This window comes from Argopecten irradians, chromosome 8, assembly GCF_041381155.1.
Source record: "Argopecten irradians isolate NY chromosome 8, Ai_NY, whole genome shotgun sequence".
Lineage (NCBI taxonomy): Eukaryota > Metazoa > Mollusca > Bivalvia > Pectinida > Pectinidae > Argopecten > Argopecten irradians.
Genome location: NC_091141.1, coordinates 34,592,280 through 34,664,368, shown reverse-complemented (window position 1 = coordinate 34,664,368; position 72,089 = coordinate 34,592,280). Strand labels below are relative to the sequence as shown.

General features: G+C 33.0%; 3 protein-coding genes and 1 pseudogene across 4 annotated transcripts in view; 1 reads left to right on the top strand and 3 right to left on the bottom strand.

Moving 5' to 3' along the window:
• LOC138330202 (protein lin-9 homolog) overlaps positions 1-13,805 on the top strand; it is an 18,892-nt gene extending 5,087 nt beyond the window's left edge. The window contains exons 6-16 of the mRNA XM_069277648.1: positions 412-537; positions 1,746-1,903; positions 2,625-2,758; positions 3,449-3,568; positions 5,265-5,366; positions 7,127-7,207; positions 8,135-8,260; positions 9,408-9,506; positions 9,744-9,824; positions 10,665-10,759; positions 11,094-13,805. Coding sequence (XP_069133749.1) covers positions 412-537; positions 1,746-1,903; positions 2,625-2,758; positions 3,449-3,568; positions 5,265-5,366; positions 7,127-7,207; positions 8,135-8,260; positions 9,408-9,506; positions 9,744-9,824; positions 10,665-10,759; positions 11,094-11,196 — 1,225 coding nt within the window. The 3' untranslated portion in view covers positions 11,197-13,805. The remainder of the gene's footprint in view (positions 1-411; positions 538-1,745; positions 1,904-2,624; positions 2,759-3,448; positions 3,569-5,264; positions 5,367-7,126; positions 7,208-8,134; positions 8,261-9,407; positions 9,507-9,743; positions 9,825-10,664; positions 10,760-11,093) is intronic.
• Positions 13,806-23,395: 9,590 nt separating this feature from the next.
• On the bottom strand, positions 23,396-24,034 carry LOC138329855 (integumentary mucin A.1-like). Its single transcript, XM_069277144.1, has one exon. It carries the CDS (start codon positions 24,032-24,034, stop codon positions 23,396-23,398), a length of 639 nt encoding a protein of 212 aa, XP_069133245.1.
• Positions 24,035-25,920: 1,886 nt separating this feature from the next.
• LOC138330200 (mucin-22-like) lies at positions 25,921-56,612 on the bottom strand. Of its 2 annotated transcripts, none has more exons than XM_069277646.1 (11): positions 56,461-56,612; positions 45,618-45,814; positions 44,945-45,099; positions 44,402-44,559; positions 41,619-41,779; positions 39,868-40,015; positions 39,325-39,446; positions 39,041-39,217; positions 36,760-36,880; positions 35,496-35,549; positions 25,921-31,766 (listed from the first exon to the last, which is right to left on the bottom strand). In XM_069277646.1, exons 1-11 carry the CDS (start codon positions 56,540-56,542, stop codon positions 31,099-31,101), a joined length of 2,043 nt encoding a protein of 680 aa, XP_069133747.1. In that variant the 5' UTR covers positions 56,543-56,612; the 3' UTR covers positions 25,921-31,098. The 2 variants fall into 2 exon arrangements, with proteins under 2 accessions (XP_069133747.1, XP_069133748.1); XM_069277647.1 differs by lacking the exon at positions 56,461-56,612 and adding an exon at positions 53,072-53,561.
• Positions 56,613-64,531: 7,919 nt separating this feature from the next.
• On the bottom strand, positions 64,532-67,361 carry LOC138329854 (uncharacterized; annotated as a pseudogene).
• Between the last annotated feature and the right edge of the window lie 4,728 nt (positions 67,362-72,089).

Here is a 72,089-nt window from a genome sequence, read left to right as displayed (position 1 = left end):
AATTTAAGTAAAAAATGGGAAAACTGTGACTCTACTCAAAGCCAAAAAAGACACAATTTCAAAATGGCCGCCAAATGGGCCATTTCTTAAAATCGCTGTGTAAAAAAATCTACTAAGAATAGAAATGTAATTTTTTGACAAAATTTGCTACAGACCACATGCTACAGATATTGATAAATCGTATTTGAAAATCTCATAACGTTTCTGATCTATGTCGAAACGAGACTTCAACGGGACTGAAACCACAGAAGAATACATCCTTAATATAAAAAAATGAAGGACTGCCAAAATGTTTTTCAGTAAAAGCTGCCAAACATATCAAATTTCTCAGAACTATGATGGATTGAATGTGTGTATTCCGTAATTTAAAAGTGATCATTGTGTGATAATGCTGCTTTTTTTTACTTTCAGACCTTTATTTCTTGGTGAGAATGACTTCTGTATTTGCGTTAAAGAAACATTTCCACAGCTGAAAACAAAGAAAATCCGCCGTGTAGAATGGAACAAGATTCGCAGATTGATGGGCAAACCAAGAAGGTGAATTAAACAATTTTTTTTATAACAGACTTTTTTAGAAGGAATGCTTTTGTTTAAAATCTAATTCATAAATTTTTTAAAGTTACTTGTTATAAATTTATTAATTAATTCAGATGAGAATTTATCAAATCCAGAAGGCAGTATACTTTGTTCAGCTCCAATTTGTCTAAAAGTTAAAGTAAATAAGTTTTGTTTTCAATAATGATATACTATAGTTTTAGTAAGTCTAAAATATTATTTCTGCTCATTGTTATATATAAGTTATTAAAGACCAATTTCCTTTACGAAACAAAAATTAAAAGTTTCTGAAAACCAATAATGAAAAAGGAATATATGTTGATGGCCTAAGATGAGGTTATACAACACTAAACAATTGCAGTATTTCTTGCCAAATCTATGTTAACAGTGAAGATTCATTTTGCTGATTTGCTCTCTGGCTCAGTGATAGTCAACTAACGCATATTAATTAGGACAACAGCAGTAAACAAAAGATGACCTGTGTTATGAAAATTAACATTTAATAATTCATTTTAATTGGAGTGTTCAAAAGGTTATGAAAAATGTGGTATTACCAGCTAGCTAATAACTTTTTCCAACAACAATATTATCTTAGTTGTTTTACATTCCCATTTAAAAATTACAATCTGTTTTGGAAAATTCTTTGTTATAGTACTCTAAATGTTTGCTTTTCAGTAAATAATTCTGCTGGGAATTTTGTCCTACTGTAATTCATCCATGTTTGTTTTTCCTATAGTAAACAATTTTGCTGGTAATTTTGCCCTGCTCTACTAATGAATTAATCCATGCTTGGTTTTTGTGTCGCCTGCAATGCAAGAGTGACATACATGTATATATATAGCTATCACTATGTTGGCGTCCAGGAAAAGGATTCCGTGCGATAATTTTAGTATTTATTGTCCAATTTCAACCAAATTTGGTATATTGCTTTATATCAATGAGATATCGAATTGGTTTGATAATGGTCAAAATCTGTCAATATTTGCAGAAGTTACAGGAGTTTAAAATCATCAAAACAGATAATTTCTTGGTTTCCGTTCAATAACTTTTGGATTTATTATCTAATTTCTTTTTGTGATGTAATCAATTCATCCATGCTTGGTTTTCCTATAGTAAATAATTCAGCAGTGAATTTTGCCCTGCTGTAATGAATTAATCCATGTTTAATCCATGCTTGGTTTTCCTATTAGGTGTTCACCAGCATTCTTTGCTGAAGAAAGGGCAGCGCTGGAACAGAGAAGAAATAAAATCCGACTTCTACAACAACGTAAACTATCGGAGTTAAACAGCTTCAAGGATCTTCCTGACGAGATACCTACACATCTTGTGATTGGAACAAAAGTCACAGGTATTATTCATCAAACTGTTATAGAATATTTGGCCCTGATTTGTAGATTACCTTTCTTAGGTTGTGATGGCCGAATATTGAAGGTTAAGCAACATAAAACCAGTAGCCTTTTTCCTGTTAGTTTCCAGTTGGAATCCCATGTGGGGCAGTTATCTGGTACGGACTGTAGGTCGGTGATTTTCACTGGATACTCCGGCTTTTATCTTTCTAAACCTGGTAATTCCTTAAATGGCCTGTGTTGTTAATAGGATGTAAATTAAAAGAGCAAACAAAGATTTGTTTTTATAGGTCTCAATTAATTAAAAGAGGGTCATAGTCACTTAGCTTGTCCGGACAAATAATTTTTCCTGCGTGCTGATATATTTAATAACAGGTGATGATATCAGAAATGTTATTCTTTCAACTTTTATTTGTGTGTCAAATATTTTTAAAGCTTTATGGATAGTTACCTTTTATTGACAAAAAATGGATAAAGTTTTAAAGTTTATTGCTCATTTAACATCAATGTCAGTTTCCAGATACCAAAACAACATTGGTTAAGTACAATTTATCATTGATTAGTCCCAGCTTCTGGCGATTTTTCTGCCACGTGTATATTTTTACGTAATTTTGTGAGGGCACACAATTAAGTGGGACAAATTGTACTTGGCCCATGTCGTTTTAGGATTTCGATTACCCCTCCACTGAGTGAAGTTTGGATTGTTTGTCATTTCCATTTCAGCTCGACTAAGACGTCCACAGGACGGCTTGTTCACAGGAACTGTGGATGCCCTTGATACCCTTAACAACAGTTACCGTGTGACATTTGACCGGCCTGGTCTTGGAATTCACTCCATACCCGACTACGAAGTGCTAGTAGGATTGTTTCTAATTTTGTATTGTGAATATTTTAGGCATAGTTATTTAGACTGGTTCTAATTTAAAACGTTGTCGACTAGCGGAGTTACGTTTATGATCCAAACTTAAGGCCAACTTGATTTGTGCTCTTTTAAAAACAGAAGCCTTCTCAGATGATCTTTCAGTTTATAGATGTATGAACTTCCAGAAAGCTACAAATCAAGTGTTTAGAAGTTGTATTCTAGAAGGTGAAGTGGACAAATCAAGTTAGGCTCATATATGTAATTTATATGTAAAAACAGCAAATAACCCCAACAGAAAAATTTAATTTAGATTATTTAAAGTTGTCTTCCTTACACAATCTCTTGTGCAGATACAGTTTGACAACAAAAACAGCTTTTGAATATTCTCTATTTACCAAATGTAAGTCCCATCAGTCTGTAAGAAGAGTGTATCTTGATTCATTGGAGAACTATTTTTATTTTGGATATGGCTTAAAAATGCTCCACTCATCATTTGAATAATAATTGGTATTTAATCGTGTATCTATATTTGTATAAATTAACAAAACAAAAAAAAATTATTTAGCTTTTGGTACTTCATTCCATATAGGACTTAGTGCCACAGAAAAAGATACCATATCCTTTTGTTTTATCTAAACTGCATTTGTTGAAATAAGAAAATTTAACATTTGATATTTTTCTACAGAGTAATGACGAAATTGAAACAATCCCTCTCACAGCTTTCCAACAGAAACATCGTCCGAGACAAGCCATGTTTTCACCACCCCGGTTTGTTCCTAGTCTTGGGTCACCTAACCCACAACTGGTAAGGAATAAGTTGTACTACTGTGTTTTAAAACCATCTAAGGCCAAAAAAATAATATGTCTCTTTAGGGTTACCTGACTGTCCCTAATTTTTTACCTCTGACCCCAATTTTTTTTCCACTTTTCTACGAAAAAAAAATATCAAAAGTCAAGATTTCGATCTCAGACTCCAGTCCCGGCCATTACTTTAGAGTGAAAGACACTAAAAAATTTTTTTTAAATCCTCTCGACCTACCAACCTTATTTTTTTTGCCAATGTAACCCTAAACAGACATATTATTGTTTTTGGCCTAATTCTCTGTTACTGCAACAGCAGATGAAGACTTACATTAGGTAGGCTTACATATATCAGTAGGTGTGGCTTCACATATTAGGGTGGTAATGAACAAATATGTTGAAATGAAAATCAACAAATACAATTATCATAATTCAGAACCTTTATTAAAGGATTAACTTTAATATATTTTTGATGTAATGGAGATATAACACTAAAATATGAGTGTACTCTAAATGAACTGCAAAGCAGTTTATGATGACCATACAATCAGATTTTTGTGTTATATCTCCATAACATAAAAAAACCATATTCAAATTAATCCTTATAATTTGATTTACTAAAAGTAATCTATTCAAAATTCAGAATTCATTTCAGGACTCTTTTTTTTATGAAATCATTACACCTTTACATCAGCCAATCAGAAGTGATGTTAAAACAGCGACGCCATGTTTTCCTCTATATGTGCTGATAAAGTAATATTTTAAGTCAATGAAAATGCTTGTTACAGGCAAAATTGAATTATTAATTAGAAAGAGTAAAATCTGGAATTTTTGAATAATTAAAGTCATTGATGGATACAAGCAAACAGAATCAGAAAATAGGAAGGGGGCTTATTGCCGGGCATGCCCCTAATTCTAATTTTTTTAAATGACTTTATTTTGTTATCTTCTATAATAATTATACTTATACCGGCAAAATACGATACATTCCAATACAATTTTAAACTGACAATTTGTAAAAAATGAGTACTTTCTGTACATCAATAAAAAAAATCTATGAAATATAGAGACACAAAACTACAGTGGCTGGGAGCGGACATGAAATAAATAAAATTATTGCGTGCGAACGCAATAGTATTGCGTGTGAACGCAATAATTATTGCGTGCGAACGAAATACTATTGCGTGCGAAACGCAATAACATTGCGTGTGAACGCAATAGTATTCTCACGAAATACTATAACGTTCACACGGAATAATTATTCCGTTCGCACGCAATACTATTATGTTCACACGCAATACTATTATGTTCGCACGCAATAATTATTGCGTTCGCACTCAATATCACACGCAATAATTATTTCGTTCGCACGCAATAATTATTTCGTTTGCACGCAATACTATTGCGTTCACACGCAATAATTATTTCGTTCGCACGCAATACTATTGCGTTTACACGCAATACTTTTGCGTTTACACGCAATAATTTTTTTTATTTCATGTCCGCTCCCAGCCACCGTACAAAACTATTTATTGTTAGGCAAGTGTGAAATTACCATATGATAAACTCTGTCATTGGAGAGCAAGAAAGTTAGAAAAGTTCAATCTTGATTCACTGGCAAAACATTCTCTGTTTTTATTTTAAATCTCTTTTCCTGTATAAGATTTAAATTTAAAAGATTTTGATATTTTTTTACCCAGGATAATGATCCGTTGTTGAGTGGGTCACCCTTCAAAGGTCGTCTGATGAGCTTGGAGGGTGGAACCTATGGAGGCTTCCCTATCAAGTTTTTAGTCCAAGTGGTGAGTTTTTCCTGTCATCAATAATAATTTTGATTATCACACAAGAATTAAAGCTAGTCCTCAAGTTCACTAAATGTTGACATGAAATTTGGTGATAAAAACTTTATCAATAATAATTTTGATTATCACACAAGAATTAAAGCTAGTCCTCAAGTTCACTAAATGTTGACATGAAATTTGGTGATAAAAACTTTATCAATAATAATTTTGATTATCACACAAGAATTAAAGCTAGTCCTCAAGTTCACTAAATGTTGACATGAAATTTGGTGATAAAAACTTTATCAATAATAATTTTGATTATCACACAAGAATTAAAGCTAGTCCTCAAGTTCACTAAATGTTGACATGAAATTTGGTGATAAAAACTTTATCAATAATAATTTTGATTATCACACAAGAATTAAAGCTAGTCCTCAAGTTCACTAAATGTTGACATGAAATTTTGTGATAAAAACTTTATCAATAATAATTTTGATTATCACACAAGAATTAAAGCTAGTTCTCAAGTTCACTAAATGTTGACATGAAATTTGGTGATAAAAACTTTATCAATAATAATTTTGATTATCACACAAGAATTAAAGCTAGTCCTCAAGTTCACTAAATGTTGACATGAAATTTTGTGATAAAAACTTTATCAATAATAATTTTGATTATCACACAAGAATTAAAGCTAGTTCTCAAGTTCACTAAATGTTGACATGAAATTTGGTGATGAAAGTTCCTATTACTAACTCTCACTAGTGTTGTATAATCGGCTAAAAATGACAATCGATCATCAGTTCAAATCAGATGACCCATCCGATCTGATAATCGCACAAAATGATCGGTTCATTATTGTAGTCAAATTGCCAATTTATGGCTACTTTTGTCTTCATTGTAAGCAGTGAAGAGAATGTTGAATGTTTTTCTTACAATTTTTTTTTACTATAAAAGGTGAAAATTATTGTAATGGAGAATCTAATATATACAGTATGGAGGCATTCACACTGTAATTTGTGTTTTTATTGGAAAATTGTTAAAATCACAATAAGTTCCAATATTTACCCGATTAATCGATTATAAAATTTTTAATCGATTATCGGATCGGTTGAGGATCATCTAGTAGTTAATTGATTATTGCCGATCATCAATACAACACTAACTCCCACCATGTAATAGCACTCATTTGATAGCAGTATAAATGATTTCCTTTTAACTACATACTATCACTATAACTATAAGCTAGCAAATGTGCAAATATTTATCTGACACAATAGCACAGTTTTAATGCAGACTCTTGAGCATGACTTGAATTCTTATGATTTTACTAAATTTCTTTTGATTTTATTTCTGGATGGAAGTGCTCATAACAATTGAGGGGTAATTAGTACACGTTCATACCACTTTTAGGAGTAATTAACAAATGGTTTTGATAATTATTTTATATGTTTACTTATCTTTACTGGATCACTGTATACAGGTGTGCATTAATTAATGTTACCTGACATTGTTGACACCTGTTTACCTGTAGATAGAGAGTAATTAATACAGATGTGAGGTAATTTCTCAAAATCAAAATCTAATTATTTGATATGATTTAATTAAGATAATTACTCTTGACTTGTATCTGACATAATTGAGTGTTAGATATTAAGCATGTTGAGTAAAAATGCAAACTTGGATGGGAACATGTGACTGTCATTAGAGTATTAAGAATGGTAATTTTAAAAAAACTTCTGGATGGTACAGACCACACATTAAACTATCTGTTACAGACTAAACTGTCCAAGATTCTTATGATCAAGAAAGATTGGGTCAAACAATTAAAGACAATGAACACAGAAGCTGAAAAGATGGTAAGAACATTTGATTTATATCATTACTGCTATGTTAATCGCCTTTTGTCCTGCGTCGTGTGTTTGTAAACAATTTACATTTTCGACTTCTTCTCAAAAACTGCTGAAGCAATTTCAATGAATTTCTCACAAACCTTCTAAGGCATAAGGCCAATCAAAATTGTAAATTATATAACTCCCACCCCCACGGGGCTGTGGGAGTGACCAAAAGGGATAAAATTGACTAAAATTTTAAAAATCTTCTTCTCCACTCACTGATGTGGAAGAATCAAATACTCTTCATAGATAGAAAGGTCTCAAGGCCCTCTACAAAAATTGTGAATTATATGACCCTGGGGTCTCGAGTTTCCCCCTGGGGAGGGGGTTAATTTTATTATAGTGTATGTAGTGAAAACACATTTTGGAGCATTATTTGGTCATTAATAATAGAAAATTAGTCAAATGTTGTCAGATCAGAATTATCCCTATGAGATGGCCATTGAATCCTATTAACAAATTTTCCATGACTGACCCCCAGAGGCCTTAGGGGCAGGGCCAAAAGGGGTCAAATAGGCTAAAACTTCAAAAATCTTCTTCTGAAATTCTGGAACTGGTAGAATCAAATATTCTTCATAGTTTTTTTTATTCTTTTGTGTATGATATTGTTTTTTTAATCACCTGCTACTTGTATTATCTTCCATTTAATTGTGAGACTGCAGTCTTTGCAAAAATAACATCAATGTTTCGGTATTAAAGCTTTTGCTATGAAATTTGAATTTATGATCAATTTGAAATTGAGATCTCATTTGAAAGCCATTAGAATTTTTTTTTTATCATTTCTTTGCAAGATTTCTTATAGCTTCCACACAAGCAACTCCAAACATTTGATATGGATATCTAAGAATTATATACACTTTGATTATAATTTTTATGTATTGAATTGAACAGAAGTCTTTCTTGGAGCCAATTTCTGTGGAATTCCAGAGGAAGTATGCTAATGCAGTTCTACAGCTCGAGGATCTCAACAAGGAACTCAATGAGTGTCTGATAGGAGTTCAGCAATACTGTCAGGAGGTGAGTGGCACTGCAGTACTTAAAGATGCTCCACCTCCGACAGAGCATAAACAATACTCATCACAACAATAACTGATGTTTATTCATGTTTATATGTGACAAATTAATTAACACAAAAAACACCATAAAATCTATGTATTTTATATAGGGCATAGTGCTGTGGATTTTTTTTGGGACGCAATTAATCGTTCTTGATATTTTTATCTTTAAGTAAGAAAAGAAGCTCAAACTTTTCAATGGTGGTAACAGTATAAAGTAATTAACTTTTGTAAATGAAGAAAAATACTAATTTGTCTGCTCTTGTTTTTGATAGAGAAAAGATACTATTCGTCATGATCAATAGTGTAACATCTTGGTGTCCTACAATAGAATTTTATAACGTTGTGGTATTTATTTAGAGGAAGTCATATTTGTGTTTTTTGCACCAGACATTTTTGTGCTAAAGTATTATATCATTAACTGTTACATTGTATTTTATGTATGTTGTAAGTTTACTGATCATTATGAGTGCACTTTTACATCTCTGCCCAAACCTATTAAAATCAATTTTGAGCTGAAATTTGATTGAAGGGAAATAACTACTGTATGTTTACAATTTTCTGAATGCCTTTAAAATAACCATTATAAAATGTTGTATTAGATTTACCAATGAGACCCAGAGACCTTATGCTGTGCCTGTAGCTTATTTCATTACTTGCCTCATATAAAAAAAAACCAGTTTGTCTTTGAAATATTAGAAATCAGGTGTAAAGCCCATGGACCTCTTGTATCTCATCAATGTTGATTTTAGAAATCTTTTATTTCTCGGCCTATATTCCAGGCCTTTCTCTTCTAGATCTGTATCAAGGATGTTTACAGTATGTTTACAGTATCTCCGCCAATACTCCTATAACATGAGAGTCGACTGATAAGCCGTTTTTTTATAGGACATTATTTTGTTAACTATTGACTCTCATTTCCAAAGCCCTATTTCTTTGATGCTTATTTCGATGTCTGATGAAGGTGAACGGAATAATGCAATAATATAAATATTTGTAGCTCTAACCATAATTACAACAAAGTGTACTTTTGTGTCTTTTTGTGCTATGCCTATACCATTGTTTGAATACTTGCCTATTGTGTTGATGGAATTTATGTTTGTCAATAGATTGCACCAGAACAAGGTCTAACTCCGCTGGACCAGCCATCGGAGATCAGGACGAAGTGTGATGATGAGGCCGAGGAAATGGTCTCCAGAATCAGTAGTGTAAGTTACAGATCTTAGTTCAGGGTATTCAAGCTTTTCAAGACAATGAAATTCAGAGAAAAGTTTCTGACAAGAGTCAAAATCAATTACCATTGGTACATAACAATTTTAAATATAAATGTTGTATATGTTTATACATTGAATAAGGATTATTAAACTAAATATTTCATTTTCATTTGATTAGAAAGTTATGAATGAAATACAGGGTATAATTATCCTTTTTTTTTATAATTACAGACCATGTTCCAAAATAGGAAGAAGAATCCTAAAGTTATGGACTTAATAGCAGGGCTTACCTCCCTTATGCTACAAGTGCGGGTAGGTAATCTTAAAGGCCCAATACCTTTCCGGAACAAAATTTAAAGGTTCCTAAAAAAACATTAATAACATAAGAAAATATATATCAATGGCCTAAGATGAGGTTACAACATGAAGTTTATGCAAGATATCCTGCGTAATATACCTGTTAACAGTTGGGTTTCATTTTGCTGTTTTGCCTTCTGGCGCAGTGATCATCAACTACCGCGTGGTATTTAGGACGACGGCGAGAAACATAAGACGACCCGCGTTATGAAAATTAACATTTAATTTATCTTTATTAAATTGTTCAGAAGGTGATGATAAGTGTAGCATTACAGGTAAGTTGATAACTTTTGCGACTTTATAAAATTATCAATCTCGTTTTACATTTCCATTTTAAAAGTTAAAAGCCGTTTCGGAAAGGTTGTGAGCCTTTAACACTAATTACGGATTCATTTACTTTATAATGCTACTAAAATGAGTGAGACCTATGGAGAAAATGTATGTGTTTTTATTATTATTTCTTTCAATATTGATATAAATTTGATGCTTTATAGATAAGTTGAATTGTTTCACTCTCTCAGCTCACTAAGTGATAGTGAATATCATGCCAAAATTTATGAGAGTATGTCTGTTAGAAGTTTGAAAGACCAGAAGTAGTTGCCTACCTATTACTTAAGATTTTGATAAGAAGTTGAATCTTGACAATATATATATATATATATATATTTGGAGATTTTGAAATAATAACTAAACATCCAGTTCTGCATTATAAAAATTTATAAAATTAAAAAAAAAAAAATTGCTGTAATGAAATTCAATGATACACAATGTTAATTGAACTATTCTGCTTTACAGACGTTTTCAGAAACAGAGTTGAACTCATTTGAATTCAAATCCTTACAAGACACATTACAAGATGTAAAGAGCAGACTTGATGGAAACAGCTTAAAGTAAGTTTGATATACAAAATATGTCATAACCAAGTACAAAAAAAAAAAAAAAAAAAAAATAGGGACTGTATTTGTATTTGCATTTTACAGAGTTGCAGGTGGGTACTGATTATAATGTTATGTGTTTACGAACATAACGTCACACTTTTCAAAGAAAATGACATGAGTTTCACTTTCAAAATAATGACGTCACATTGGATACCTGCCCACAAGGGGAGTAACTCTGTCAAATGCAAAGACGTAATAGTGAATACATATATCTCAACTATTAAATCATGTTTTATTTTCATATTTGAAAGCCAATCTGAGTTTATCTTTTGTTTCCGCTTTTCAGCGCCTTCAAGAATAACGTCGACATCCACATCAATCACATTCAGAGTGGGCTGAGCCAGATGGGCAATCTCCACGCCTTCTCCTCAACCACATTCAATGTCTGAAATACAAAACTGTGCTTCATCTGCTGGTAATGGCATCACTATGCCATACTTCGATATTCTCTGGTGTAAAACTGAGACAGTTATAACTTATAACAGTTGTAGGTTTTTTTTAAAATCTAAATGTAATATCTTAAGAAATAACAACAGTGTTTCTACAAATATTTTCGGTATAGAATTTTATTCAATTCAATTTGTTTTTGAATTCGATAAACCATAAATGTTTGTAGGTAAAACTTAGTTGAATCAGGTCTGATATTAACATAAAGAGTCTTCTTTAAACACATATTTCAAATTCAATTATTCCCAGATCATGAGGATATCGGCCGGTTATGTCCAGCCGTTGGTATATCGGTTTCAATTCTCATGAGTTGAAAATATAAAAAAAAATATACATGTGCATGTATATTAAATAAATAAGGAAATAAATTGGAAGAAAATACTGTGCAATATGAAATAGTTGATTTACATAGATAATGTTCTTTTACTGTTTAATTATTAAGTAGCGTACACAATTTTGTTATCCTGTTTAATTATTAAGTAGCGTACACAATTTTGTTATCGTTACTAATTTGTCTTTGCTAGTGTTGTATTGATGATTGGCAATAATCGATTAACTGGCTAGATGACCCTCAACCGATCCGATGATCGATTGAAAATGTCATAATCGATCATCGGGAAAAAAATTAAACTCATTGGGAATCAAATATTTTTCTATTAAAAACCTAAAATACACTGAAAACTCCCTAACATTCCTCCATGTCAATAATTTTCACCAAATACAGTCAAAAACAGGCCAGAAATTTTTGTTTTCAACATTCTATCCACTGCTCATAACAGAGAGGGCAAAACAAGCTTTTAATATATAGATTATAGGCAATTTGAATAGAAAATTGAACCGATCATTTTGTGCGATTATCGGATCGGATGAGTCTTCCGATTCCAACCGATGATCGATTATCATTTTCAGCCGATTATACAACACTAGTCTTTGCATGTTACAGTTATCTTACTTGAGAGTAGGTATCGATTGTGACGCCATTATTTTACTAAGTTGAATTTGAATGAAAAATAATGGAGGTAGGCTGATAGCCTCTATGTCCATATCATAAGGTATATTACACATACTATACAATGACAAGGTTAAATTAAAATTGAGATTCAAAAACAAATTATGATTAATTATTATATATGTAGTCCTTTAGATGGTTGTCCAGCAGAATTTCAAATTCTCTTGTTTCTGCTTTCACGACCAAATCTAGCAAACTGTTCCCAATATCAACTTCTCTAAAAGTAAACAAGTTTTTTCCTGACTCTGTTTGTACAACTGTCCTCGTGTTCTATCGTTGGTATAGTAGACAAATAGGTTGGGGTGATATTTTCATCGTCAAACTTTTTCTTCACACTCGTAAAAATCTTTATTAAATCCCCTCTAGTTCTTCTGTGCTTATTTGTTGGTTATTATAATTTTGTTAGACGTTCTTCTGTGATGGGTCAGAGAGGCGACGACCGCCTATGATAATAGACCTCGACGACAGGTAACAGGTAATAGGTTCTTAGGAGGGACGTTTGAATCCAGGTAGTAGCTTATTAGTAGCTTTTCTTTATACATGCTCTAACATCTGAATATCCTTAAGTTTGTATTGACTCAAGCACTGGCTGCAAACTCTTACTGCAGTCTTACAAGTGCCTTAAATTACTGTTTGAACATCAAGAAAGTAAATGAAATTCTGATAATCTCAAGTAAAGTTACTGGAATAGCTTTATTTATTAAATTTTGAATGCGTTTTCGAAAATCCAAGTTCCCATCCAACGTTACTCTACTTATGAGCTAAATTACATTTTCTCTGAATAAAATGACGTTAGTTAAATTGTACCAAAAAATCCCAAAATATAACATTTACTTAACCGTAAGGGCAGATAACTCTGTAATATGTATTAGAGTTTTAATATGTAATGATTATTGTTTGAAATAATAAAATAAAAGAGTCTATATGTATTCGCCCTGTCTGACCCCTTTCCACTATTCTCTCGTAGACTGATATCGTTCAACCATCATAGCCATTATAATTAATTATGATGTCTCTTTAGATGACTAATACTTGAAGATATCACATATTCACATTTCATATTTTGAATTTAATAGAATTTTGAATTGATGGCGTTCATATGTATTCAACAATGTATATGACTATATATGTTAGTAAATCGTTGTCACCTTTAGTGAATATATATTTACTGTCAGTTGTGTTTAGTTATAAACCGTTAATGACATTTTATAATTCTTTGCTGGAAATAATTTATCCAAAATGTGAGAGAGCTATGTTTTATTTTTCTTTGTTAATTGTACAACAAACTTCATGGAGAGCATAAAAATAATGAGGTGCGTATGTGTACCTGATAAAGCCAAATAAAAGGACGAATTAGTAGGTTTGGGTATTAAAGGGGACTGAAGTTGCATTGAAAATTAATTAAGTATCCCTTGAAGAAAAGAGTATTGATACTATTATAATATGTAGTGATGCAGTACTTACCACTTGACGGTGAATAAACCTTATGTGTAACATTTCTCTTCATTTTCTCGTCTTGAAATAAATCAATTTTAACAAGTGCATTGCTGTCGGTATTTACATGTATATTATTTGCATCATTATGATAGCCTGTTCTGGTTGTTTGAGACTTAACCTCAACACTTTCATGGCAGACAGCCAGACACACCGCGAATGTATTATACAATATATAGCCGATAGGGCATCTTGGCAGCTGCACTCGCACTCTTATAACAACTTATTAAAAATTGGTGCTGAAATGTTATTATGAGATATTAAAAAAAGAATCATAGTAAGACACAATCGGTATTTGAAACCACTATGTAAATTATTCAGACACTTCCGTTAATTTTAATTAGCATTGCCCTTTAAAATCACAATTTCGTTTGCTCACAGGACTAATTTGAAGTATAAAACGGAACCATATATAGACTAACACCATAGTTTTCTACTTTTATTAGAAAAGTATAGTTGTAACAAATAAAGAATATCTCAACTCTTTCATATGAGCGATGATACTTCTAATATTTTCTATCATAACTGTTATACAATGTATATTTCATAAAATTCCAGATGCTCTATTCAAGCTTTCATAGACGCGGCTTTCTCATGATCAACATTTTACACACACCCATTAACATGGCAGTCAAAATACAAAGCCTACATCAATGCCAGTACAACAAAGTATCAACATGGTATTTATCATTCGTCAGTGTCGATCATCCTCGATACTTTAGGGGTTACAATTACTGACATTATAGTGAAATTGAAGGCTGATCAGGACACTGGGACCTGGCACGAATTTCTAACCTATAATATAATATATGTTTTATAGAATCAAGGGTAAAAACTACGGTAGAGAAAAAACGGACATATTTTTAGCCCACCATCATCAGATGGTGGGCTATTCAAATCGCCCTGCGTCCGTCGTCCGTCCGTAAACAATGCTTGTTATCACTATTTCTTAAAAACTGCTGCAAGGGTTTTGTTCAAACTTCACATGGAGGGTCCCCTTGGTCCATATTTGTGCCATACAGATTTTGAGGCTGATCGGAAAAACAAGATAGCCGCCAGGCAGCCATCTTTGATTTTGGCAGTTGAAGTTTGTTATCGATATTTCTTGAGAACTACTGAAGGGATTTTGTTCAAACTTCACATGGAGGTTACCCTTGGTCCCTAGTTGTGCCATACAGATTTTGAGGCTGATCGGAAAAACAAGATGGCCGCCAGGCAGCCGTCTTTGATTTTGGCAGTTGAAGTTTGTTATCGATATTTCTTGAGTACTACAGTAGGGAATTCGTTCAAACTTCACATGGAGGTTACCCTTGGTCCCTAGTTGTGCCATACAGATTTTGAGGCTGATCGGAAAAACAAGATGGCCGCCAGGCAGCCATCTTTGATTTTGGCAGTTGAAGTTTGTTATCGATATTTCTTGAGAACTACAGTAGTGATTTTGTTCAAACTTCACATGGAGGTTACCCTTGGTCCCTAGTTGTGCCATACAGATTTTGAAGCTGATCGGGAAAACAAGATGGCCGCCAGGCAGCCATCTTTGATTTTGGCAGTTGAAGTTTGTTATCGATATTTCTTGAGAACTACAGTAGGGATTTTGTTCAAACTTCACATGGAGGTTACCCTTGGTCCCTAGTTGTGCCATACAGATTTTGAGGCTGATCGGAAAAACAAGATGGCCGCCAGGCAGCCATCTTTGATTTTGGCAGTTGAAGTTTGTTATCGATATTTCTTGAGAACTACAGTAGGGATTTTGTTCAAACTTCACATGGAGGTTACCCTTGGTCCCTAGTTGTGCCATACAGATTTTGAGGCTGAAAGGAAAAACAAGATGGCCGCCAGGCGGCCATCTTGGATTTTGATAGTTAAGGTTTGATATCCCCATTTTTCAAAAAGTGCTGAAGGGATCTTTCTCAAATTTAATATGTAGGTTCCCCTAGGGCCATTGTTGTGCATATTGCATTTTTGGACCAAACGGTGAACAAGATGGCCGCCAGGCCGCCATCTTGGATTTTGATAGTTCAAATTTGTCATGGCTATTTTTCAGATTGTACTGAAGGGATCTGTCTCAAATTTCATATGTAGGTTCCTCTAGGGACCTAGTTGTGTATATTGCATTTTGGGACCGATCGGTTAACAAGATGGCCGCCAGGCAGCCATCTTGGATTTTGTTATTCAAAGTTTGTTATCGCTATTTCTCAGAAAGTACTGAAGGGATCTGTCTTAAAATTCATATGTAGGTTCCCCTAGGGCCCTAGTTGTGCATATTGTGATTTGGGACCGATTGGTCAGCAAAATTGCTGCCAGGCAGCCATCTTGGATTTTTATATTCAAAGTTTGTTATCGCTATTTCTCAGAAAGTATTGAATGGATCTTTCCCAAATTTCACATGTAGGTTCCCCTAGGGCCTTAGTTGTGCATATTGTGATTTGGGACCGATTGATCAACAAGATGGCCACCAAGGAGTCATCTTGGATTTCGATAGTTGAAGTTTGTTACCGCTATTTCTCAAAAGGTACTGAAGCGATCTGTCTCAAATTTTATATGTAGTATGTTTGAAAAAGTTTAAAAAGTAGAGAAAAGATCCATTTTCCTTTGTCAGATATAGATCATTCTTTGGTGGGCGCCAAGATCCCTCTGGGATCTCTTGTTTTAATAACCGGGATCTATATATTTATTAAAATGCTTAACAGAAAGTAGGCTGGAATTGCCTTAAAAGATACAAACAACGGGATTTGACGCATATTTCTTGTATAGAGAACTGTTTATTTCAAAATGATAGAAAATCATAGTTGTAGAATTGCAATAAAACGTCGAGGTATGAGAGAACAACACAACATTATGTGACCCTCGACTAGGATATTCCTATCCTTCATACCTACGTATGAAAGAGTCTTATATTCTCTCATACCCAGGAATATGATACTAGCTGGTGTTATGTCGGCTGCGACTGTATCACATGACCATCCATGCAATCAAGGACGTATATGAGAAGGATAAGTCACACTGGGTTTTGGGGAAGTCCAAGGCAGGCGCTTTTGTGTTTGTGCACTGACCGTGACGTTGGGCGACGACTGATTTTCCTTTGATATCCGCCGGCGCAGCCTTTGATGTAGCTTGCGGGTGCGAGGGTTACCGTCTTACTTTCTGAAGCGGTGCTGTCATTTCATGAGCTGTCGATTTTTTTTAACGAAAATTTAAGACATATCCCCTAAACATTCCGTCTTTAAAGCAAGTTATAAACGTCGTGAAATTTAATAAACTTTACAATGGTGTTTCGTTTGACTCGATAAGACAAGTATTTGTTGAGAAAAACGGTTTTTATTCCCGGTTCATAGGCGTCTCGCGTGGTGTTTAGTAATGTAAAGAGACAGACACGAATCCTTCTCACTTATAAATCCTTGATGCAATACAGCCTGGTGACGTCAATGTTGATATTTATTTCCGACACTAAGCAGGATTTACTATAATAGATGCAAATAACGGGATTTATATTGACAATATCACGCCGTTTTCATGTATGTAGAATTGCAATCGCGGTTTTCTTCAAACTTATTTCAAAATGGCAGGGTAAAACGTTAAGGTATGAGAGAATCATACTCTTTCATATGTGGATATAAGAACAGTGATATTTTGCCCCTAGGATTACAAAACGTTGTAAAACTCGGCAAAGTCACGTGTATTACTGCATTCTGTGACCCACGAGTAGAATATCCCTATCCTTTATATCCCCATATGAAAGAGTCTTAATTGAGGAGTCTTAAATATTAAATAAAATCACTAGGGAGTCATTTGCTCTCCCCCGCCCTCCCCCTATTTTTTAATAGAAAAATTGACCTCTTAATCGCTAGTTACTCCTATCCGATGGTTGAAAGAAATACACCCATACAGGCCTAGATTCAGTCGTACGATACACGATGTGAACCGATATTGCATTTGTCTATGAGGTCTATCTACTATTACAGGATAATTTCAAACCCCAACATTGGCAACAAGGAAATATATAACAATAATCAACACAAACGGCTTTATAATGTCTCTTGGAATCATGTCAAAGGGGAACTTAACGATATATATATACATTAAGGTGCGCCACAAACCGTGGAGTAGTCAAATAATTTACTAAGAGTTATCTTTCTTATGTCATGATTTGGACTATATCTATAAAAGATATGATGTTGGTTAAAGTGAAGTTTTCTTTTTTATAGGTTGATACTTATCTCGGTCTCTGTAATCTTCGACGGTAGTATCTGTAGGCTTTAGGTTTGTCAGCTTTCCTTTTGGATTGCCTTCAGTTTTACTGCAACATAGTTCGAGGGTGAATATCACGACAGTGATAGTAACCCCGCGGATGTCTGCACCAGATTATCCAGTTTTATTCTCGTCTCTTTGTATTCAGGGGCGTAGCCAGGTGTAAAACAATGTGGATGCAAATCGTATTCCCTGCTGAACCCATCTTCCGTGCATATTATGAAAACGTATTAAAATACCACACGCATCATTCTCTAGCGATTTCCTAGTATTCTGAGACCAAATTTACCTATTTTTGCATTAAAAATGTAATTTACATAAAGTTAGATCATCAGAGGTGAAAAAATAATATCATGGCGACAATTAAATTGACATTCTATATATGTGTATATTATAACATTTTATATGTTTACGGATTCTCAATGGCACTATTTGATATTCAGGCAAAAAGATCAGTTCTCGGATATTTTTAGTAAAAGTGTAATCAGTATTAATTCTAAACAAGAAAATTATGTGGATGCACGGAAGAATGGGATTCTATTGTACCTACGCGCTTGGTATACGTGTATATTGAAAAATGAATGGGGTTGAATGTCACATCTTCGTAATTTTACGCCTATTTGCGAATACATAAAGTCTTTCTGACAATCGTGCATTCCCGTAACTTTAAAATTGCGTTCGATCAGTTTCGCGAAGGAGGAGTGTCAATTTGGGCCCTCTGGTAGCTATGACCGATAAACATTATGTTTTGTTTACAGTCCCGGGGTTTAGGACATCATGATATGACATATGATTAAGGTCAGGTCGGAGTCCCTTGTGAGTTATGGGGGGTTAACCAGGAGGGGCAATTTTATTTTATTTTGTCCTGTTTCGTTGGAACCAAATGACACTCCTCCTTTTCGCGAAAATATGTATCAGTTCAACATAGGCATAACATGGAATGAAGTCGTTTCTTGTACTTTCTATTTGATATGTTACTAATTCTACGCTATTGACGTTTTTGGACACATTAAAGTGTCTAAGGCTTAAATTCTTTCAAACCATTGCTGTATAGGGATATTGTCTTCATGGGGAGCATAATTGATTAAGCGATCCCTTTTATATCTATTTGATTTATTAAAAGTGCCGGTATTATTTTTTGTTGATGGTACCAACAACAGTTTGGAAACATTGGACCAAGGCGATGCTATGTTATTTGAAAACGGAATTAAATGTATTTAAATGAACCTCCAAGATTTTGGGGAAATTTAACTTTATTGATATTTCGGGACACTGATAGAAAGGAAAACGTCTTCTAAGACAAGTCAAGGTTATAGTCTGTTTTCACGGTGCCACAGTGTAGCATTATGGATAAAAGCTGCATAAAACCGTATTTTGTGAACACTTTGCGGCAAAATGCATAACTAATGTAAAATTTCTATCTAAATTGATTGATTTACTATTGTTTTTATAAGAATGAATATACCAGAATCGATATATCCTACATCTAAATAAATATGAATAGTGGTATACTAGTATGTCAGGGACTTTATCTGTACTTCTGTTTCACATCTATTATCTACAGCCATTTCTGTTTGCAACACATTTCAAAATTACAATGCACTAAGTACTGAATTTTCTTCGATTTGTTGCGATGCTTTCTATCATTTGTTCTCCTGTTCCATTGAGTTTTCATATTTTCGTATGCAAACGCTATTAATGTTCTTAGCACGTTTACGAAGGTCATTTCATTAACAATACGCTCTTAGAAAATCTTGAGACAATCTTGAGTCCGTACTTCTGATTAAAATCTGGGAAAATTTATCGATTCAAAAGTAAATGTTTATCGATTTACTTATTTAAACTTCAAAGAGAACGGGTATAGATAAGAAATAGTCCTACTTTTCGTTTCAATGGACACAAACGATATAGCCTTATCCTATCTTTAGGAAGCATTTCCCTTCCTATTTTTATTCCGAAATATCAATAAAGTCTTTCCAAAGTTCGTTGGGTTTATTTGAATACCTTTCATTCCGTCTTCGAATAACAAAGTATCGCCTTGACCCAATGTTTCCACACTGTTGTTAATCTTGGCACTTTTGATTAAACAAATAGTTATAAATAGATAGCTAAATTCACTATGCTCTTTATGAAGACCACATACACGTACCTATATAAAAATTATTTTATAAGACTTTAACCTTGGACGTATTATCAAAGTAAGAGAATGATCCGAAACATGTCAATGCCAAAATACAAAACAATCGTGGAACGATGATCTAAACATAACGTACCCCTATTGACCAAATATATATTGTTTTTAGATAAGTAAATTAAATGTATAATGTAGAAATCTCTTTAACTGTGTAGCACTATATATTTGCGAGATACAAATATTGGCGTAATATCGCGAGAGAGCTTGAACTCGTAGCAAAAATTACGCGAATGATTTGTCAGTGAGAGCCCTTGATCGTGAATTTATGTATTCGGAAATATGTCTAAAAACAATGAAGACATGGCATATTGTATATACCGTACTCAGATTAATATTAAAAAAAAATAACATTCTTATTTCATTTTTTTTTCAATTTGATAATGCTATCAAAAACCTATTTTATAAATATTCATAACGCTGAAAATCACGGTATTTAAATATCATTGACATGCATCATTTGTCATAATTTCAGATTAGACCTTTCGATAGTTGATGATTGATCATGACCAACCTCAGATGAATTGAATACCATGTATTCCTTAAAATGTCGATCTGGTTCCCTGCTGTTCGAGTTATAGGGATTTTACTGTATCTGTACAAAATACTAGTTGCCATCAGAACATCCTTTGTGAAGCTGATGTCTCTAGTGATTGTTTCATTTTCATTCAATTTTCTTAGATCTGAAAAGACGAAAGTAAACCTCGATATTGTGAATCAATACTATCGTTGTTGTTATATTCACGCCTGGGCTGTCATGGTAAACCTGGAGGCCGTTAAGGTAAAAGAAAACTGATCATTTACAAGTCTTCCCATTAAGAATACAGAGAACGAAGTCCACATTCAAAGCCAGAAAGTATATCGTTACCCGATTGATGGAATGCATTGGTGGAATGGCATGAACAATTAGAAAAAGAAGTTATTGCGTATGAAATTGATATACAAACAATATATTCGCATGTCAACGCAATACTTTTGTGTGCGATGCGAACGAAATACCATCGCGCGTGAACGCAATTCTTCTGTGTGCGAACGCAATACTATTGTGTGTGAACGTAATAATAAATACATGTCCTTCCCTTGTCACCCACAGAAAAGAGTAAAGTATCGATATTCTTTTAGCTAGCTCGTAAAATTTTAATTAAATTAAAATAGATGAAACATATTTCTCGATTCGAGGAAAATGATAACCCGCCAACATATTCAGTTATACGATATAATTTTATGATATAACTGTTAAAGTTACTGTCTCAACGTATTTCCTATTACAAATGTAGTTTCATCATACATAATTAATCAGAAACATCAATCAGTAGGTGAATCAATATTGCCTGTACATCACATGTCTCAAATAACATAATATAAAAATGAAACATTAGATATATGATAAAATATTAACATTTGTTCAATTATATTGGCATAATACGTATATAAACTATTTAACATGTCCGATTTATGTTGATGTATTACTATGCCAAATATCCAGAACAAATGCATTGTTAGATAAATTAAAATTAACGTACCAGATCACAAATGGAACAGTAACTTGTAATTTAAGCACATGTGTTTCTGGCACGTCAGAGCTAAATCAATTGCATTTGACATGCTATAATCAATGATAATACGCATGGACAATAACGATTGTTTGACTTAAACAATTGGGATGCGAGAATCTGCGCTCAAATTTCGTTTGCCTCAAACATACTTCATTTTTTTTTTGCATTTTTTTCTGTGTTTTAAAAGTTATCACATTGCCATAATAATTTTTATCAAAATTGTCAAGAAACTCGAAGCATGGCTTATTGAAAAATATATTTCTTTCTCAGAATTCATCCAAACTCTAAATGCATACATTTAATAAAATAAAAGTTGATTACATTTTACCACAAGTTATTTAACACATTTGGGTATCAACACAGATGTTATATTTCATACATCACAGGAGAATACGACCAAATGAACCATATTTTACTGAATTATTTGTACAATTATCAGCATCTATAGTGACCATATGTGTCATATACGTATTAATTTAGGGGTGTTGATTTGGTATTTTGAGGTTAGACCAAGAAAACCGTTACGCAATGACGATTTAAAGTTAGAACAGCCATTTTGACGGTGGTCAGTTGACGCTACCATGTCAACATCAGTGACGTCACAATGGGCACGTCTAGGATGTCATTAATAACCAGATTAACTTTGGTTTGATTGTTTTAGTGTATACAGTAATATTGACATTCGTATGTCACAAATACTAATAAGATAACCATATATACCAATATTGAAGTCTATGAAAAAACTGGTATCCAACATGTGACCATTATGACGTCACAAATGTTTACGTGAACACATCTCAACTGATCACCATGGCAATGGCTTTTTCATTATATGGATTTCATTATTGTAAATAAACGGTTATTATTTGTCTAATTTCGACAATATTAAAGCATATATCCCGAAAATGAGTAAATAATGTAAGCATAAGTATTGCACTATCTTTTGTTTTTAAAGAAATACAATAGATGGTTTATACAGATGTCAGAGCTTTGCATATAATCTTCATAATGTTCATTATGAAGTGAGTTTTGCAAAACTGCTCCGGTATATTGAATATACACGATAATCTCACAATATACCATCGCCATGAGGAAACCAATTTACAGTACATACGGACAAAAGATAAAGTCAAAATAACAAACTTTGAAGCTTTTTCTTGAAAGTTAACAGTATACAGTGTATCATTGTTAAAATACGAATACATATTTAAGTGTGCTAAGTGGAATCTGTTGACAAAATATATCAAACATATCGGCGTACAATAAAGATTAAAATCGAACATGTGGTTTCACCGATAAGCACGTGATACAATTGTCCAACTGTCTGCATTACATAACAAAATAGGAGGACAATGTTTAATAGCATATACCATACTACATTTTTTTTTCACTTGACACAATGAACAATGCATCGTTAAACGAAAGGTAGCCCACAAAAATGTAATCAAATGACAAAGAAGAACTGCAACTAGAGATAAATGGATATTGTACATGCCATTAATGTGGTAGGTTTTGTAGGTAAGAACTGAAGTTGCACTTCATTACGACAACATATTTTAACAATAATAAAATATAATTACATAACTGTTGTTTTTTCACTGTTGCTATTTCTAATTGTCTAGTACATGTACTGTATACACGAATCATGATCTCACTGGACCACTTCTCCCTCGATTCTTAAAAACCCAACTAAACTTTGTCACACTATTGTTTTTCTTTTGAAAGAAGTGATAAACAGATATACTATCGTATGTTATTATTGAACCAAATACAAAGGCTATAACTAATACCCCAACATACCCGATACTAGCTGCGGACTGTCGGCTGTCCGGCGCACTGATGAACTTCCGCTTGTATGATGACAGTTCCGTTTTAGGAACCGTGAGCTCCTTTTTCAGCTCTTCAAGTGTCTCCTGCAACTGCTCTTGCGTCATATTAATAAATGTATTTACACACATACACTGACACATCATATCCGTCACATTAATGACGCTTTGAGCCGTCGTTGATACACCGGTTGTTGAGTCTGTTGCAAATGACGATGATGATTCCACTAATGTCGTTGTTGAGTGTGGATTTGTTGTTGATTCTGAAACTGTTGTTTCTAAAGTTGTTGTTTCTATTGTAGATGTGTCAGCACCATCTACTGTAGTTGTAATTTCTTCTGTTGTTATTTCACCTGTACTTGTTTGTCCTACATTGGTTGTTGTTGCTTTTGTTGTTGTCTCACTTGCTGTTGTTGTTGTCGTCTCATTTTCTGTTGTTGTCTCACTTGCCGCCATTGTCGTTGTAATTTCTTCTGTAGTTGTTGTTATAGCTTCAGTCGTTGTTTCTTCAGTTGGTGTTGTTAACTCTGTATATGTATAAATATTAGATAAACATTGTATCTATATTTAATAAACTTTTATTACTATGGTAACACATCTTGAACTTTATGCCGTCGTTGTTTACAAACCGTATCTTTCAGAGAAAATTGCCAATAATGCTGGGATAAAGGACTATCAAGGTTGTTCAAATAAATGATTTTGATCTTCATTTAAGGTCACAGCGGTAGAATAGACAAACTCGTTTTAATTTCGTATATTAGGAAAAGTATTACCATATTTTCTAACGTTCAGGATTGCATCATTTGAGATTAACACCAAGAATAATCTCCTCTTTGAAATTATCTTCTATCATCCTCGACAGGTGTCGCCTTCTAGTATGTTGTCGTTGTTTATGCCAGATCGATTGATACTTTAAATATATTCAGTATATACCACAAACATTTCCCGAGACCAAGTTCTCGCCGAACCGTAAATCATTGAAGCCATGAATGAACACAGGTCTTAGATTGTTGATAGCGGCGTTATGACTACTAATTAACCTAGATCTTTTAATTACTTTTCAATATTGATAGAACTAATGAAAAGTGTGGTATATCTATTGTCATTCAGATTCAGGGTTTCATTGTGAAAATTATATTCACTCTGGAAAAATGATTTAATAATTTTGTACGTCATCAATCCATTTGAGAAACACTAGTCACTTGGGCAGTATTTCTCAATAGTGATATTTGCAACGCTTTGTACAAATAATGTGATGAGCTAGTATATTGGATTTTATTTAAACAGAATAACTACTAGTTTTATCGAAATTAGATAGAGAGAACAATGAAAAAGTCACTTCGACAGAAATTCCCAAAAGTTATATTTTGCTATGAGCTAGTCTAGTATTTGATTTTAATTAAAAAGAATAAATAATTGCTTCATCGATGATAATTAGAGAGAACAATCAGTCATATTTTAATTTAAATTGATATGAGAAATGGTATACATGATGCATATATCTTTTGTTAAGTGATAATATACTGATGTAAGCATTTAAGTATGAAATATGGAGGAAAAAACCGTTTATGAAAGAAAATTCATTGTTATGTATAACGTTTTATTGAATAAAATGTGTTAGTATATAAAGAAAAATAATATATAATTGTATCTATTGATTTTGAAGCCTGCAGCATGAAAATGTTTTCAAAGCGGAAAGCGAAATTGACAGATCTCGAGAGTCATGTTTAAAAATGACAACACCGAATGTTATCAATCTTAGACTAGTGCGAGCATATATACTATCAAATAATCAATAATTTCAGTACGTAAGTGTCAATATAATAATTGTACTTGAATATACCATCTCGTCGTATCACGAAGCAGTATGAAACATGTAAGCTTGAATTTAGTTTTAAATATTCATACAGTGTAGGCTGTACTTGTTCTCATTTCTATCGATTGTTTTTTTTATTTGAACGTTAAGCCACACTTCAAAAATACAAACTGGTGCAACTTTCATGGTTGAATACCGATGTACATTTCACGTTTTAATGAGTTACAGATCAATGTGCACTCATTGATACACAAGTAAAGCACGAAATAGCCCAAAGTATGGTGCTGTTATTGTGCTGTCTTTTTACAAACGCCTTATATCGATTCAAAACCTGTATGAAAAAACTATAAAACGAAACGGTAGAGTAAGAATCTATATGAAATACATTACACTATTGTTTAATTGTCACATTTGTTATTTTTCAGAAATAAGAGTTATTCCAGTAAAACATCTTTCACAAACCCCTAGACTGCGGGTTTGCTTAGAGATTGTTACAGCAGGTTTTTTTTCTTTCTTTTAAGCCAGAAGTTACCAAAGATGATTTTCATGAAATAGCTCTTATTAAGCACCACTTGGAATTTTAGACGCTTCAAATTCCCTTAGTGAGACCCCTTCAAATCCCCCTCATGATACCACTTCAAATCCACTGGTGTCCTCATTTACATATTGTAGACGTTTAAAACCCCTTTGCGTGACCGCTTCAAATCCCCTTAGCTGGACCACTGCAAATCCCCTTAGTAGGACCACTTCAAATCCCCTTATCGAAACCACTGGAAACCCCTTAACTGGACTACTGCAAATCCCCTTAGGTGACCCACTTCAAATCCACTTAAACTACCGTAATTACGCTCTCAGCATACATTTTACTTTTTTGGCCACCTGACCATAGGTCATGATTACTTATTGTGATAGTCTTTTGTCCATTCTTGTGAACACGGTAACTTGAGTTAATTTGAACCAACTTAATGAATAAACGAGTTTGAAAATCAGTTTGATTTGACTTAAGTTACGGAGTTATTGTCCTTTGCACTAATAATTATCACTGGACTTTGTTTATACGATAACTTGAGTAAGTATGCACGGAGCTTAATGAAACTTTGTGTGTAAAATAACGGAGTTATTGCACTTTGCACTAATAATTATTTTTGGATCTTGTGAACAAGATAACTTGAGTAATGAACCAACATTGGAGAGACATTAACTTACAGAGTTATTGCCCTTTGCAATAAGAATTAATCAACATAGTGAACACTATACGTAGCATGAGTAAATATGCACCGATCTTAATGAAACGTTAAAGGAGACTACCATTAGAAAGATCTCGGATGAGTTCGAAAATCAGCTTGATTCGACTGTAACTTACGGAGTTATTGCCCTTTGCAATAATAATTGTTAGTGGACTTTGTCTTTTTATAGAAACTATCCATTTATTTCTTATTTTCAATTTGTTATACCTGCTTAAATGATTTTCTCTCTTTCTCAATAACTATTGGCATATTTATAAAATTTGTCTCTATCTAGAATCAAATAATTTCTTGCCAGTCACGGAAAAGTACATACATTCATGAAAAAAATGTAATCGGCCAATTTACTCCTTTCATAACAATGGTAATGGTATTGCTATTAGAACCAACTTGATAAGGTAGCCTTTGTGTTCCAGTACTTTCAGTAATTTGATTTATATGTTGATACTTATCTCGGTCTCTGTAATCTTCGACGGTAGTATCTGTAGGCTTTAGGTTTGTCAGCTTTTCTTTTGGATTGCCTTCAGTTTTACTGCAACATAGTTCGAGGGTGAATATCACGACAGTGATAGTAACCCCGCGGATGTCTGCACCAGATTATCCAGTTTTATTCTCGTCTCTTTGTATTCAGGGGCGTAGCCAGGTGTAAAACAATGTGGATGCAAATCGTATCCCTGCTGAACCCCTCTTCCCAGCATATTATGAAAACGTATGAAAATACCACACGCATCATTCTCTAGCGATTTCCTAGTATTCTGAGACCGAATTAACGTATTTTTGCATTGGAAATGTAATTTGCAGAAAGTTAGATCATTAGAGGTGGAAAAAAATAATTTTTCATGGCGACAATTTAATTGAAACACTATATATGTGTATATTATAACATTTCATATGCTTACGGATTCTCAATGGCACTATTTGATATTCAGGTAAAAAGATCAGTTCTCGTATATTTTTAGTAAAAGTGTAATCAGTATTAATTCTAAACAAGAAAATGATCTGGATGCACGGGAGAATGGGAGTCTCTGGTAGCTACGCACTTGGTATACGTGTATATATAAGAATTAAATGGAGGTGAATTATTTTACGCACAATTGCGAATTCATAAAGTCTTTCTGACAAACGCGCATTCCCGTAACTTTGAATTTGCGTTCGATCAGTTTCGCAATTTTTCGCGAAAATATGTATCGGTTCAGAAAATTTCAACATAGGCATCACATGGAATGAAATCGTTTCTTGTACATTCTATTTGACATGTTACGTATTCTTCGCTGTCGACGTATTTTGGACACATTAGAGAGTCTTAGACTTAAATTCTTTCAAACCACTGCTGTATAAGGATATTGTCTTCATGGCGAGCATAATGGATTAAGTGATCCCTTTTATATCTATTTGATTGATTAAAAGTGTCGAGATTATTTTTTCTTGGTGATACTAACAACAATTGGGAAACATTGGATTAAAACGATACCAAGTTATTTGAACACATTTCATTGAAAATTACAATGCACTAACTATTGAATTTTTATAGAATATCAACAATGATTTTTCTTTGATTTGGTGCGATGCTTTCTATCATTTGTTCTCCTCCTGTTCAATTGAATTTTCATATTTCCGTATGCAAACGCTAATAATGTCCTTAGCACGTTTACGAAGGTCACTTCATTAACAATACGCTCTTAAAAATCTTGAGCCGATCTTGAGTCCGTACTTCTGATTAAAATCTGGGAACATTTATCGATTCAAAAGTAAATGTTTATCTGTATCTGTACAAAATACTAGTTGCCATCAGAAAATCCTTTGTGAAGTTGATGTCTCTAGTAATTGTTTCACTTTATTAATTACCTTAGATCTGAAAGATGAAAATAAACCTCGATATTGTGAATACGCCTGGGCTGTCATGGTAAACCTGGAGGCCGTTAAGGTAAAAGAAAACTGATCATTCGCAAGTCTTCCCATAAAGAATATAGAGAACGAAGTCCACATTCAAAGCAAGAAAGTATATCGTTACCCGATTGATGGAATGCATTGGTGGAATGGCATGCACAATTAGAAAAAGAAGTTATTGCGTATGAAATTGATATACAAACAATATATTCGCATGTCAACGCAATACTTTTGTGTGCGATGCGAACGGAATACTATCGCGCGTGAACGCAATTCTTCTGTATGTAAACGCAATGCTATTGCGTTTGAACGCAATTCTTCTGTGTGCGAACACAATTATATTGCCTGTGAACTAAATAATAATTACATGTCCTTCCCTTGTTACCCTAGAAAAGAGTAAAGTATCGATATTCTTTTAGCTAGCTCGTAAAATTTTAATTAAATTAAAATAGATGAAACATATTTCTCGATTCGAGGAAAATGATGACCCGCCAACATATTCAGTTATACGATATAATTATTTGATATAACTGTTGACGTTACTGTCTGAACGTAGTTCCTATTACAAATGTAGTTCCATCATACATAATTAATCAGAAACATCAATCAGTAGGTGAATCGATATCAACTATATATCACATGTCTCAAATAACAAAATATACAAATGAAACAAACGATATATGATAAAAATATTAACATTTGTTCAATTATATCGGCTTAAAATATTGATGAGCAATTATACAATGAACATCCAGTACGTATATGAACTTTTTAACAAGTCCGATTTCTTTTGATGTATTGCTATGACACATATGCAGAACAAATGCATTGTTAAATAGATTGTAGTTAACGATACAGATCACAAATGGAATAGCATTTTGTAATTTAAGCACATGTGTTTCTGGCAAGTCAGAGCTAAATCAATTGCCTTTGACATGCTATAATCAATGATAATACGCATGGACAATAACGATTGTTTGACTTAAACAATTGGAATGCGAGAATCTGCGCTCAAATTTCGTTTGCCTCAAACATACTCCATTTTTTTTTTTGCATTTTTTCTGTGTTTTAAAAGTTATCACATTGACATAATATTTTTTATCAAACTTATCAAGAAACTTGAAGCATGGCTTATTGAAAAATATATTTCTTTCTCAGAATTTATCCAAACTCTAAATGCATACATTTAATAAAATAATAGTTGATTACCTTTTACCATAAGTTATTTAACACATTTGGGTATCAACACAGATGTTATATTTCATACATCACAGGAGAATACGACCAAATGAACCATATTTTACAGAATTGTTTGTACATTTATCGGCATCTATAGTGACCATATGTGTCATATACGTATTAATTTAGGGGTGTTGTTGTGGTATTTTGAGGTTAGACCAAGAAAACCGTTACGCAATGACGATTTAAAGTTAGAACAGCCATTTAGACGGTGGTCAGTTGACGCTACCATGTCAACATCAGTGACGTCACAATGGGCACGTCTAGGATGTCATTAATAACCAGATTAACTTTGGTTTGATTGTTTTAGTGTATACAGTAATATTGACATTCGTATGTCACAAATACTAATAAGATAACCATATATACCAATATTGAAGTCTATGATAAAACTGGTATCCAACATGTGACCATTATGACGTCACAAATGTTTACGTGAACACATCTCAACTGATCACCATGGCAATGGCTTTTTCATTATATGGATTTCATTATTGTTAATAAACGGTTATTATTTGTCTAATTTCGACAATATTAAAGCATATATCCCGAAAATGAATAAATAATGTAAGCATAAGTATTGCACTATCTTTTGTTTTTAAAGAAATACAATAGATGGTTTATACAGATGTCAGAGCTTTGCATCTAATCTTCATAATGTTCATTATGAAGTGAGTTTTGCAAAACTGCTCCGGTATATTGAATATACACGATAATCTTACAATATACCACCGCCATGAGGAAACCAATTTACAATACATACGGACAAAAGATAAAGTCAAAATAACAAACTTTGAAGCTTTTTCTTGAAAGTTAACAGTATACAGTGTATCATTGCTAGAATACAAATACATATTTAAGTGTGCTAAGTGGAATCTGTTAACAAAATATATCAAATATATCGGCTTACAATAAAGATTAAAATCGAACACGTGGTTTCACCGATAAGCACGTGATACAATTGTCCAACTGTCTGCATTACATAACAAAATAGGAGGACAATGTTTAATAGCATATACCATACTACATTTTTTTTTCACTTGACACAATGAACAATGCACCGTTAAACGAAAGGTAGCCCACAAAAATGTAATCAAATGACAAAGAAGAACTGCAACTAGAGATAAATGGATATTGTACATGCCATTAATGTGGTAGGTTTTGTAGGTAAGAACTAAAGTTGCACTTCATTACGACAACAGATTTTAACAATAATAAAATATAATTACATATCTGTTGTTTTTTCACTGTTGCTATTTCTAATTGTCTAGTACATGTACTGTATACACGAATCATGATCGCACTGGACCACTTCTCCCTCGATTCTTAAACACTCAACTAAACTTTGTCACACTACTGTTTTTCTTTTTAAAGAAGTGATAAACAGATATACTATCGCATGTTATTATTGAACCAAATACAAAGGCTATAACTAATACCCCAACATACCCGATACTAGCTGCGGACTGTCGGCTGTCCGGCGCACTGATGAATTTCCGCTTGTATGATGACAGTTCCGTTTTAGGAACCGTGAGCTCCTCTTTCAGCTCTTCAAGTGTCTCCTGCAACTGCTCTTGCGTCATATTAATAAATGTATTTACACACATACACTGACACAACATATCCGTCACATTAGTAACGCTTTGAGCCGTCGTTGACACACCGGTTGTTGAGTCTGTTGCCAATGACGATAATGATTCCGCTAATGTCGTTGTTGACTGTGGATTTGATGTTGATTCTGAAACTGTTGTTTCTAAAGTTGTTGTTTCTATTGTAGATGTGTCAGCACCATCTACTGTAGTTGTAATTTCTTCTGTTGTTATTTCACCTGTACTTGTTTGTCCTACATTGGTTGTTGTTGCTTTTGTTGTTGTCTCACTTGCTGTTGTTGTTGTCGTCTCATTTTCTGTTGTTGTCTCACTTGCCGCCATTGTCGTTGTAATTTCTTCTGTAGTTGTTGTTATAGCTTCAGTCGTTGTTTCTTCAGTTGGTGTTGTTAACTCTGTATATGTATAAATATTAGATAAACATTGTATCTATATTTAATTTATTTTTATTACTATGGAAACACATCTTGAACTTTATGCCGTCGTTGTTTACAAACCGAATCTTCCAGAGAAAATTGCCAATAATGCTGGGATAAAGGACTATCAAGGTTGTTCAAATAAATGATTTTGATATCCATTTAAGGTCACAGCGGTAGAATAGACAAACTCGTTTTAATCTCGTATATTAGGAAAAGTATTACAATATTTTTAACTTCCAGGATTGTATCATTTGAGATTAACACCAAGAGTCATCTCCTCTTTGAAATTATCTTCTATCATCCTCGACAGGTGTCGCCTTCTAGTATGTTGTCGTTGTTTATGTCAGATCGATTGATACTTTAAATATATTCAGTATTTACCACAAACATTTCCTGAGACCAAGCTCTCGCCGAACCGATAATCAATGAAGCCATGAATGAACACAGGTCTAAGATTGTTGATAGCGGCGTTATGACTACTAATTAACCTAGATCTTTTAATTACCTTTCAATATTGATAGAACTAATGAAAAGTGTGGTATATCTATTGTCATTCAGATTCAGGGTTTCATTGTGAAAATTATATCCACTCTGGAAAACGGATTGAATAATTCTGTATAACATCAATCCATTTGAGAAACACTAGTCACTTGGGCAGAATTTCTCAATAGTGATATTTGCAATGATATGTACAAATAATAAGATCAGCTATTATATTGGATTTTATTTAAACAGAATAACTACTAGTTTTATCGAAAATAGATAGAGAGAACAATGAAAAAGTCACTTTGACAAAAATTCCGGAGAAAGTTTTATATTCCGGAAAGTTATATTGGCAATGCTATGAGCTAGTCTAGTATTTAATTTTAATTAAAAAGAATAAATAATTGCTTCATCGAAGATAATTAAAGAGAACAATCAATCATATGTTATTCTAAATTGGATATGAGAAATGGAACATGTATACATGATGCATATATCTTTTGTTAAGTGATAATATAAGGATGTAAGCATTTAAGTATGAAATGTGGAGGAAGAAACCGTTTATGAAATAAAATTCAATGTTATGTATAACGTTTTATCAAATAAAATGTGTTAGTATATAAAGAAAAATAATATATAATTGTATCTATTGATTTTGAAGCCTGCAGCATGAAAATGTTTTCAAAGCGGAAAGCGAAATTGACAGATCTCGAGAGTCATGTTTAAAAATGACAACGCCGAATGTTAATAATCTTAGACTAGTGCGAGCATATATACTATCAAATAATCAATAATTTCAGTACGTAAGTGTCAATTTAATAAATGTACTTGAATATACCATCTCGTCGTATCACGAAGCAGTATGAAACATATAAGCTTGAATTTAGTTTTAAATATTCATACAGTGTAGGCTGTACTTGTTCTCATTTCTATCGATTGTTTTTTTTTATTTGAACGTTAAGCCACACTTCAAAAATACAAACTGGTGCAACTTTCATGGTCGAATACCAATGTACATTTCACGTTTTAATGAGTTACAGATCAATATGCTCTCATTGATACATAAGTAAAACACGAAATAGCCCAAAGTATGGTGCTGTTATTGTGCTGTCTTTTTACATACGCCTTATATCGATTATAAACCTGTATGAAAAGACTATAGAACGAAACGGTAGAGTAATTCACACAAAGATTAAAGTTACATTAATCTTCTGCATACAAGCTGATGTATTGTCTCTCTGACATAATTGTAATTGGGCTATGTATTCGCGATGGTTCATTTTTTGCGAATTATAATCGTCTGCTAAAACGTGAAATTTAATCGCACACACAACTACGTTGGTTTACAGAAATAGAAATATTGTTATAAAATGAACTTCAACAATATATTTGCATATTCAAAATCGAAGCTACTGGGGGTAGCTATTTGCATATTCTCAACAAAGAAGTTATTCTGCATTAGCATATTAAAGAGTTTTCTGCCTTTCCGGGTTTGTATTGTGACGCCATTTGTTTAGTAGCGTAACGGCATACTTTTCGGAGAAAATGACGTGAAGTGCGCTCACAAAATGATGACGGGACAATGGATACCTACCAGCAAGGGAGCTAACTCTGTTATATGCAAAGACGGAATATTATATAACAAAGTGGTCTTTATTTGTATAATTGATTTCATGAATGAAAATCGAATACGAATTTTCGCCTTTCTCTTCGCAAAAAGTATAAAATGTGTAATCTAGAAATTTTACTAACAATCTATAAGCTGCCAATACTCGAGGGATTCTTCATAAAAATATCCATTCAAGAATGAAAATGTTTTGTCGTGTAAAAAATAACATATTGACATCATTTACATGTACAATAAATAAGGCTTTATATATGTTCTGAAGTATGGAAAGTTGTACTTTATATGTGAACATGTCGATTTTATGACACGCAAATGTGAAAAGGTGATTCAAAAGGAAAAACATATCACAAGAATGATTTATTGCATGTACATATAATCAGATGCAAATTAAAAAAATGCAAAGTTGTAGGTAAAATTGATGACTCAAAATGTATTATATCAAACTATCATTTAAAGGCCTACTACCTTTCCGAAGTATAACATAAAGGTTTCTTAAAATCATTAATAACATCAGAAAATTTATACCGATGGCTTACTCAGCGATATATGATAACAATGGAGAGTCATTTCTAGTCAACTACCACGCGGTATTTAGGACGACGGCGGGAAACATAACACGACTCGCGTTATATATATATTAACATTTATTTATTTTGATTAAATTGTTTAGAAGGTGATGAAACGTGTAGTATTAATGGAAAGTTAATACAAATTTATCGATCTCGTTTTACATTTCCATTGTTAAAATCATAATCCGTTTCGGAAAGGTAGTGGGCCTTTAAGATTCCATTAGCGGTAAGAAATAAACCTTTACAAAATTTATAAGAAATAAAAAATCTTAATTGGTCGTGTATCGGCGACTAAAGATTGACAAGTCTCCTATTGTTCTTTAGACAACTACACAGGTGAGGCTTCACGGAAGAAGTCCTCAAACTATTATTATATAGACAACGTTAGTAAAAAAAAGGTGAGGCTTCATGGAAGAAGTACACAGATTATTGTTGGTTTAATGCTATCATTATATGGGACAGCATGTCAATCAAAAGGCCTATCATGTACAATTGATGCGGAAACAGAAATGTCCCGTGTAACAATGACACTGACGTCAAATCGATAACCATCGGGGATATTGAACATTAGGTGGACAGGAAAATGATATATCATCATCTGATGGAACACTCAGCTGTCATACCGAATAATTAAGGTACCTGAATTCTTTTGTTGTATCTCATAGGATACTTTCTGTAAACCAACTTGTTTTCACAAAATACCAACGTTACCGTAAACTCACATTAATAACATTGACGTCGCGTATTGGTTTGGAAAAAAAGTATCCTTTAAAAACCAATAGAATCCTGCATTTAAACTGTTTTATTATATCAAATTGTCTAAAAATTAATGATTTTTTTTTGAGAATCCGTGTAGTAGCTGATTCTCACAAAGGTTTGTAACCAAAATTGTGTTTATACCCTGATGAAATTAACAAAATAGTTATATCAATGCTATTGTTTCAAGGGTCTGGAAAACAATAATTGTAATAGTGGATCCAACCTATGCTGCACATATTGAAAAATGAGTATATGTTAGAACCTTACCTATAGACTTAAAACTCCAGATAGTAAGCATATGTCCCGTTACAAAGTCATCATCTACAACAGATTTAAAACGGTTACTATCAAAATGTTCGATGATTCAAGAGCGGTTTTCTCTCAAACCATTCGGGGATAAGACTGGTTTATCCCATACAATACACTCATATCGTCTGAGACTGTATTACATGGCTACTTTTACAGTGTAACCTCGTAACGTCACTGTGTTAACAATATCACTATTTTGTCATTGAATTTAAACGTATATTTAGAAACATTAAAGAATTAAACAAAAGGAATTGGATTTCAAATGTCACGCAACTATGGGGAATTGACTAACAGTCACGCTTTTCTACTACAGTGTAATATATTTCAAAATGGAGGAATAACATACATGTAATTGCAAAAAAATGAAATGAAAATGTCGAGTTATGAGAGGAAGATGAATGTCCATATGTGGGTTTGCAGGATATGGAAATTCCACCCGAGGGTCATAAAAATAAGGAAAACGCGAAATTGCCTAAATGGGGAGATTTTATTATTGTAAAATTGAAATAAAAAACTTCGACGAGAGAGAGAAAACACTCATTCATATGTGCAAATGATTGATAGGGATATTCTACCGTCGGAATAAACAAAATGTTTTAAAATAATCGGCAAGCCTCGGGTTTTACATTTTGTGACCCTCGGATAGAATATCTTTATTTTTCGTGTTCACACATCAAAAGTCCTATAATGTTTTGCCTAGCAAACACGGGGTATGACAGAGAACTAGAAACTTACATGGACATTAATAAATATCTTTCAAAATTACTGAGGTCTGTGTTGATATGAGACATTCTCAACAGTTTGCAATCAGTAAAGGAAGTTAATGGAAGGTCGTCCAAATCACCTGAACGCTTGCAATTAAAGGGCAATAACACTGATCTTCTGTAGTTGTAACGTTAAAAATATTTCAAGGTCATTCGGGGTCATTTTTCAACTTTCCCGATATATATTTTAATTTGCTCATTTTGTCACAATTAGGTTCTAACGCTTAATATACTATGGATTTTTTTTGATTGACATTAACTCGTTATACATATAATGTGTTTGTAAACATACAGTCTTTAGGTTCGCTCAAATGTGACGTCACGATTACTTCCTGTTTCGCGCCATTATTTGAATTTCGAATTTATGGATATTTTTGAAACAAAAAATAGGCCAATCAAAAAAATCTTAAAATCTACAATCACTTTATATATATAGACATAAACAAAGTAAATCCTACCTCCAATAGAATACAGTTTTATCACGACCTCCCCATCAACCGGTGTCGACCTAAACGCAAATGTCATGTTCCAGATTTGTAGCACATCAAGATCCACAAGCGTGCCATTTGTTGGATATAACTGGTAAAAAATATAACATAATATTAATTTTCCATGCAATGTATAATTCAAGATACATGTAACTCATATTTAGAATATTAGATACAATTCTTATCAATAGAATATAATAGAAATATGTCATTAAACTGTGTAAAAAGTCATTTCCTTTAAGTTTAGATAAGATAAGATAAGACGATACAAAACGATGTTTTGATAAGTGTTCAGTTGTCCTCCCATCCTTACTCTATGCATGCTGTAATGTGTATGAATATCTTCATTATTTATTTGGATAAAATATTGTTTAAACTAAATGATATTGGTTTTTTTTCATTATGTAAGCACGTGGATAATAAAACAACATTAATAGCATCACTAAAATAAAAAAAAAAACATATTTTCACAAATAGAAAATTATCCTACTTTTATTTAGATGCATCCTTGCTTGATAAACACGATATATATTTATGTTTAAGATTCTTCTGGTTTTCTTTGAAGATAAAGTTGAAAATAGCAGAACGTGAACTGTATAATTGCTAATATTTGCGGAGGTTTCAATGGGATTTAAAAGAAGAGAAAGATGATTTGCGAAAATAAACCCCGCAAATAGGTCTAACACAGCAAATCGCGAAATTTAGCAACTATATAGTATATTGTTAATCACACCATGGAATGGTCATGGGAAAATCGTCATGAATAAAAATGCGACATTAAGTCGTTGTGATATACATGCAACTTTTAAAGTATCGTTCATATGAGAATTGTGGTAATCATCTAATATGTCATCCCATCCCATCAATCATTAGTATCAATGACGTCCCATTGTTTAATACAGAGAACGTTTATATCGATCCAACTACCATTCAGTATATGTAGCGTTGTTCAGACATCACGTAGGGAATGTTATCATATCAACGATCGGAAATCACGAAATGTGTTCCAAGCGATACAAGTGAATCTTAATTCCAATGGGAAATTTTGGTCTTATTATCAAGAGCGACATCTTTTTCTTCCTTCCTTATTTACATGTATTTTTATCAATGTAAAATGGCGCAATGTATGTTAATAATTGCAAAGCAGTGAATTGGCCAGAACGAAATCAGTTGATGTTGTGGAAATGAAAAATACAAATATAATTTGGAGTTGCGTTATGGGATCTCGTGTACCTATTTGGAATTGTGTTATGGGATTTCATGTTACTATTTGGAATTCTGTTATGGTATCTCATGTACATATGTTGTTTTCAATTTTATATTCTTATTTTCCAGGAGGAGGCTTATATATATTTATCTTATTTACTTTTACCTTTTCGTTGTGTAACCTTTACATTAAACTTAATTAAATGTTTAATTAAAATGCATACTTACTAATGTCATATTTTTTTTATCCACAGACTAATTAAATTGCGTCATATTGTTCCCGCTGGGATACAAATGACAGTTTAAATAATGAGAGATTTTTACATGGATAAGTATAGGACAAGTATGGAGTTATCATACCTGCCAAGGTTAGATCTAAAATTCTAAAATTATTCGCCAAAATAATTCATATCTATTTAATCGCAATATTCAATATTAAATATCAAACATGAGATGTCAGTCCATTTCGAAGATTAGACAAAATTATCGATTGTTAGTTGGTTAGTGATGTTTATGCAAATCCGTTGGCGAGATCTGCTAAAAAATGTAACTTCCAAAGACTTAATCTTGTGTTGTTGGTATATCAATTGAATTTGGTATTTTTGAGAATGAAACCTAGTTCATATAAATTTGTTTTTAGTATCTAATGATTACATTACTTTTAAGTCAACAATAAATGTCATATTTGACGTGACATGTCTAGGAAATTGAGAAAAGCGGGAGACCCCGGAGAAAATCCACCGTCGAATGTAACCAAGAGTAGTATGGCTAGTGGTAATCTGTCGGTGATTTTAGTTGTTTTTATTATTATTGATAACTCGGCCACCGCGACCCTTTTCATCAAATGTGTTTCAGTAAAGCCGGAGAAGCTGGAGTACCCGGAGAAACCTCACCTTCGAATGCAAGTGGTTGTGCCCGACCTTGATAATATTACAGTGACAGGTACCAATGGGGGATAGGTTACATCAAATGTGGTTTAATAAGGTCGGAGTATCGGTAGAAACACCACTTAGTTCACAAGTGGGTGTGGTTATGTGACAATTACCTGTGTGTAATAGTTTTCATCGAATGTGGTTGCCAAATAATGTTCCTCTGTAGGATGAATCTGATACCAAACACTGTATGATGACGTCACAGTCGCGCCTGCACCATCTTTGTATACTAATTCCACAGCTCGGATGTAGAAAGGAGATCCAAATGACGTCGATGTTGAAAAATCAATCTTGAAATTTAAAAAAATGAATGGAAATTAACAATACAAAGTTTATCACTGACAGTAACCATACTTGATTTTTTTTTGAAATCAGTTGATAAATTAGATATACTTACAGTGACATTCCATTGTCCAGCGGCGATAGGTCGTGTCACAGTACTGTGATACTCTGTAGACATGGTTGGTTTCGGGATCCCGATATAGGAGTCCCCGGGCATGTTTGTACCAGATGATTGTCCTAGTAATCAGAGATTCTCACATAAAGAACAATTATTCCAAAATCTTTAAATAATATTAGTTTATTGAAGCAACTGTACGCGCTTACATTTTTATGATTTAGACTCAATATTGTCTTGATGTGGTTTTATAATATAATCAATACAGAGTTTACCTTCCAGTTTATTTCAGTTGTTGTGGTAGCATTAAGTTATGCCAACAGCAACATAAAGTAAGAAATTTATTTGGTATTTTTAATCAGGTATTATGAATAACTGTCTTATATAAATTTCATCTGGTGGATAAGAGTGATCTTATACCCAAAATCATAAATGGGTTATAATATATTACAATGAAAAATGTCTATTTTCATTGAACTTTCGAAATTCTAATTTCTACAGACGGGTTATTTAATATTCATTAGGCATTTTAAACGATATTACCTGGTGAAATCAAAGTAGGGTATGCAATGAGATAACCATCTGTGGTTCCACAAATTTGAGCCTGGTTCCCCACACATCCACCCCCACAGTGTCCAGGACTGTCGAGAGAGGAGCCTGTTGTATCACCGCAGTTACATTTATCTCCTCCCTATAGAATATTGATATAAAACGTATAGTTGTGTTTAAATCTAAATTTCGTCATCTGGTTTGATTTGTCGAAATAATGCAGACTTTTTTATATGACACAAAAATTATTTGTGTGCGTTTTTGAAAAAAAGATTGATTCGAGAAATAGGGACCTTGTCATTAAACTTTTGTTTTCTTTCGAGGGTTATACTGTAAGACTCTTTCATATGTGGATATGAACGATAGAGATATTTTTCATGAGGGTCATAAAATGTTGTTTTATAGCATTTTTAGAATATTCATATCCTTCAAATTCACATTTGTGAAAATACTTTTCTCTTGTAGTTGACAGGGTAATCCCGCGGTTGCTAGGGAAAATATAACTCTGTCTTTTACCGGCGTAGAGAAAAGACAGCTAACACACGCTAGACAATGATGTGACGTCATCAATACATGTGGTGTCTATTATCGGCGACGTCATTCATTTTGACGCCTTGCGACGTTCCTATGATGTCGGCGCTTTAGAAATGTTTCTAAAAACTGCAATTTCACAATATTTCGTGAAAGTATGTAAGATTCTATTATCTCTCATACCTCAACCTTTTTGCATTGATGTAAAACCTTCGCGGAGACTTTCCCATGCTTTATATATCCACATATGAATGAATTTTTTATAGACTATATCATGTGTTCTGCACAAACTGTAAATTAGAAAACAGCTTGAGTAGTTAATCATATAAATGGTAATACAAATGATTTTTCAGTTGCTAATGGATTGATAAAGAGATCCATGTAATGTCATCTATAGGCCCAAAACATGTCCTCTAAGGTATGGTGCATATCATTTCAAATATATATGGACGTAAAGCTTTGTAATTATGGTTTTCAAACTCATTCAAGTTAGATTATAATAATGCAATCTTAATTAAAGTTTATAATATTGCACCAGATAGTATCTTTATAGGTGGCATCCCTCAAATTTGCTGGGGAATAAATTCAATTTTGAAACTTTGAAATCTGAATCTTTATCAGTCACATACAAACAATTAATGATTACCATCCAATGCTATGTCATTTCACAGATATATGAGCGGTTATTTTCATGTTGACGAATCGAGAATCGCAATTAATAAGTTTTTCATACTCAAACGTTACCAACATTTTGCAAATTACATTACTAACACGACAAAAGACGGGTCATAGTCTATCGCAAGATTCAAATTTAAAATCGTTGAGCTCAAATGAATGAAGAAACATCTCTGCCTTTGTAAAAGGTCTAAAGTAATCGATAACATTATTGAGATAAGTCTAAAGTAATCGATGATTATAACACAATTCAGGTAATTGTAATGTCATGACGTCATTATAATGGAGTAATTTCGGTCAGCATGGTCAAATCAATCAATATTGCCTTGTGATTACAGATAGCAATACGGTACGCATTTTGACTTAAGATGTTAGTAAGATAAATAATAGTAAATGTAAGTTTGACGTATATCAATGTTTGGATAAAATCACATTAAAACAATCAAATGTGTTGCCTTAATAGCAATGCCATTCTCACATTGATTTGTCATATAGTCAGTAGAGGAAAACGGCAGATATAGAAACAAACCCTGTCTTACCTCTAGAAAGGCGTATACGGTACTAAGTGAAACACACATGGATATGCACATCTCCACCGTCATGGCAGTAGTATCAGTGAGAACTAATGTAAAATCTGTGTTGTAATGGGGATAGCAGCCTTGGGATGTCGAAGGGACGGTGGGTTGAGTCGAAATAGTTTCTATTGAAACACACACGAAAGAAAATATTAGATAAGGGAAACAACTCCGGTCTTTATGTCTTTGCATATTACCGAGTCTGCACTTACAGGTAGGTATTGTTTACGACACCATTATGTCATTATACTTGTTAACACGTGACGTCGCCACTAATATATATCCGCAAGGGCAAATAACTGTGTTAAATGCAAATACGGAATACAAGTATAAAATATAAGCAGTTTGGAGCAATATCGTATGTATATTGTCCTAAACATTTTCATTATCAGTATAATTCTAACTATATTAATAAAACCTCTAAGTAATGCATTAAGAGAATTTCAAATGGTAATAACATTTTAATATCATATACGATATGTGTTATTTCAATTAGTTCCAGACCTGGATACATTGCATTTTGATAAATAAACCATACATTGTATACAGCATTCCTCATTGTGCATGTACTGTTAAAACAATATTTTCGTGTAAACCGAATTATTTTATCTAACGAAAATGTATCGAAGCAAAAACGTTTCAAATGCAATTACGATAGATATTTGATAATTTTAAAGATGCTCCACCGCCGACAGAGTATAAAAGCTTAAGTGATACTAATCATTTGATGAATAACTGATGATTAATTGTGTATGAATGTGTCTAACTAATACAAAAGTATATATACAACAGTTTATTTTGCATTTGGTACATGCGCATCCAGTAGTTCATGCCTATATACGGTGGCTGGGAGCGGACATGAAATAAATAAAATTATTGCGTGGGAACGAAATATTATTGCGTGGGAACGAAATATTATTGCGTGGGAACGAAATATTATTGCGTGGGAACGAAATATTATTGCGTGGGAACGAAATATTATTGCGTTCGAACGAAATAATTATTGCGTGGGAACGAAATATCAACGGTTTACCTTTGGCTATTTCAAATGTGGCAGTCTGCAATTTCATATCAATATTCTTTGTAATTGGTCATTTAAAGTGGTTTTGTGTAAACCTTCTTAATAAGGTATATTTTATAAAGTATATTTTGCTTCGAAACCATTAATTTAAAGTTTATTGCATGTATTGTTTGGATTTGTATTCTATTACAGTATTTGCCTTCAGTGATTTGCATTAAAATTGTAGAGAAAGTCATGTAAATTCATTGTTTTACTTTTTAAAATAGTTGACTAAGTATTGATACAAAACAATTTTCGTTGTAACACAATTGCACACATTCAAATGGAAATATTGAAGCATAATGTATTAAAGTCATATACACAGTAATATAAAAGCACATATAATGCTTTTATTTACGGCAGCGTGTTAGGACCAATATATAGTTTTATTTATCATGTCCATACAGATTATTATCTTGTACGTTTAACTTAGTATCTTTTTAGTATCTATTGTTACAGTATCGTGTACATTTGTACGTACGTATGCACAAACACTTATCTTGTACGTCTGTACGTACATCGTTGTATCATGTACGTACAACCTAGTATCTTGTACCTACAAATTATTATCTTGTACGTACAACTTCATATCTTACAAATTATTAACAGTATCTTGTACGTACAAATTATGATATAGTACATTTGCACGCACAACGTACAAGTTTATATACTAAGTTGTTCATATGTACAAGATACTATATATATATATATAGATATGCTGTACGTACAAGATAGGTACAATTATAAACATGTATAGTGTCCCCTGTACGCCATCATAGGTACGTGTATTTCATTAGATATATAAAGTATAATACAAAAAACAAGACGACTTTAAATCGTTAAAAATAAGGAAAACATCTTTTTTAGATAAGGTGCCGTTACATAATTTGTAGGCCATATCTTAATCATATCACTACGGTGGCATGATTACTGTCATATCATCCATGTATGACAATAAGTTCAATAGTTATTTCGTTTGAACGCAATAATTATTTCGTTTGCACGCAATAATTATTTCGTTCGCACGCAATAATTATTACGTTCGCACACAATAATTATTTCGTTCGCACGCAATAATTATTTCGTTCGAACGCAATAATATTTCGTTCGAACGCAATAATATTTCGTTCGCACGCAATAGTATTTCGTTCCCACGCAATAATATTTCGTTCCCACGCAATAGTATTTCGTTCCCACGCAATAATATTTCGTTCCCACGCAATAATATTTCGTTCGAACGCAATAGTATTTCGTTCCCACGCAATAATATTTCGTTCGAACGCAATAATTTTATTTATTTCATGTCCGCTCCCAGCCACCGTAGATATATGATAATGAGATTAAAACAATTTTGGGGGGGGGGTTAATTATTTTTCACATTTTTATCTTAAAGTAAAAAAAGATGCTCAAATTTTTCAATGCTTGTAATGGTGTAAAGGAAGTATATCTTGTAACTGTAGAAAACTACTGCTTCGTCTGCTCGGATTTCTGATAGCGGAACAATCGTCAGCGGTGGAACATCTTTAAATCTAGAAATCGCAATAAAAACGTTGTTTATCATGAAAATGGGGAATAAGTCACCACGAAAAAATATTGATTCGAAGTAATAGTATAAAATTCTTTTCATACAGAGTAAATTTAACATTTTATTTTAGGAATTTACCATAGAAACAGACCATCTAATTACCTTCCATCAGTAAGTTTGGTTTGTCATGGTTGGATGAACACAGAAACATTGGTGTGTGACTGGTGAGATTAGGGAAAGAGCTATTCCACAAACCGACTGCCATCCATGCTGTATCCTCATGTGTGTGATTTGATACATACATGTCGAAATATGGCCGTCTGCCAATTAGAATAAATTCTTACTTTTTTATATTTATTTTTAGAAGATTTCAAGAGAATTGTTTACCAAAATAAACAATTTGCAAATATGTCAAATTTAAGTGCAATTATCCATCTCAAATTAAATTCAAGTTATGCTAGTGATCAATTAAATCATTCAGAAAAATGGCAGAAATTTCAAATAATGAAATCCTGTTTTAGCTCAAAATGCTGATGCTAAAAGGGCTAAATGAGCGCTAAAATATTATAACAGCAAGATGTGTATATTTGCAGTAAGTGGATAAATTACTAACAATATTGTTAATAAGTTTTAAAAAATCGTAAAATTCCTATAAATATTCCACTCTATCATTACAAACAAAGATTGAGGAAAGCTCAAAATTACCCTTTTTGGAATTTTGCATTCATTGGATATCTGTAGCTCCATGATATGAGGCCAGATTCCGTTAGCCAGGAATCGAAGAACCAACTAGAATTCTGGGTATCAAAATACATACTACACAGTTCATCGCCGTATTTGTTATGTACTATCATTAAGACCTACAAAATAAAAAAAAATGTCAAAATACCAGTTTAAGAAAAATATTGATATTAATGTAAATATTATATGTAAACAGGTGAAACATACTTGTACATCATGCCTGCATGTGTGTGCTCTGTGACTATGTATATATACGTGAGTCGTCGCGCATGAGGTCACACTTGTCATGTACATGTTGTTTTGTATATTACGATCAAATAAAGTGTAGACTGGAAGTCCCACGACATTGTTATTAATTAACACATACCCTATCTTCATATATATTAAATAGTAACGGTCAAATTATATTCATTAAAGTAACAAATTATTTCTTATTTTTTACTATTTTCTTTTCATAATTATTCTTCCTTTCTAATTGATATCTGAGACGTAATTTTCTTGCTCTCGAATCAAGAAGAGTTTTTAATATCTTATTCACCATCAACAATTACAATACTTATAATGCATATTTGTTAATTCTACAAACATATATAACTTAAAACAAAAGGATAATTAAAATTTAAACATATTATCTTACATTATCGGGACAGTTCGTTTCGTTCCATTCATCAACGAGACTGCTCCTGAAATTAAAGTCTTCGAAAATCCTCTCATGGACGCCCCGTTGGTAACCATCCCCGTTAGGATCGTTTATTCCACCGACAGTGTTCCAAACATCACTTAGAGTAGTGTTTGTCCGAGACCGAATCAGGAGCAGAGTTCTTTGTTCTACATCTGTGGAAGATAATATCTGTAATGTATTGTGTTGCCTCGACTTGAACTTCTATTTAAGTCATACTGTAATTTGATTTATTTTTGCGTAAGATTAACATTCGAGTACTTTGCAGTTGATATGAAATTACCAAAATTGATCACCGCAATGATACACCCAATGCATTAACAGTAACACCATACGAGTCTAAATCGCAAAAGTATATTGCCATGAAAAAGTTTAAGAGTAAAAATAATTCACCGCAAAAAAAGATAGGTTTACAGTATATTTCAAATGGATACTTAATCTATTTGTAAACATTTGTTGTTTTTTATCTGTAATCGACATGGCGATATCTTATAATATTATTTATCTAAAGCAATTATATTTTTTGCCCCGTTTGCTTTGCCTTTTAATCAATATGTGCTATTGCCATTGCTAATTTGATAGAACAATGTGTTTGTTTTGCTGTCTACAGATAAAGTTTCCAAGATGATAATTGCATTTCCAATGTCCCAAAGCTGTCATTAATGTAGCAGATCAATGCATTTGAAGTAAACCCATCACATGTTTGTTTCCTCTTAAATGTTAATCAGTGATGGCGTTCGAGATATTCCAATAACACAAACAAGGCACATTGAAGTTGTTGTTTTTTCTAAAAAAAATAAAGTATGATCATCTAATCGTGCAAAACTCCCCACAACGTATTGATTTGATTTTATTAGATAAAGGTTCTTTAAACTGTGAGGTCATTTTCAGACGATGATGGAGGAAGAAGGCGATGTATCCGGTGAAAAACCACCGACCATCCTTTAGAATTTGACAACTGTCCCACTTTGTATACAAACACGGCTGCGACCGAGAGGAGAAGGACTTGTGGTTATATACAAGGACGCCTTAACCACTCGGCCATTGCGACCTCCGAAACGAAGATATATATATGTCGCGGGTAAAACGTTTGTTTTAAACCAGGAAAAATGTATTTTAGCGAGATAATTTGTCAACATTCGACTATATGACATGAGTTAATAACTTTAAAATTGGTCTCTAAGTTTACTTTAACAATTTCTACTACCAATATGTGAGAAATATATGAAATACAAATATTATGGAATATGAAGAGGTGCATTCTAAATATATGGCTGAACATTTGACTGAAAGCTGCATTAAAAGGAAGCTTGTCTTGGCTTGTATAGTTGCCTCTTGATTATCATGGCTCGTTGTAGATATGGTTGTCCCTTTGTGAGAGATCTGTTGTATTAAATAAAACTATTTTCCTAAGTCACCAATTCTAGAGAAGATATTATCACATACTATGAAGAGAATGACAAATGATAATTCCACTAATCATGTATTAATTAAGCTAATCGCCCTTTAATTTTGTTACGTTTTTCTTTCCAATTCATTAACGGTTCAACAGAGTATGTATCCTTTTATAATGAGTTGTCATGGTCGAGTTCCTATACATATACCATAGAACACATAAAGCATCCCGATATTATTACGTTAAACATTCAAATGTATGACATATTGTCTTTTTGCATAAATGAATAATTTATTATTTACTATTTTTTGAATTAAGAATATATTAACTGTCCAATATTTCATAAAATTGTAATATGGATCCTTTGTTCTCTGGTAGCGTTACCCATATCGATATGTTCAGGTTGATTAGTTACAACATTAATTACATTGAAGTTCATTAATTTTAATGGGTCGCTTCGTCTGAGTGGTAAAGATGTCCCGACATATTGTCACAAGCATTCCACCTCTGAGTGGCGAGTTCGAATCCCCTGTGGGGCCAGGTAACGACCACAGGCCGGGTTTTTTCTCCGCATTTTCCGGTTTTCTTCCGCCATTACACCTGACACGTCCTTACATGACCATGGCTGTTGATAGGACATATAATTTAGCAAACTAAATCATTGATTTTATATTTTTCTAAGCCAATGTTTATCTGCATGTATCGTAGCATGTACCATCATTGTAAGCGATGGTACGCAAAAATAGAGAATTAATACCCAGTGTTGGTCCATTACTAAAATTTATGCTTTTTATTATATACAACAACAAAATGATATATCTATATTTCTTTTTTTTATTGATTTAATGGTGTAATGTTTAAGCCACTCAATTTTTGTTAAGCTGGCTGAGATTTGATCCGTACCACGGTCATGAACAGGTACGAGGTCACGAGGTCACATAGCCAACTCTGTTGGGATTCTCCGTGTAGTCCGGATATCTCCCCATTCTAAGACCCCCGTATGCGTATCAAAAGTAATGTGTAATAATTTGTTCGCAATAGATGTAAAATAAAATAAACAAATATATTTTTATATTGAAAATACACTTTAATTTGTGTGACTTTTATCTCCATAACATAAAACTTCTGTTCAGTTAATTTCCAATAAGATTCAACACTTTCGAATTACTATTAATAGTGACTTTTCCAATAAATCATTACGGCGTTATATCAGTTAATTAGAGTCGACGTCATATTTTACATTAAATGTTAAATAGATAAATTATCAAACCAATTAAATGTCTCGTTACAACCGAAATTTAATTATTCAGTGAAGTGGATGTTCCTGAAATCCTCACTGAATATTGATGTACTTTTTTACACTCTAATTGGAGGTAGTCAAAAGGGCCGAACACCAGTAAAAATAAAGATAAATCAACAGAGACTTAGCTTTCATTAAGTTAATTAACTATCATAGTACATGCCCAGCACGCATGTGCGTCGCGGTCAATATCCCCTTTGAACAAATGCTTTCAATATTACCCCATAGAAAGCAGTGACCTCAGAGTTACCTTTTATAGACATGTGTCTGTCATACGGATGTACCAAGGTCTACCACGACATGCAGTAAATTGTTAATTAATGACAATCCATAGTACCAAATTACATAGCTTTTAAAGAGCTACCCAATATATCGACAGAATCCATGAAGCATACTACGTTGATAAAAAGAATCATGGCCAAAAACCGTCGCTCTTCCTCTTCCTGTGGCTAGCAAGCCTTCCGGAACAATTGACATGTAAATGGCATCATACTGTTTGCCGACAAACGAAATTAACTAGCATATTTACCGAAGTTTGAATTGTATTAGCTTGACGTCTTATAAACAGTCAGGGTCATGTAAGGACGTGCAAGGTTTGTTTGTGCAGGGAATTCGAATCACCTGGAGAAAAACAGCGAACTCCAGTCAGTACCTGGCGACCGCCCCACATGGAATATGTCGAAACATCTGAACCCCTCTGCTACCGCGGCCCCGCTGTTAACCTTTCTGTCTTTACAAATTACACTTATCTTCCCTTGCGATTAGGTACATGTAGAGACTTTGAATAAAGAGCATGTGACTTACTCTGAACATTATGCTGTTGTGCATGTAGAGACATGACAACGATTCCTTCGAACTGTTTTATATGCAAATACGAAATTGCTGCAGTCATGTGACATCTTCTATTGTTTGTAAAAACTAAAGTATCCATACCTGTTAATTGCATTGGCAAACCAGATATTCTTACTTTACAATTATAAAACTGGAGATTATGTGTGGCAACTTGTTTATCATAGCAACACAGCCTTAGAATTGTACCTGCTGCCCCTTTTGCATGATCGTAAAAGGCGACTAAATTTAGAATCTTATCTTTTCTCTTGTTTCTAACTGACTTTATCTTTCCTAATGCCTCCCTTGGCACCGCCTCACTTTTGGCCTTGAGTTGAGCGTTCGCTCCTGTGAGGATGGCTCTTGGTTCTGTCCCCTGGCCGAGACACACCAAAGTCTATAAAAGTGGTAGTTTCTGCTCCTGCTTAGCGCTTAGCATTCACGGAGTGGGACGACTGGTTCGCCCGTTGTCAGTATAATGTGACCGGGTGGGGTGTGTTGCTTGGTGTCTTCAGCGGCATGCTTCAGTGATATAGCAGTATAAAAAGGGCAACAGTTCCACTATACAAGAAGACACAACATGAATACATGTATACCGCAGTCTCCCTAAACCCGCACCTCGCACAACACACACGCAATCACTGCATACATGGGAGGCCGTCTTTACATGGCCATAGCTGTTAATAGGACGTTAATTAACAAACAAACATTATTACATTTTGGTAGAAATATGGTGTCTGTAAGAATCTGTTTATATATATATTTGTTAATTTTAAAAGCTGTTGTTCTGAAACCGATTTTTTCTATAGACAGACAGACAGAAAAGTAATGTAATTCAATACTCCATATTATTTCTAAACTTTATGAGTATAATCCATATCATTTTTAAACAGCCGGTATGCTCATCCTTAAACAAATAAGCAGCGCGCATTTTGCCCCCCTTCTAGAACCCCAAATGATTATCCTTCTTTTTTCATATGCAATGCATTTCGAATTCTACGATATATAAAGAGTCGCTTTGAATTAATATTATTGATTATCTTTGGTCATGGCATGGTCTTCATGTAACTTAAATAAAAGAGAAAGAGTTTTAGTTTTAAATAATTCCAATTATTAAAGACTCAAGACAGTATGTCAAATATTATATATAATATATCGTTCTCAAGGACTACATCCCCGTCTTTTCACAACAGTGACGTCAACTTACTCTTACTGAGAGCAAAGCTTTGTATGATTCCACGTCGATTTGTTTACCGAGACCGTAAGGCCTATCATTGAATAGCCTTTTGAATGTTTAATCACAAAATGGTCATTAGTAGCGCTCTATTGAAAACAATATTGCGTAATTTGAACGCCAAATAACACAAAGCGTATTTAAAAGCAATATTTCGAGACACAAGCAATGTTATCAAGATATGAAAGCTGGTTTCAGATTGTTTTAATATAGAAATGCCGTTAATGGGAAATTCTGATGGAGAGCTTTCGACCATTCTTATAACCTGGACGAACCATCCCAGCATATTTTGTCAAACAATGTCACTTTAATAATCAATAAATCATACAATGCAATATCTATAACGGCAAGAGTACGAATTGTGCTTTTCAGTAACTTCAAGTTGTCATTAAAGATTTATAGTGGTTGTTAATACAAGGCATACAAAGAATAATTTTTACCTGAGATATTGTTCAATGTAGTGTCACATTATGCCTGTATATGTCTCGAGGGAAATATAACTTATTCAGGGTAAATAAATCGTCATAACACTATTCAACCACAGTAATAAATGAATATTATACCGAAAATAAATAGTGTCGGCTATCTTGATTGGAACTGTTATTATTATATTCACCACAACTTACAAATAAAGACCTCCATTTTTTTAACAAACTAAATTATTATACCACATGGACTTGTCTAACATATCAGGTTTAAGAGCCCTGGAGCGACCCGATTGAATATATCCATTTTTGCTATGTCATACTATAGTATTATTTAGTGTGAAATTCATAATTGCATTTTACATTGGACTTATAAATGTGGGCTTTATCTTTTTTTCAAGAACTAACGGCTTTTTAGTATTCATAAAAATGTATTTCAGGGCATGAAAATAGAAATGATCAAAACTGAAAAGGAATATTATTTGATGTTTTATGATTTTACAACAAGAATCATCATTTTTGTGTTATTTCTAATCTAATTAATATACGAGAAAACTACTGAGGGAATAAGGGACAAATTTTGAAAACAAACACATATATAATAAGATCAGTCATTATACATGTATGCAACAACACCACGTCACAACACCGACGGATAACCATGTTATTTTATATAACGTTTTATATATGTACTAAAGGTAACATAATTTAAAATATTCATAATATTAACCGTCTCTACTTTTTAGAGCTGAAACAGTTAATATTATGAATATTGCATATTATTATTGAATAATTAATTTTTCTTTGTTTTCATACCAAATCTGGCTTTCTGATTGGCCAATATTTATTTTGCATACCACTATGAAAAAAAAATCCGAGAATGGCGCGAAACCCCGACGTTTTCGTGACGTCACAATAGAGACATTGACGTTGCGTATTGATTCGGATAAAAGAATCCCTTGAAAAACCACTATAACGTTACATTTAAACATACTTCATTTTATCAAATAGAGTATAAAATTAATTATAAGTATTGGTGTCACTATTTTTTAATTTTATCGGGTTATGAAAAAAAAATTATTTGCAATTTTTTGTGAGAATCCGCTACGCGGATTCACACAGTTTGCAAACAATTTTTTTTTCATACCCCGATAAAATTAAAAAAATAGTGACATCAATGCTTAAATAATGTTCAAATACTTATGTACATTACGTTCATGCATTGGAGACATCCATCAGACAGTACAAACTCGAAATCATCGACAAATTTCATTGATTTAATGAACCACTTATCTTCGGTAAATGAGCTGAACTATATCAGATCCCTTAATCTGTATTAACGTTTGGTAGACATTAAACATTAGCGAAACTAAAGTAAATCCTATCCGGTGGTTCACAAAACTAATTTCACGAAATACTAGGTTTGTTTGTCATTAAATGGTTTAAACTGTTGTATCCTTTCCTCATTTTGTGATATTCTATTTAGAATGATAAATGTGATGTTGTAATTCGACAATAGGAAATTATACTGATGTTTAGTTTGGAAATGTTTTTTTATAACCCAGTACCGTTGACCAATGAAATGTATATTTACTATACGTAAACAATATTCAATGTCAATGAAATCAGAAATGCTGACAAAAATAACATTCATTGAAAGAGATAAAATTCCATCGACCATCAGTGCTGTTGAACCAAACTTTGCTTAAGACAAATATGGCAACGGCTAATGCTGTCAAATGGAAAGTGTAATCGCCAATTCTAGAATGAAACATCATTACTACTGAACTAAAAGTACTTTCCAAAGGCATAACGGTTTAAGTTCTACTTACAACCAGCCAGCTAGCTATAAGTTGTCTTTACATTTGTACATATTGTGTTTTTTCTGTTGTTTTCGTTTTTTACTTACTACATATATTTTATTTTCTTATAATTATCAAATTCACATTTTTTCATATATATATTTTTTTTATATTTTCACTTTACTATTTTTAAGCTTCAACTATAAAATCTGTGCAAATTCATTCCGGTATATTGTCACGCTTTGACGATAAGAGCTTCTTCAGTGCTTTCGACAGCTCTATTCCTTAGTAACAAACGTCTTCAGGAAAGTTGGACAGCAAAGCCAATGACATTTGTTTCTATATAATAAATATGTATTATCAAGACTCACACAATATGTTTTTTTGGATTTAATTCGGTGTTAAGTAATATGTTATATATACTCACGTGTCACTGCAAGTAATCCCTCAGTTAATACTATAAATAATACAGTTCTCCACAACGGCAGTATTCGCATCATTACAATGAACGTTATAGCTCGTTTATGTCTATTGTATGGTAATTTCTCTTTTGGAACATTTTCACTTCTGCTTCTAATGGAAAGTCGGAGGCTTAAGTACCGTTAACGAATCCCGTTTGCATTCCATAGCCATTCTAAGTATCCATGCTTGTTGAGCTGTTCAAAGCATGGATAAAATAACACAATGACTTATTAGTAATTGTCATTAAATATCCCTGTGATAATTTAATATTTGTTTCTATCCAATAATCACAAAATATGTTAAGGAAAAAATAGCACTATTGATGAAATTGGGGTTGACCCGTCTCAGGGAAGTGCAACGGCATTAGTAACTCTATACCACTGATACATAGATCTCATTAGCCCGTTGTCATATTCTGGTCCTACATGGCTCGCTTCCCATACCGTGCGCATGCTGTTGACACGACACTAAAGATTCCACTTACATATATCGACCGAATAACTGTCCAGGTGTATTGGAGTAAGTCATTGGATACACAAGTTAACTAAAAGCTATTGTTTTCCTAACCTATTTACTTCATTTATAAATACAAATTTGCATAAAATACGGGTGATATAAGTTCATTGATACTTAATTATGTATAAACAGCAAACGAATAAAAGCTCATGTATATTGAACATGAAAGTGGAGGTCCATGGATGGTGACGTATAATTATATAAACCGTGTTCGAAACAAGTGGTATATAATTGAATAAAGCCTTATAGTCCACTATATTTCTAAAACAGAAATTAACTTTTGTAACATCACTATCTGTATCGATGACCTAAAATGAAATTAACGGATCAAAAGCTGTCAATCAAACAGTCAGGGTACCGCACGTGACTTTTTATTGTGTATTGCTAAATGTGCGTTAGCGAGCACAAGGCGTGGTTCTAAACTGCGTGTTGATTGGTCTATTAAAATGCTAAAGAAATCATGTACATGTACACTTAGCGGTTTCGCCACATGGAGTAGTGATATTTAGTTTATGCGTGATAATTAAGACAACACCGGGAAACAAAGGAATTTACATTGCATTCACTCTTTTAACGAGTTATCATTATTAAACTTAAGCTTATAATCCTTAGGAACTGTAAAAATGCCAATCCTGGTTTTAATCTACATTTCAAAATTGTTTCCGTTCAGCTATGTAACTTTATCAATTGTCACTAACAATGCTTGGCAACGTGTAATAATCTCCATAATGCGATCGGTGCGATCATGGTACAATTGTGTAAGTTAGAATGCGGAATGATATGTTTACGTAATAGTATACAGGAGACATCGATACCGAAGCATGCTAATATGAAATGATAAAATCAGAAGTAATGTGTGATTTTAAACGCAATCAAATCACAATTTGGAGTGTCCATTTACTAAAACATGCCAGTGCAATATTAACAGATCTATGGGTTTCGTAACTTCAGTCTAATTGCCCATAGAAAAAAAAGTCACAATATGGAAAGTTGTCTTGGTGACTAATGACTAATAAATATCAGGATTATTTGGGCGTAAATGAGTATAATTTTGCAGGTGATTTTCAAGAAAATCATAATTTTACCTGTTTTAATGGATTTTGTACGGGCTTGGGTTATATTAGTTTAACGTTCAATTGAGAGCCAGGATCATGTAAGGAGGTGCCAGGTTTGTTGGAGGATACAAAGCCGGAGTACCTGGAGAAAAGCCATCTACAGCGGTCAGTACCTGGTAATTCTTCCACATGCGATTCGAACTCGTGACTCAAAGGTGGAGGGTCGGTGGTAATATGGCTAGATATCCCTTTTTTTCTTTACAATCTTCGTTACGATACCACCAACAGAACTATGTTGAACACAATAAGCTGCTTTCTTGGAAATAGGAAAAATCTCACGACCCATAGCAAATATATCACCACAAAACTACAAAAAGGATAGAATAAATAAAAATAAATACAATTTAATGAAATGATAAGGAAAAAAAAGATTTTGACACTAGTTGCCTATAAACTTCAATAGTATGGATAAAAGCGCTATCCATTATCGAATTTTTAATTATCAGACTACCAGATGATAGCATGTTAGACATGAAGAAATAAGATCATCATTAGACTCTATCGTATACTTATGCTTAGATTTGATTCAAAGAACTGTCGGGTGTGGTTAGTTTGGGGTTGAATTACTATACAAATAGAGTCGAATATAAATATCATATTCTGAATATACTAAATTCAGAACCTACCAACATTAACGTGGGTCATCTGTCCATGAACTATAATAATTTGGCGTGGGAGTTCAACTACTTTCAGTAGTCAGTACTATTGATTGTTTTTTTTATTCCTGTTGATATGAATTGCATTAATTGATGAGTTTTATAAAAAAACAACATCTTCATTATTTTGAACTATGTTGAGGTCTATATGGTGTTATAACGCCCTGGTAGAATAAGTAATGGGGTCATTATTGACACAATGTTTCTAAATATAAAAACGGCGATTCGATATGCTATATATCGAACCTCACGTGACCATGTATTAGTCAATGAGAATAAAGGAATTGTTGTGCATATCTAATATATAGGTCATTGAGTTATAGAGCTCTATGTGAAAAGTTTGTATGATTGGCTTTACAAGACCATCTGAGGTTTATATACCGGCATATCGGTATATAATTGACATTAATCCCTGATGTAGCCTGATAACGTAAGCATTCCCGTCTTATTTGTTTCTTTTTAAATGTTTACTAACTTTTAATGCACTTGTCGAAACAGTTCTGTTCTGATTCAAATGACATTCTTTCTTTTTTTTTAATTTTTGAAAAGCATGATATTTTTAATTGGAATTATGCAATCAGCTATAATGAACAAACATTCAATTCACCACAGTACCATAGGTATCTGGTTGTGTTATTGATGTGTTGCGTGTCTGCACTTAGTTCTGCCCAGAACAAATGAGAAAATACATATTAGTGATAATATCAGCCGACAATGATTTAATGCATTACAAAATAGGCACATCGATTACTTTTCTTTAAAAGGCAGATGCATTTATCCTCAGATGACATATTTGAGTCTTCATCAATATATCAAACTACGACCAAATATTATACATGTTTTATAATTAGTTTGTCTGTGACATGGTGACTGCTGCGGCTACAAAAATATCATTTTCGAAAATATTTCCTTTTTTAAAAATGTGTGTTATTAATTTGTTTTTATTGTTAGACAGCAAAGCCAATGAAATTTTATTCTATATAACAAATATGTATTATGAAGACTCACAAAATATGGTTCTTTTTGGAATTTAATTCGGTGTTAAGTAATATGTTATATATACTCACGTGTCACTGCAAGTAATCCCTCAGTTAATACTATAAATAATACACTATAGGAAGTTCTCCACAACGGCAGTATTCGCATCATTACAATGAACGTTATAGCTCGTTTATGTCTATTGTATGGTAATTTCTCTTTTGGAACATTTTCTCTTCTGCTTCTAATGGAAAGTAGGAGGCTTACGTAACGCTAACGAATCCCGTTAGCATTCCATAGCCATTATAAGTATCCATGCTTGTTGAGCTGTTCAAAGCATGGATAAAATAACACAATGACTCATCAGAAATTGTCATTACATATCCCTGAGTAATTTCATATTTGTTTCTATCCAATAATCACAAAATGTGTTAAGGAAAAAACAGCACTATTGAAGAAATTGGTGTTGACCTGTCTCAGGGAAGTGCGATGGTATTAGTAACTCTATACCACTGATACATATATCTCATTAGCCCGTTGTCATATTCTGGTCCTACATGGCTCGCTTCCCATACCGTGCGCATGGTGTTGACACGACACTAAAGATTCCACTTACATGTTTCGACCGAATAACTGTCCAGGCGTATTTGGGTAAGTCATTGGATAAACAAGTTAACTAAAAGCTATTGTTTTCCTAATCTATTTACTTCATGTATAAATACAAATTTGCATAAAATACGGGTGATATAAGTTCATTGATATTTAATTATGTATAAACAGCAAACGAATAAAATCTCAACTGTATTGAACATGAAAGTGGAGGTCCATGGATGGTGACGTATAATTATATAAATCGTGTTCGAAACAAGTTGTATATAATTGAATAAAGCCTAATAGTCCACTATATTTCTAAAACAGAAATTAACTTTTGTAAAACCACTATCTGTATCGATGACCTAAAATAAAATTAACGGATCACAAGCTGTCAATCAAACCGTCAGGGTACCGCACGTGACTTTGTAGTGTGTATTGCTAAACGTGCGTTAGCGAGCACAAGTCGTGGTTCTAAACTGCGTGTTGATCGGTCTATTAAAATGCTAAAGAAATCATGTACATGTACACTTAGCGGTTTCGGCACATGGAGTAGTGATATTTAGTTTATGCGTGATAATTAAGACAACACCGGGAAACAAAGGAATTTACATTGCATTCACTCTTTTAACGAGTTATCATTATTAAACTTAAGCTCATAATCCTTAGGAACTATAAAAATGCCAATCCTGTTTTTCATCTACATTTCAAAATTGTTTCCGTTCAGCTATGTAACTTTAAAAATCGTCACTAACAATGCTTGGCAACGTGTAATAATCTCCATAATGCGATCTGTGCGATCATGGTACAATTGTGTAAGTGAGAATGCGGAATGATATTTTTACGTAATAGTATACAGGAGACATCGATACCGAAGCATGCTAATATGAAATGATCAAATCAGAAGTAATGTGTGGTTTTAAACGCAATCAAATCACAATTTGGAGTGTCCATTCACTTAAACATGTCAGTGTAATATTTACAGATCTAAGGGTTTCGTAAGTTCAGTCTAATTGCCCGTAGAAAAAAAGTCACAATATGGAAAGTTGTCTTGGTGACTAATGACTAATAAATATCAGGATTATTTGGGCGTGAATGAGTATAATTTTGCAGGTGATTTTCAAGAAAATCATAATTTTACCTGTTTTAATGGATTTTGTACGGGCTTGGGTTATATTAGTTAAACGCTCTATTGAGAGCCAGGATCATGTAAGGAGGTGCCAGGATTGTTGGTGGATACAAAGCCGGAGTACCCGGAGAAAAGCCATCTACAGCGGTCAGTACCTGGTAGTTCTTCCACATGTGATTCGAACTCGTGACTCAAAGGTGGAGGGTCGGTGGTAATATGGCTAGATATCCCTTTTTTTCTTTACAATCTTCGTTACGATACCGCCAACAGAACTATGTTGAACACAATAAGCTGCTTTCTTGGAAATAGGAAAAATCTCACGACCCATAGCAAATATATCACCACAAAATTACAAAAAGGATAGAATAAATAAAAATAAATACAATTTAATGAAATGGTTAGGAAAAAAAGAATTTTGTCACTGGTTGCCTATAAATTTCAATAGTATGGATAGAAGCGCTATCCATTATCGAATTTTTAATTATCAGACTACCAGATGATAGCATGTTAGACATGAAGAAATAAGATCATCATTAGACTCTATCGTATACTTATGCTTAGATTTGATTCAAAGAACTGTCGGGTGTGGTTAGTTTGGGGTTGAATTACTATACAAATAGAGTCAAATATAAATATCATATTCTAAATATACTAAATTCAGAACCTACCAATATTAACGTGGGTCATCTGTCCATGAACTATAATAATTTGGCGTGGGAGTTCAACTACTTTCAGTAGTCAGTACTATTGATTGTTTTTTTTTTATTCCTGTTGATATGAATTGCATTAATTGATGAGTTTTATAAAAAAAAAAAAACATCTACATTATTTTGAGCTATGTTGAGGTCTATATGGTGTTATAACGCCCTGGTAGATAAGTAATGGGGTCATTATTGACTCAATGTTTCTAAATATAAAAACGGCGATTCGATATGCTATATATCGAACCTCAAGTGACCATGTATTAGTCAATGAGAATAAAGGAATTGTTGTGCATATCTAATATATAGGTCTTTTGAGTTATAGAGCTCTATGTGAAAAGTTTGTATGATTTGCTTTACAAGACCATCTGTGGTTTATATACCGGCATATCATTAGACTCTATCGTATGCTTATGCTTAGATTTGATTCAAAGAACTGTCGGGTGTGGTTAGTTTGGGGTTGAATTACTATACAAATAGAGTCAAATATAAACATCATATTCTAAATATACTAAATTCAGAACCTACTAATATTAACGTGGGTCATCTGTCCATGAACTATAATAATTTGGCGTGGGAGTTCAACTGCTTTCAGTACTCAGTACTATTGATTGTTTTTTTTTATTCCTATTGATATGAATTGCATTTATTGATGAGTTTTATATAAAAAAACATCTACATTATTTTGAGCTATGTTGAGGTCTATATGGTGTGAAAAGTTTGTATGATTGGCTTTACAAGACCAACTGAGGTTTATATACCGGCATATCGGTATATAATTGACATTAATCGATGATGTAGCATGATTACGTAAGCATGCTCGTCTTATTTGTTTCTTTTAAAATGTTTACTAACTTTCAATGTACTTCTCAAAACAGTTCTGTTCTGATTCAAATGACATTCTTTCTTTTTTTTAATTTTTGAAAAGCATGATATTTTTAATTGGAATTTTGCAATCAGCTATAATGAAAAAACATTCAATTCACCACGGTACCATAGGTGTCTGGTTGTGTTTTTGATGTGTTGCGTGTCTGCACTTAGTTCTGCCCAGAACAAATGAGAAAATACATATTGGTGATAATATCAGCCGACAAGGATTCAATGCATTACAAAATAGGCACATCGATCACTTTTCTATTAAAGGCAGATGCATTTATCCTCAGATGACATATTGGAATTTTCATCAATATATCAAACTGCGACGAAATACTATACATGTTTTATTATTAGTTTGTCTGTGCCATGGTGACTGCTACGGCTTCAAAGATATCATTTTCGTGAATATTTCATTTTTTAAAAATGTGTGTTATTAATTTCTTTTTATTGTTAGACAGCAAAGCCAATGACATTTTATTCTATATAACAAATATGTATTATGAAGACTCACACAATATGTTTTTTTTTGGAATTTAATTAGGTGTTAAGTAATATGTTATATATACTCACGTGTCACTGCAAGTAATCCCTCAGTTAATACTATAAATAATACACTATAGGAAGTTCTCCACAACGGCAGTATTCGCATCATTACAATGAACGTTATAGCTCGTTTATGTCTATTGTATGGTAATTCCTCTTTTGGAACATTTTCACTTCTGCTTCTAATGGAAACTCGGAGGCTTAAGTACGTTAACGAATCCCGTTAGCATTCCATGGTCATTATAAGTATCCATGCTTGTTGAGCTGTTCAAATCATGGATAAAATATATCACAATGACTTAATTAACACAACTAATAATTGTCATTAAATATCCCTGTGATAATTTCATATTTTTTCCTATCCAATAGTCACAAAATATGTATATATCCAATATATAGAAAAAAACAGCACTATTGATGAAATAGGGGTTGACCCGTCTCAGGGAAGTGCAACGGCATTAGTAACTCTATACACGAGGTTGCGTGATAGGCATATACCACTGATACATAGATCTCATTAGCCTGTTGTCATATTCTGGTCATACATGGCTCGCTTCCCATACCGTGCGCATGGTGTTGACACGACACTAAAGATTCCACTTACATCTATCGACCGAATAACTATCCAGGCGTATTTAAGTAAGTCATTGGATACACAAGTTAACTAAAAGCTATTATTTTCCTAATCTATTTACTTCATGTATAAATACAAATTTGCATAAAGTATGGGGGATATAAGTTCATTGATACTTGTTTGTGTATAAACAACAAAGGAATAAAAGCTCAACGTTACTGCAATAAACATGAAGATGGACGCCCATGGATGGTGACGTATTATCATATAAACCTTGTTCAAAACCAGTAGTATATAATTGAATATAGCTTAAAAGTCCATTTTATTTCAAAAACAGAAATTAACTTTTGTAACATCACTATCTGTATCGATGACCTAAAATGAAATTAACGGATCACAAGCTGTCAATCAAACCATCAGGGTTCTGCACGTGACTTTGTATTGTGTATAGGCGTGGTTCTATACTGCGTGTTGATCGGTCAATTACAATGCCAAAGAAATTTATGATAAAAATGAAGGTACATGAACACTTAACGGTTTCGCCGCATGGAGTAGTGATATTTATTTTATGTGTGATAATTACCGGGAAACAAAGGAATTTACAATGCATCCATGCTTTTAACGTATTGTATAAGTTTAAAGTCCTTAGGAACTACACAATTGCCAATACTGTTTTTAATCTACATTTTAAAATTTCAAAGTTGTTTCCGTTTAGCTAGAAAACTTTAACGGTTGTCACTTACAATGTTTGGCAACGTGTAATAACCTCCATAAAGCGATCGGTGCGATCATGGTACAATTTTGTAAGTGAGAATGCGGGATGATATTGTTACGTAATAGTATACAGAAGACATCGATACCGAAGCTTGCTAATACGAAATGATAAAATTAGATGTAAAATGTGGTTTTAAACGTATTCAAACCACAATTTCAACTGTTCATTCACTAGAATACGCCAGTGCAATATTCACAGATTCATGGGTTTCGCAAGTTCAGTATACAAGAAAATCATAATTGTATCTGTTTTAATGTTTTTAACGGGCTTGGATTTTATTAGTTTAACGTTCTATTGAGAGCCAGGGTCATGTAAGAAGGTGGCAGGTTTGTTTGTGAATTAAAAGCGCCGGAGCAGCCGGAGAAAAACGACCGACAGCGGTCAGTACCTGGCAACTGTCCTACATGTGATTCGAACTCGCGGCTCAATGGTGGAGGGCCTGTTGTAACATGTCTAGACATTTTAACCGCTCGGCCACCGCGATCCCCTTTTAACTTTTTCTTTTACCTCTTTACAATCGTCGTCATGATACCGCGAACATAACTATATTTAACACAATAAATTGCATTCTTTGAAATAGGAAAAAAAACTCATAGCAAATATGACACCGCAAAATTACAAATAGGATACAATAAATGCAAGTAACATATAATTTAATGAAATGTTTAGAAAAAAACGATTAAACACTCCATTGACACTTCTCGAGTTCAAGGCAATGCGCTGATTATTAATAAACATGGATAAAATAGTTTTTCATAGTTAAAGGTGAGAAAAACCATGTATCAGTATTGCCATTTTTGAATGATTTTAGCTTCATTAAGTCGTGATAATAACTTCTGTGTAATGATATATGTTTTAAAGTTGTAAAACCAGTTAAAAAACGGAATAATTATAGGGGTGTTCATAAACGGCAGAGAAAAACTCGTACGAGTTATCGTTCTTGAAACGGAGGACTTGTGACGTCACACCGGCCCACCGGAAATAAAGGCCTCCGTGAAACCTTTTTATGTTGGAGACCGTGAGGATAGCGATTCAACTCTTCTTTACTGGATTTTCGTACATGTATATGTTTATAAGTGAACATTAATATCATGATGACATTTAGGATCGCTGTTTCTGAATATAGAAGCAAGTGACAGAGTGTACGAGACATGAACAAGCCCAGAGAGAAAAATGCGAGATTTTTGCTTGTACCACAGATAAAATGCTATGTCCATTGAAGGAATCACAAATGGAACACAAATCACTAACTTGTTAAAGGTAACACATACTGCGTGTCGGACATGCTTGTTTATTTCATCCAAAATCGATGTTGTGTTCAATGATTGTATTGTTCAGTCAATAAACTGAATAAAATATGCCGTTCGGTCAAGATTCATTGTGCAGTCAATAGTGTATTTCCCACTTTGTCTCATTGCACACATGAACAAACTAAAATAACTCTATGACCTCATCGATTTGATAAACATATTTTTACATGTCCTTTTATCTGTATTAAAAGACACAAAAGCATATGGTCTAACATTATTAACATGACCAATTTCCATAAATTATACCCTGGATCCTGCATATTTGAAGAATTTTGTATTTTTGACCAAACATTTCATGTTCTACTTATTTAAGTGAACAAGGATTTTAATTAAAAGCTATAGCGTTGTTAGAAGAATTATGTGTGGCATGAAGTGCATGTAAAGTAAACTTTATGCACATATAATTTTGGGTAGCGGGATGGGGCTGGATCGATCATCGGTGAGCAGGTAACTCAACAGTAGAGCATTCGGCTAGTGTTCAGAGGTCCCGGGCTCAAATCCCAGTCTGACAGCTACATTTTTCCTCTCCTGTTACAGTTATACAACCAGTGAAAAACTGTTATGTGGGATGTTTCGATGATTGGTATGATGTGTAACCTGGTCACCTTCATCAGACAAATGACCAGGTAGCATAAGTTTAAAAGTATTTTTACAATGAAATGAAAGCTGAAGATCAATAATGTTGATTTTGACACTGCTGAGTATGTAACACATACAACCATGACACATTTATGATATACAGTTCCACCTGAAAATTTTATTCATATTTGTATATGATAATCAATAGTATCTTTATGCACTGACTGAGAATTGTATGCTTAAATCAATCTTTAAGAAATTATTTGATAACTTACTTCTATACAAAACATATCACAAGCTATGTTCTAAATACAATTACAAGTAAACAGATTACATAATTATATTTGTACTAATAACAAATTCTTGGGTTTTTTAACATTTAACGAAATGTCCATTCTAGAGCCTTGAAAGTTTTAATATCTGAATACATTGTATAATTTTCAGAACAGATACATCATTATTATGTATTCTCAATTAGTAAGATGATATTTCAATTAGTACGTAAGATGATATTTGCAACAAAAACAAACAAAAAATCCAACAATAATCATACTTATGAGAAGCTGAAGGCAAACTGTGCTAGATACATTCAATATAATTTAGATTTAAGACAGACAATTTTACATACTTTAACAGATTGAATTATTAATGAATAATTAAAAATACTTAGGTAACTCATCACAATAGTATGTGATCATGTGATCATGTTTTTTGTTGGTTTTTTTAAATACCCTATATGATTATTTTGTAACTCATCACAAAAGTAGATGATCATGTTTTTGGTTTTTTTAATATATGATTAATTAGTAAGAATTAGGACAATTTAAACACAGAAAAAGACTATTTCAGTGAAGTGAAAATGTAGCTTAAAATATAGCTTACAATGTACAGCTGACAGAACAGTACCCATTGGTAAGCATTAGCAAGTGAATATACCCATGTCTTGAAACTATAAAACTAAAATTACAAATTAAATTGAAATATCCAAATACCTGAAATACAAATTATACTACTCCAAACAACTCTTTCCAAATGGATGGTATATTATCAACATTTCATCATTAAGATTTAAATCCTCCATGGTACAAATCATATTACTAGCTGCATATAAATGTATTTCAACTGCAGCTTTTGAATTTAGATATTATTTACCTCATCTGATATACACATGTACAACTTGAAGAAAGATAATTGCTACACTTGCATGTATATTTGATACTATAGCTGTCTTTGATTGGCTAAATGGAATAGATCTATGATTGTCTACACAATTTCTAGCTTATACTTTCTGGATTCCTAACATAGGAAGAAGTATTGAAACGTTGACAATGGTTGTAGATCACTTCACTGCGACTAAACTGCGTTTCTCTCATCTGAATAGCAATGAAAGGTGGTGGAACATCCATATCTTCAGTACAAACTTGTCTGGCTTGTCTGCTGCTAGTGAATTGCAGTCTCCGAATGACAACTTCTTCCATCAGCTCTATTACATAATCTATAAATTACAAAGAGTTTGAATATACGATTTTTTTTACATAATTATTTAATTAATTCTTTTCGTGAATACAATGTAACAAAATACAAACACCTTCATGCATACAAAAACCTCTCTCTATTAAAATCTGTGATCAAGCCTAAGTATATACTATCATTACAAATACACCTTTGCAGACTAGTGTTTTCGTTAAAGCTTAAATACTACAATATATGTATACATGTATATTTACCCAAGTTCTGTTTGGTTTTCACATTCCTTTGGTACTGCATCTTCCTTCCTTCCTTTCGGAAATGATATCCAAAATTGTTTCTCACCATCTTTGGTTGCTTGTGGCTTTGAGGAATTTGCATTAAAATGTAATGCTGCCAAGCAGACTCTGGAGGAGAAAGTGATTTGCAATTATTCATTGACAAGTAAATATAAATCAAGAGGAAATTTTAACTTTTAAGGCTTGTACAGGAAGTAAACAACTGCACATATGTAAATATTATTGAATTGTACTATTTTTGCTTTATATTAGAAAACAATGAATGTTTAATTTTTTTGTAGTGCTGACTTTACATTTTTCTAATCTTTTTATTGATCTATTTATATCTTTTTGTAATATTTGTGGTAATTTGACAAAGACTAATTGATTTACCTTGCTTTCATCTGGTTGTAGAAATAATGAATAGCTTTTGGGGCAAAGAAATTCACAATATTGTGAAAAGCTTCCAAACTAGAGGTCTGCTCGGCTGGTAATGTCCTTCCTGTTTGATAATAATGAACCATACTTATTGAATGATCAATCATGCTTATATAATGTACGTAAATGAGCAGCAGCAGTGACAAAGTGATAACCGGTAAAATGTTCTTACATTAACAATTGCAGTTAGCAGTGCTTTTTCTTGAGTTTCTACGACATTTTGCTACCTTTTCAGTTTTCAGCATGGCGCATAATTATGACTCATTAAAGCTTTTAGATGAAACATATATGTCCTAATGTTAATGGTTCTCAATGACAATAATCTCTTACCATAGAAATGTAATTTCACAAATTTGAAGTAAATCTGATTAACACTTAACTTTATTATATTGATATAGATCAATTTATAACACATTTCAGCAACATACCAGGGTTTATGCAATTTCTGGAAATCTCTCCATGAAGGCATGAGTGAAACAGATCACCATGACCTTCGTGGATATCACTAATATGGTTGAGGATACTGGTCCACTTCTGCCGAACAAGCTTCCCATTCCCTTCACTACTTGCAGCACACCAATATGCATGATTGCTGACAGACCTGGCCCACTTTCCTGCTAATGCATACTTCTTTGCCTTGCTCAGGCTTTTCAACTTCTTGTAGACTCCTAAATAATAAAAATATAATAAATATATTACTAATAGTGGTTTCCGTACATCACTGATTGACTGCATTTACAAGGAAAAAAAGATTAATTCTTGAAGTTTTATGACTCATAATGCCCTTAGTCAGAGAATCTAGCCAATAACCCAATATTTGCACAATGATCTAAACATTCAAATTTAGTGAAATACAGACTAAATATAATACTTGTAAATGTGTTATTTTTGTAGTTATATCTGTACATATATAGCTGCTAATTATAACACATGACAATAAAAATGTCTGATCAATTAACCATGTACTTTTTCTATACTTCTGACCATACTTTTTGCAACATGCCAGACATCAAACCAGTGGTTGATAGTTGGATGATCACACCTCAGGAACTTCTTCACCTGAGAATGTCTGTCTGTTACAATGTCAGACACTTTCACTCCTTCCTCTTCAAGGAACTGTAGGCACCTCTTCAGCCCTTCCAACTCCATATTGTAAGAGTTTTTTACTTCATTACACTGTAACAAATAATAGAGATTTACAGTTTACACACCACAGATGATATTTATCATTGCATGTGGCTATTGAGGTTTGAATAATGAAACTATAACTTGAGAAAATTTCAATAGAGTTAAACAGTATAAAAAATAATTTACCAGTAATTGTTGCAAATACATACTGCAACTTTCACAAAATACATTGTAAACAAATGTAATTATAGGGTACAGAAGGACCAAGGAGATAAGCAGTTTCAAAACACACTTTCAATATGTCATTTATCATTACACATAAGCTATAATTAAAATAACAATATCCTTATATTAATAGATCATCTTATGATTGTATTACCTGAATAAATTGTATATCAACAACTTTCGAGGTCTGGACATCCATTACAGTGTATGTTCCATATTTAGCTGTATGGCCTGGGGACGAGCATCTGGCATCCCCTGCAAGCTTAAGTTTACCGCCATTTCTTTGGACATTTGAAAGATATACAGATTGTTGAAACTGCCAGCACGACAACGTTGACGGTACAACATAAGCTGTTGTTTGAAGTTTGTTAAGTTGTTAAACTTAGTGTTAAAATCCCAACATTTTTCAGGAAATTTATGGTTTTCACAGGACTGCTCCCACTAAAGAAAATGCCACCAGCCATTATAATATTACCCCAAGGCATTGACTGCGAAAACGGTTGACTTGACCACTGCCGACAGAAGCCACGTGTACAGGTGCTGAAAATACTGGCACGTGATCCTATGAAAGTCTTTACGTGGTTTAAATCCCTTCTGTTACAAGTTGGGCACAGGTCTAAAAATTGCCATACTACCAGGTTTGACATGAACAAATAGGATTATCATTAGACTCTACCGTATACTCATGCTTAAATTTGACTCAAAGAACTGTAGGCCGTGGTTAATTTTGGATTGAATTATTACACCGATAGAGTCAAATATAAGTATCCTATTTCCACTAAATTCAGACTCATCGGTTTTTTTTATTAGTTTAACGTCCTATTAACAGCCGGGGTCATGGAAGGACGTGCCAGATTTGTTGGTGTATGAAAACCGAAGTACCCTGATAAAAACCACAGACAAGCGGTCAGTACCTGGCAACTGCTCCACTTGGGATTCGAACCCGCATCCCAGAGGTTGAGGGTTTGTGATTATATATCTAGACATCTTAGCCACTCGGTTTCCAGTACTCAGAACTATTGGTTTATTTTTCTATTTTTTTCTTTTGTTGATATGAATTTTATTAAATTATATCGCACTGGTAGAATGGTAGAATAAATGATGGCCGAGATTACATTATAATAAGGCGGTATAACTCATGTATATAGACCGAATCAAAGGTCTTTGATTTTTATATTAGACAGATGCTTGTCAAAACAGTTCTGCTCGCATTCAAATGATTTTTGTCTTTCATTTTTATTAAATTTCTGTATGATAGTTTTTTAATCGGAATTATGCAATCAGCTATGGTGAACAAACATTCATTTCACCACGGTACCATAGGTATCTAGTTGTGTTATTGATGTGTTGCGTGTCTGCACTTAGTTCTGCCCAGAACAAAATGAGAAAATACATATTGGTGATGATATCAGCCGACAAGGACTTAATGCATTACAAATGAGCCACATTGATTAATTTTCTTTTAATTGCAAATGCATTTATCCTCAGATGACATATTGGAGTCTTCATCAATATATCAAATTACGACCCAATACTATACATGTTTAATAATTAGTTTGTCTGTGTATGGTGACTATTGCAGCAACAAATATCATTATTCCGAAATAATTATCTTTTTATAAATTTGTTCTTATTTTCCCTTTTTGTGATGTTAGTTTTGAAGCAAGTAAGGCAAATAGAGACGCGGTCGATATCTAAAGCGCTCATAAAATCATATTACCGTGTGTGTGAAAGCTTCAAACGGAATTTCTGCTAAAGTTGACAATAATATATGAATTAAAGAAAACTATTTTAATCTGAAGGTAAATGAAAGTTTTATGCTATTAATCTAGCATAGCGCTATATACAAGATCGGTGTGCTTATTATAGACGGGAATATTTTGATGATATGCTTAGGTTGAAGTAAATTTTGACATACGCTTTATAGCGCTTTTTCTATTGAATTTCATTTATAACTGGTAGTTGCTTATTTAAAGTATATACATCAGAATATTGTCTCTGTGAATGGGCACTAAATTTTATAGCGAAAATACATTATGAAAAATTCGAGGTTGATGAACGTAATAACCATTATTCATTTATTGTGTAATTTAAATTCATCACAAGAAACATAAATATCCGGTTTAGTGCATTGAAAGTAGTTCCGTTCAGATGGAGCGCCTAGTTCTTCAGTGGTGCAAAAATATACTGTATAATACAGACCCTAACATACAAGTACACTCAAACAATACACTCACACCTTTTGCAGTGTAGAAAGACATATAAAATAACTACTATAAATAATAATTCTTAGTAAACTAATTAAGTACAAATCAAACAGAACAACTTTTTACTAGATACCACCAAACTTTGTTTGTTTTTTCCATCTCACATCAAATTATTCTTACCACACTATCACATCATATTCATTGAATATATAGACATATTATCTAGTCATTTCTAAATTAAAACACATGTCTGCAATAACATTATATTTTTATTACTTATTTTATTCTTATAATTATGTATATAATTATTTTTTCTTCGTTTTCAAACTAAATCTGGCTTTCTGATTGGCCCGGCTTTATCGGGACGTCACAATAGAAAAAATGAACGTTGCGTATTGATTTGGAAAATTAATCCCTTGGAAAATCAACGAAATCGTACGTGTAAATGTATTTTATCTTATCAGGAAGTCAGGGAAGTAAATTGTATTAAGTATTGGTGTCACTATTTTTAATTCCATCGAATTATGCAATAATTTTGTTTCCAATCTTTTGTGAGAATCCACTACGCGGATTCACACAGTTTGCAAAACAAAATTTCTTTCATATCCCGTTGAAATTAAAACATATATAGTGACATGAATGCTTAGATAAAGCTGTATACTGATTTTATATTGTTATCATATGGTATTTTGCTTTCATCTTCATATTCCATACAGGTAAGCAAACGTCACGTGATCCACCAAATGATTAACACACCAATAGGAGAAGCCTGTATATTTTCCCACAATGCATGACTTCCCCTCAATACATGATTTCCACACAATACATAACTTTCTCACAATACATGATTTTCCCACAATATGTGATTTTCCCACAATACATGACTTTCCCACAATACATGACTTTCCCACAATATATGATTTTCCCACAATACATGATTTTCCCACAATACATGTTTTCCCACAATATATGACTTCCCCAAAATACTTACCAAACAGAGCGGGATTTGGTATGACGGATGCTCTTTGAATGTGATTCAGCAGTTTTCAAGATGAATACAGAAGATCGTCTATGGAACAAACATTGGTGCCTTAATTTCTCATAAATAATAAAGATCAATACGAAGGTATTGGGAAAGAAAGAATACTAGTAAATTGTGTATGAATATATCAGGTATTTAACTTCTAAATTTAAAAAAACCACGAAAATGGCAACGATTTAACTACCTCTTTCTTAAAATCAATTTAAATTTTCAGAAATATGCTTTATAAAAAAAACATCAGTGTACAGATCAAAATTGTGAAAAAAAATCCATTGATGCAAGCATTCTATCTTTTAGCATTGACGTGATAAAAACACGGTTAACATGATAATATCGTGATATAAATATATAATATATAAAATAAAAAATATATATACTGAGTTACATAGGACCTGTTTTAATATCTTTCTTGTAGCTACCAAATATGACGCATCAATGTTCGATTAAAGGGACAATTCACTCAGACTAATTATTTTACATAACCAAGAAGCAAAATATAGCATAAATGCATTGTTCTACATTTATTATGAAACATAAAACGTTAAACATTGACAAATTCCACGACATTGTTAAGTATTTTAATTAATATCGTTGAAATATCAAATCGTTGATCAATACGATTAAGCAGGTACAATATGGACGCTGTTTCCATACCCAAGCCAAAGTCACGCACGTAAAACAAATAAACTACATGACCATTGAGAAGGTGATAAAATTATTTTTAGACAAGACAATTCACCTAATAAGGTAAACATACTACTGTCAGAGCGATTTGAGCAGTTCTAGACAATAGTTGCATTACTCTACGAGCAAGGGACAGGGTTCGGCATACAAGAAGTTCGACCACAATGTGTAATGGCGGACAGCGAGCGAGTTTGAACATCTACACACATGTCACCACCATGGGCTTTTCAGGCACATCACAGTAAAACCGACTGATCTAATTTCCATTAGAACTGGGTTTTTCCGAAACATGTACAAATTTTAATGTTCTCTTAGACTGAATTGTCCCTTTAATAGTGCATACAGTTAGACGATTTTGGGTGTTAAATCATGAAATTAACCGAGATTTATTGATTTAATAACCATCGTGTCGTGTTTTAGTAAGGTTAATTCTGCAATATACTCTGTAAGATATATATATAATTTTTTAAATATGATCAATACAGACATATAATACGAACGATATAATGCAGGTAAAAGCAATCAGCAAATGATATACCTGGGCCCAGTTGTTCAAATGGTTATAGGCTTTAACGACAATTTTCAAATCCAGGTAAAATAATTTCTGATAAAACAAAATAAACCAACATTATATAAGATTCTTAGGAACTCCATTCTTTACTGACTTTCTGATTTAAATAAAGATAAAATCTCAAATTTTGTTGCAAATGAGAAATGAAAATTCAATTAATCAAGTAATTAAGCTTATCATCCTTTGAACAACCGGGCACTGGTAAATGATTGAATGATATCATTATCCAAATTGCAATGTAAATCTAACGTGTCATACTTCTGTTTGCTCTGCTATTATGACAAGCGGATTCGTTGTTATTATTACAAAGGTAATTATGTAATATCAATATTATTTCTCGAATATTTACAATCAAGACAATGAATTCATTTCAATGACATGCAACTGACACACATTCACTGTTAAATAATTATTTGATGTTCTATATTCGACATATTGTACATATCATTAATCTATATATTAAAAAAGGAAAAAAATCCACATTGATTTCTAACGATAAATTGCGCTGTTCTCATGATGGAAGTATGTAGCTATTTACATATTGACATGCAATTATTTCAACATTCATATCATAAGCTCAAAGTGAAACGATATTTTATC

Coding starts and splice junctions, on each gene's coding strand:
- LOC138329855 (XM_069277144.1), bottom strand. CDS start 24,034: ATGGCGGCAAGTGAGACAACAACAGAAAATGAGACGACAACAACAACA.
- LOC138330200 (XM_069277646.1), bottom strand. CDS start 56,542: ATGATGCGAATACTGCCGTTGTGGAGAACTTCCTATAGTGTATTATTT. Junction 45,815..56,460: donor GGGATTACTTGCAGTGACAC/GTGAGTATATAT, acceptor TATCTTCCACAG/ATGTAGAACAAAGAACTCTG. Junction 36,881..39,040: donor ATGAAAACTATTACACACAG/GTAATTGTCACA, acceptor ATTTTTTACCAG/TTATATCCAACAAATGGCAC.